The sequence below is a fragment of the Lampetra planeri genome, chromosome 35 (assembly GCF_965212315.1).
Source record: "Lampetra planeri chromosome 35, kcLamPlan1.2.h2, whole genome shotgun sequence".
Classification (NCBI taxonomy): domain Eukaryota; kingdom Metazoa; phylum Chordata; class Hyperoartia; order Petromyzontiformes; family Petromyzontidae; genus Lampetra; species Lampetra planeri.
This window is the reverse complement of record NC_136141.1, coordinates 2,678,891-2,750,979: the sequence shown is the minus strand read 5'-3', so window position 1 is coordinate 2,750,979 and position 72,089 is coordinate 2,678,891. Positions and strand designations below refer to the sequence as shown.

Here is a 72,089-nt window from a genome sequence, read left to right as displayed (position 1 = left end):
ATGTTAACTCCCTCGCCTGGTATACGGGAGGTCGTGGGTTCCATTCCGACTCTGCGGTGTCTCTCCCCATGGTCGTGCGGATTTTTCTCCGGATCCTCAAGTTTTTCCCTCCACTTTTAGAATCAACGTGCGTTCAGAGTTTTTGGCTGCTATAAATTTCCACCTGATAAGCCACTTCATTTAGCTGTCATTTGTGGCCCGGTCGCTTCTGATAAAGACCTACACAGCACAGTAGGCCTTGCGCCTGGTAAAGTACAAATGGTTTAGTTTAGTCTGCAGCGTCTGCTCCGCATCCACCGTCGACGCGAACTCGACTTGCCGCTCTTTCTCTTGCAGCGGCTTTTGGCTCGGCCATCGAATAAGAAGGTCATCGCATCCCGCGCCTTCAGATGCGCTTCTGCGACCGTCTGGAACGATATTAGGAAGCCATCGGAGCTATGCACTTTTAAATCTAGATTGAAAACTCACTTGTTTATAACTGCTTTTTGTGTTTAGTTTGTGACATTTTCCCCCGCACCTCCAATTAGCACGGTTGGCTACATACGGTACGAAAGAAGTTCAACGTACATACATACATACATACGTGCCGCCCCCATTCCCCCCCACCCTTCGCTCACTGTGACAGACCGTGCACTACTACGTACTCTGCTTCCTGGGCAAGTTCCTCCCGTCCGTGTGCATTTACCTGTGCTGCTTCGCGCTCACGCTCAACGGCTTCTGCCGGGCGGGCAGCAAGAGCGTGGGAAACCACAACGCCACGCACTGCGACTCCTACCCCTTCAGGTACGGACACGGGGGGGGGGGGGTGACCGGTAGCAGAATGTGTGGTCCAGGTTGTGTGGGTGTGGTCTGGGTCGTGTGGTCTGAGTGGTATAGGGCAGTGGTTTTCAGCCTTATTCGGCTGCTGTACTACCCCCCTTGTTGAATTTAGTTTCAACCGAGTATAACCCCCCTTGCCTGACCCAACATGGTTCTGAGAAATAAATGTATCAATAATTTAATCAATTACCCATTTTGTGAGGTATCCTAACTTGAAAGGAACTGTTATTGTTTTATATTAATATTATTTTATTATTTCCCTTCTACGTGACTTTACCGAAAGAACCAAGAATTTGAAAGGCACTGCGAGCGAGGAAAAAAATTAAACGGACGCTCTGCGTGCATGACGTGATTTGTTCACGCTCGCTGGTTACTCTTGGAAACCCGCTCTGTTTACCATCAATGAGTTTAGAAAGGTATTTTATATTATTCGAGGTTACCCTGTGGATTTAAATGTTATCGTAGTTATTTTATATTGGCAGACGCATCCATGATTATTCACCAATGGCTCACGTATGATATAATTTCACGCATTTATAAATCATCTCGCGTACCCCCTGGGACATTGCCACGTATCCCCCAGGGGTTCTCATGCCCCCGGTTGAGAACCACTGGTGTAGATGGCCAGCCGCGGTGTCGTTAGGATGGTATGGTCTCCCATCACCAGGGTGTGACAGGCTGCACCAAGGGTGTGGCCTGTGTGGTATGGATGTCCAGCAGAGGTCGCAAACGGGTTTTGATTCCTTACCCGTACCCGGCCGCACCAGGGTCGCAAATGGGTACCCGTACCCGTACCCGGCCGGGTACGGGTAGCCGTTCCCTACCCGTACCCTACCCGAAATGAGTGACAAACGGTTACTCACCAGTGACTCACGGCCTACCCGTACCCGTACCCGGCCGCACCAGGGTCGCAAACGGGTACCCGTACCTGGCCGGGTACGGGTAGCCGGGTATCGGGTAGGGTACGGGTATCGGGTACCCGGTTGCGACCTCTGATGTCCATCCGCCACACGGTGGTCTAGGTGGGGTGGCCGGCTAGTCCCGGGTTGTCGTTTGATTGCACCGGGACATGGATGGCAAGGAACCACGGGTGGTGTGGCCTGTTCGGGGGGTTTGGTGAGTACGAGGTTTGTTCTGGCCGGTGTGGTTGTTTTATACCGAGGTGTTATCTCCGTGGTATGGATGTCCAGCCGCCACGTGGGTGTTGTGGCTGGTGTGGTGAGGATGGTTTGTGGTCTCCCATCACCAGCGTGCGGTTAGGATGGCACCTTGGTGTGGTGTGGTGGGTGGTGACTGCGGTGGCGTGGGTTTATCTGCCGATCCTCGTGTACGCTTACCGATCTAACCCGTGCGCTGTTCTCTGCCACCACCACTGCCACCATCACCACCATCATCTCTGCCACCACCACCATCACCACCACCAGCCAGTTTGATGGCACGCTGTGGTTCGGGGATTACTCCAACGCTCTGCTCCTGGCGCAGAAAATCACCGCCGGCTTCCTGCTCCTCAACAGCCGTGAGTGGCGTTTGATGCGGGGCTCCGGGAGAGACGCTCCGTTGGGCCGCGTGCTGAAAATAGTAATGGTAACAAATAGCATTTAACTATCGATTCACTTTTAACTATTTAGAATTTTATAGCTCTTTTTCAGAAGCGACCTGGCCACAGATGATAGCTCAACAAAGTGGCTCATCGCGTGGACATTTATAGCAGCCAAATACTCTAAACGCACGTTTCTAAACGTGGAGGGAAAAACCGGGGGACCCGGAGAAAAATCCACGCGACCTCTGGGAGAGAGAGAGACGCTCAAATACACAGCAGGCGTCGGGATTGGGATTGAACCCACGACCTCCTGTATACCGGGCGAGATAGTTAACATCTCCTAGCCACCGTGATGATGATGAGAGAGAGAGAGAGACGCAAACTCCAAATATACAGCAGGCGTCAGGGTCGGGATCGAGCCCACGACCTCCTGTGTACCAGGCGAGGTAGTTAACATCTCCTAGCCACCGTGATGATGATGAGAGAGAGACGCAAACTCCAAATATACAGCAGCAGGCGTCAGGGTCGGGATCGAGCCCACGACCTCCTGTGTACCAGGCGAGGTAGTTAACATCTCCTAGCCACCGTGATGATGATGAGAGAGAGACGCAAACTCCAAATATACAGCAGCAGGCGTCAGGGTCGGGATCGAACCCACGACCTCCTGTGTACCAGGCGAGGTAGTTAACATCTCCTAGCCACCGTGGCGCCCAACTGCTTGGTCTCCACGAGAGCGAGTGCTCGAGAGCCGCTCTAGAGGGTACGCGCCCTTTAACCTCTCAGCAGCCGGACTAGCCGCAGCGACGTGTGTGAGACGTTGTGTCTGTGCCCTTGGCAGTGTGCGTCCTGGTGACCCACGTGCATCGTACCCAGCCGCTCTGGAGGCACAGCCCCTTCACCAACACGTGGTGGACAGCAATGGTGCCCTTACTGTGAGTACTATGCAGATTGCAGCCAGCCCCTAACACTTACTGTGAGTACTGTGCAGTGTGCAACTAGTCCCTAGCCCTTACTGTGAGTACTGTGCAGATTGCAGCCAGCCCCTAGCCCTTACTGTGAGCGCTGTGCAGATTGCAGCCAGCCCCTAGCCCTTACTGTGAGCGCTGTGCAGATTGCAGCCAGCCCCTAGCCCTTACTGTGAGTACTGTGCAGATTGCAGCCAGCCCCTAACTATTCCTGCGAGTACTGCCTCATTAATCTCTCGCCCCTAACCCTTCACTCGCATGGAGTCGGGCTGTCATGCTGCCATTGCTGCGTGAAGGGCCCAACAATCCCAGCCCTCGCACTGATCCTTCACCAGCACACTGCATCACCCCACCCAGCACTTGCCAGCAGCCCGTCGTCATTAACACTCGGTTGTGTTTAAATGTGAGGACTGGCCGACCCAGTCCTAGACGTAACCCTTGGCTTGCATCGAGACGATAGCAACCTCACAAGGTGTGCGACACGTTGCGTCATTACATCAGCAGGTGATGTTGCTGCTCGGGAGGCGCCCAGGTTTTGTTGTTCCACTGCAGCAACCGAGCCGAGCCGTGCTGCTGATGTGTCTTTCAATACGCGTGACGTCGTACCTAACAATGGGGTTCACTTGACTCCCCCCAACTAACACAGATTGCTGAATTCACCACAACGTGTGGAGTATAGAAATGATAAAAACAATTCTGGAATGGAATCCCGAGCGTGACGAGGAACGGCCTGCGCCAAGCCAGTCCGGCCGCGGGCATGTCGACGATCACGCCGTACGCCCCCCCGTGCCCCCCCCCCCCCATGACCCCCGCCTACCAGAGGTCGCAATCGGGTACCCGATACCCGTACCCTACCCAATAGCCGGCTACCCGTACCCGGCCGGGTACGGGTACCCGTTTGCGACCCTGGTGCGGTCGGGTACGAGTATGGGTAAGGAATCAAAACTCGTTTGCGACCTCTGCCGCCTACCCCCCCCCCCCCCGCGTGGCCCCGCGTGACCCCACCCATGCCCCCGTGTGACCCCCCCCCCCGTGCCCCCACGTAACCCCACCCATGCCCCCACATGCGCCCCGCCCCGCAGGTTGGTGCTGCAAGCGGTGCAGGCGGCGGTGGACGTGCAGCTGTGGCTGAACGGGGAGAGCCTCGTGGCGGTGTGGCTGGCCGACGTTCCCGTCGTCACGTGGCTGCTGGGCTTCCTGTGGCTCATTCCGCTCGTCGTGATCAACGAGCTCATCAAGCTGCATGAGATCCGGTGAGCGTGCCCCTGGCGGCTGCTGCTTTAATTATAGATCATGAATACAAAATAACGGTCAGTCAGCGGCCATTTCATTAGGCTTACACGATTACTATTGCTACTATTTTCTGCGCGTGTTTATCCAGGATAGCTTAACTGAGTCTCACGACTCGTTGTCAGGGAGGGTCCTGCAAAGTGTTCACAGTGGGGCGGCGATGATTGCAGCTTATGTCTTCCAATCGAGTCAATTTACATCGTTTACTTAAAAGCTATGGGGGGGAATATTGTATTCCAGTTGTTTTATTACAACCCTGGCTGCTGGGCTGATGGAGGTGACTGTGGTTTGCTTGGGGTTAAGTGGCTTGTGGGGGGGGGTGGGGCGTTGAAAATGACACTGAGTCAGCGCCACCAGGATGCTGTGGGGGGGTTCAAGTCCCTTGGAGCTGGGACTCACGACGGCCGCGTCGCTGCCACCGCACTAACGACGCCCCCCCCCCCCCTCCCTCCCGCTGCGACAGGATGCGCGTGCGCTACCAGAAGCGGCAGAAGCTGCAGTTCGAGACCAAGTTGGGCATGAACTCTCCCTTCTAAGCGCTGGCCAGGCGGCGCCGGTCGCCCGTCTGCACCGCCCACCGCTCTGCTGAGCTCATGGCGAGAGACGCGCTGTTCACCGCCGTGCTGTTCACCCCAACCTCCCCCCCCCCCCCGTTTGTCCCGGACATGACAAAATCGACGGACACCACGCCGCCAACCTTTGCCGGCGAGCACCTCCCTCCCTTCCTCCTGCCTCATCCTTGTTTTTCCCTGTTAGCGCGTTGTCTCAAACTGCAACGGAGGGGAATCGGCGATGAAAACACAATTCCTCTTTATTTTAGTTCGCTCTTTGCAACCGAGCCACGCCCAGGGGCCATGCTGAGCGAACCCGGCACGGCTCGGCATAGCGCAACGTACGAGCCGAGATGTAAGCTTGTGCGTTGAACTACTTACCGTACATAGCCAACCGTGCTAATCGGAGGTACGGGGGAAGGACAATAAACTAACACACAAAAAGCAGCTCTAAAGAAATTAGTTTTCAAACGAGATGGTTTAAAGAGACGACGCGACGTGACGAACGCGTCGTTCGCCCCTCCGCCCCTGGCCCTGCTTGGCCCCCCCCGAGCCAGATTCAGATGATGTCGCGAGAGCCCGCGTATCACGGTTTGGTTCCGGCTCGGCACGGCAAAGTGCCGGCGGCGGCGAAGCCACCCGTAACGTGTGCGGCGCGGTGCCCTGCAGAGGTCGCAAACGGGTTCTGATTCCTTACCCGTACCCGGCCGCACCAGGGTCGCAAATGGGTACCCGTACCCCGCCGGGTACGGGTACCCGTTCCCTACCCGTACCCGTACCATACCCGAAATGAGTGACAAACGGTGACTCACCAGTGACTCACGGCCTACCCGTACCCGTACCTGGCCGCACCAGGGTCGCAAACGGCTACCCGTACCCGGCCGGGTACGGGTAGCCGGGTATCGGGTAGGGTACGGGTATCGCGTGCCCGGTTGCGACCTCTGATGCCCTGCCACGCTGCCCTGGCTCGGATGCGCCAGTAGGAACAAATGGGTATTGAGAGAAGGATGAGTATTAACGAGGACTGGGGAACAAAGATGAGTTACTTCGGAAGGAACTGGCGACCGGTTTGGGACCCGGCGTGTTTGAGCCTCGATTTCCGCGGTGGAATTGGCACCCTCGTCGCCGCCGCCGCCACCTCTCGCACTCGACGGCGGGAAGTTGTCAGCGGTTGTGCGGAGACTGAATGGGATTGTGGGAAATTTACCACTGGCTCAGGAAAGGCCTTGAGAGATAAGAATGCCGCCCTTTCTACTTGTGCTCGGTTAACCACTGGGAGACTTTCACTCCGGATGTAATTATTACGTCACGCGTGTGTGTGTTTTGGATACTCGTACGCGCCGTTTGTGCGCACGTTATTCTATGAGCTATATATCAATAATTTGCCTTGCTGCAGTTTGGCCAGGTTATAGGGATGGCTTCCCTGCTCAGTGTATGCAGTGTCCCGTCAGATTAGCGTATTCATTGACAGGTTCATATACACAAGAGGACAGGTAGGTGCTCTTACTGAAATTTGAGTCGGGTAATTTATTATCCAGTTTAGTCGTCGTCATCATTAGCCGTGATCAATCCACTGCTGGATGAAGGCCTCCCCAAGTCACTGCCGCCTCGTGATCCTGCAATGTAACACTTTCGCCTGGCTCCTCCACACGAGCTGAGTTCACCGCCCCATCTCCATGGTGCTCTACCTTTAAAACAAATCTCCCTTTTGCGCCACCAGTGACACCTTCACTTTTAAATATGCAATCAAACGAAAAAGGTCTTGATTGATTTCATGAATCCATTTCATTTTCGATGCTACCATCAGTCGTGCCAAATGTTTATTCTGTTTTATATCTGCTTTGGTTTTCATTCTTTAATTTTATCTCTTGACCTGGCTTTCGGATGCATTTCTCAGACTTTTCACCTTGGCCAAACTGCACAGCCCAGAGATGGGCCCTCATTCCGCACACGGGCCAAACAGAATGTGTTTAGTACAACGATCAGAGCGTTGGCCTCATTTTCTCACGTTCAAAGGTCGGCCCTGAAAATAGGGAACGCGACCACAACGTCCGTCCAGCAATCGGATGCCGTTGCGTGCAACTTGCAACCTGCAACCAGTTTCCTACCTTCAAAACCAGTCGAGCGTCGTTTTGGTTACGTCGAAAAATAATGGGGGAGGAGGGAACGGTGGGTGGTGGGGTTGCGGTTGTTTTTACGTTTATTTATGAAATATTTGCTGTGTGTTGCATCAATACTTATGACCTCCACACGTGGCAACTCCAGGGTTGGTGCTACAAACGCCACTTACGGGTTTTCCAGTTTCAGCCAACACTCGCAGTTGGTATAGTTATTCACGATAATGTAGAGACAAAACGCATAATAATAATACTGATGTTCTATGGGTGCTGAGCAGATGAACAGTTTCCAGACGAGCTCTCTCCATGGTTCGCGACGTGGCTGACAGACGGCAGTACGGCAATACATTCATGAATCTATCTGATCGGAGGTTTGGAGCATCGCCACTTTTTCATATGCGTGGGTATCCTCCTCCCGCACGCCACGCAATTGTTAATGAAATTAGCCAAGCGTCCTCAACGTAGCAGGACCCACCTGCAAAAGAATATTGTGACGCGGTGAGGCTTTGTTTCTGCGAAAAGGACTTTAGTATGATTACTATTATTGCATCAGCGCTGCCATCTGGTAGAGGGAGTCCTAACGAAGTCACAGCTATTGCATTACGATTGCACTCCTCGGATAAACCAATCTCTTGAAACCGAGAACACCTGGAGTGGAGTTTGTGGCCTGCCCCCAAACCCGGTCACAGACTACCCAACTCGCGCACCTCGGCCTAGCAACACGCTTCGGAATAGTTGTTGTTGGTTGTTATTGCCATAGAAACATCGATGACTGGATTTCCCGAAACCCGGTTTGCCATGGCAGGGCCACTACGCTATTGGCTGCGGCGCAGACGGGCGGGCCTCTGATGTTTGGGGATCGGTTCGAGACGGTGTCGTTGCTTCATTGAGGGACATTTACTGTGGCCGAAATATCACGCCTGTGGCTAAGTTGTCAAGTTTTACGTTTGTCGTCGAAAAACTAAAATGTGCATTTTTAAAAGCGTCTCCATGTTTAGTTGCATATTTTAAATGCGTGTGTTTTAACTGTGCCTAATAGATCAGGGATGAGTTTCAGTAAAAAAATATTCTTTTGAATTGTGTCGTAACTTTGACCGACGTGTGTTTGTGCTAACAAAAGTGACGTAGTTACCTGATGCCACGTGACCTAACTTGTGTGGTGGGGAAAATCTCGGAAGTGATGCGATTCGAGTGATGCCATTTGCCGTAATGTCACGCGGAAAACGACAGATCATTATTGACACGTGTTTTTTTTGTCATTTTTTTTTCCCACCCGGATCGTCTGAATTTCGTATACTTCGGATTAATCGGAAAATTGTTAACGCATGCATCCCCTACAATGGATGCTCTTTCTCGAATGTAAAGGAACTTGTTTGTTCTTGATTTGAAGCTTTTTGTTTATGCTACCTGCCATTGTCTGCATCAGATGCACTATGAAGACATCGCCCCGCCCCCCCAAGTTGTTGACTGCTGCGATGGTTTCACGACGCAGCCTCGCGACTCACATTTGTTGCACTTTCTAGGGTTAGGTTTTCCTCGAGTAAAGTTAAACCAAAAAAACAAACAAACAAAAAAATAAAAATGAGTCGATCAAAATTGCTGCATGTTGCCGACAGGATCGAGGTCACTTGTGCAGACGCGCGAGTGTTCGCCACGACATTTTTCACGTATTTTCGAGTTGTACCCCAGATGCGAAACGATCCGGCGTCGTGTTGAACAACGATGCGGCACATCGGGGCCCGTCCATAAATGACGTCACGCACCAGGGGGGGGGGGGGGTCAGACATTTGTGACGATGTGAGGGAGGAGGGTTTGAGAAATGTGACGTCACATCAAAATGCGCAACTTTAAATAAATATAGACAACACGTTCTACTTAATTAAATAGACTTTTAAATAAAATTTTCTACAACATCAGAGTGCAGCGCCACATTAAATACGCACTACAATGACAATAGTTTAAAGCGATTTGAAGCATGTTTTATATTTTTGGGGGGGGGCAGAGCTTTGTGACGTCATATTTGAGGGGGGGGTCTGACTTTTTGTAACGCCGTGTGACGAGGGGGGGGGGTCAAAAATCGCGTGACGTCATTTATGGACGGCCCCATCCCGAAACACGTCCGGAGAGCCTGCATAGCGCAACCGCGGAAACCTACGCAAGTGGGTTTGTTCGTCTCCCTGGCTTGAGTTTTACCCTGACACCAAAGTCTTTTCTCTACCTCCTGAAAGAGCAAAAACTAAAACTTTCTCAAATCCATCGGCCAAACGTCCACAAATAGTCCTGAGCAGTGCCCCCCAACCAACCTGCCGTGGGAAGTAGTCCGTTGAACTAATAATAATAACAATACGTGACATTAATAATTCGCCTTTCTACAAGGTACTCAAGGCGCTGTACTTCACAAAAATATATAAATCATTGGCCAAGGAGAGGAAAAACACAACTATCGAAGGAAAATGAATAGAGAACCAAAGGCGAGAGAGAGTTGGGGGGGGGGTTTAAGCACCACCGCTGTTTCTCTCCCAATCGCGGGCAGCACTGGGCAAGGCGTTCCACAGATAGAGAGCGGCACAGGCCACCGGCACGAGGCAATGCCCGGTCCGGGGATGGCACATGGCACCGGCCATCGGGGAACGAAGCCTTCGCTATGGGCCACAGACATCGTGGTGTTGGTCGGTAAAATCTGCGAGATCGCTTGGGGTTGTGCCAACTTTTTGAGAGCCCTACAGGTCATGAAGGAGGACGGTAAAACTCCCACTCGGAACTGTATCGGCAGCTGGTGACGAGAGGCCAAGACTGAACTCGTATGTGCGCATGCTGGGAGTTTTGATCAGGGGTCCAGCGGTGGCTATGAGATGTTAACTTCCTCGCCTGGTATGCAGGAAGTCGTGGGTTCGATCCCGACCCTGGCGTGCGTTGAATATTTGGAGTTTGCGTCTGTCTCTCCCTGTTTGTCGTGTGGATTTTTCTCCGGGTCCTCCGGGTTTTCCCTCCACGTTTAGAAACATGCGTTTAGAGTATTTAGGCTGCTATACATTTCCAAATAAGTCATTTTGTTGGGCTATCATTTGTGGCCAGGTCGCTTCTGAAAAAGCTACATAGCTCAGTGGGCCTTACCTTGTAACAAAATGAAAAAACTTTTTATAGGTTTGAAACCAATGATGTTGGTGCCTTCAATGTGGCTTGTAAATTCTTGCTCTATGGTCAATATTAAACGGGTACCACCACTGTCAAGTTGAGCTGTCGTGCTGTGGAGAGACCTGGCTTTCGCCATACGAATGTTGACATTTACATCACCTGCTCAGGAGCGCCACGCACAGCGAGTGTCGCCTAAAGCTCGTTAGGGCAGCGAGACACTTTGAAGTAAATCAATTGCTGAGCTTGTTGTAATATAACCCCCAAACTGTTTGACTCTTGCCGGCCAAAACAAGGCCATAATAGATAGGGTGTTTTGGGGTTAGATTGCGTAAATATAAATGTGTCGTTCAACCTGTCGCCACCGAACACAGCCATTAAGTAAGGTGTGTCACGTATACAAAACATGCAAATTTGTTACGAGTTCAGCACACCGCTGTGTAAACTTACGACATTTCCAATTCGAGCACGACGTTTCGCCAATAGTTGCAACCAGCCTCATCAGGCAACATCCAGAATTGAACATAACAAGGCCGTTTGCTTAATAATACCCGCAGTCTAGTGATGTTACGTGACGTGCAAGGCATTATGGGATGGACCAGGCCAGACGTCACATTAAATCGCCTGTTGCGCGTGTTGTCATTGCTCTCGTTTCAGTTCCGGCCTGCACAACACATTGCTGTTAGTCACGCGTGTCTCGTCACTTGCGTAAAGTGTTTGAATTGGTCTGACTGCGCATTTCTGCAAGTCCTCGTTTAACACGGTAGGAGTAGATGTGTTCCTGGAAAGTGTCGCGGTAAGCGAAAAACTTGTGAAGCACGAACTATTTCCCCCTAAATGATTGTAACGATAAGGTTTTAAGAGATACGATGTACTACTTTTACTACGCACGCATTGAGATGGCACGACTAATAACTGAGGGTACGTCACCGTTTTACGTTTTCATTCCACGTACTGTATCGCAGCGCACAGTCGTGCAACTGAAGTAGTTGATGATGATTGCTTGTGTTGCAATCGAAACGTCGTATTCTATTATTTAATTTAATTTATTCTTTTATCTTTAGACGTGACTTAACCGAAAGAACCAAATAATAATTCCTGCAGTCACGAAAATTCTAAAATTAAGATTAGTTGTCGACCGCTCAGAAACTGCGTCATAACGGGGCGGCGCTCGTTCCGTGTTGTGCGAAAACCGTTCCCCGAATGGAAGAATCGCGTTCTCGCGAAAACGGGTTGCGTGAACACCACCACGCGTTAAGCGAGGACTTGCCGTGTTGACGTCACAGCGTGTCACAATCTCCTGCAGTGTGATTGGCCCAAGCCCACGCTGCTGGGCGGCGAGGTGGAGCTGATGCTGTGGCTTCTCGACCAACGATCAATGATGAATACTGTTCACGTGTTTTAAACAAACAGATAGTCCACCGTCGGCTGCATTATTATTATCGAGGCTTCACCCCCACCCCCCGTTTACTATGCGTACGTACATTGTCAGTAGACCCCCCCCCACACACATACGCAAGCGTACGCGTTTGGGTTAACCCCCCCAATCTCCCCTTCATGCGTACGTACTCAATGGATGGCCCGCAGACACCCCAGCGCGCTAAGCACCGTGGGCTTTGCTGGAGGACGTCAATGGTTCAGGACGCGTGGGGGGAGAGGGGGCTTGTGACTCCGTCGTGCAGTTTAAGGAGGTTAACTTTGTGTGGCTCCGTCGCGTGTTTATTTCGGTGAGCTGTGTGTGTGTGTGTTTTTAATAAAAACCGTTTATGTTGTGGTAGAAGCATTGTAATGCAGTCCAATCGTTGTTTCAGTATCAATAAAACGTATTTTACTATGTACGTCTTGTTAAACGGGGTTTGTTTAAAAAAAAATCACGTGCTGTATGTAATACGCGACAGTAGATCGCGACTGGGTCATAGCTTATAGTGCAGTAACAGCTATGCCACCACTGCCCAAGTAGCATTCTAAGCGCGTATAAATACACCATCGTCACAATAAGTCAACCGAGTCGCTTGCCTGCCCTGAGGTTTCACGAATACGTTGATAGAACAGCCTGCTACCGTTTACCAGGAGAATTCGGAAGCCACTGGATTTCTGCACTTTTAAATCACCTAGTTTGAAAACTCGTCACTTAGAACTGCTTTTTGTGTTTAGTTTGTTGTCCTTCCCACGCACCTCCGATTAGCGCGGTTGGCTACGTACGGCGCGAAAGAAGTTCAACATAAAGACAAACACACTCCGCCATGTATTCATCATGTGTGTGTAGTAGTGCATCGTATCTCGCCAAACTTTATCGGTACATTAATCATGGGGAAATTATTTTCGTTTAACGTGACATTTTTCAGTAGCGCATCTATCGCGTTAAACGAGGAATTGCTGGGCAGTATCTAATCAGATGACATTTTTGGAAAAAAATCCCTTTCTAGGAAGTTGACTCGGTTTGAAATGTCAGCTTATTACACGTGTCATAGTTTATTAGGGATTGCCTATTATGAACAAATGTAGTCGTAGTAGTAATAATTGAGATTTCCTAACCTGAATTATTTCAGCAATCCCAACATACAACAACTAAAGACGTGTGGCCAGTCTCTATTCACCGCTGAACCAATGCTTGCATCTTAAGGCCACCGTACAGTCAAAATGTAAGTGAAACACCGTTTAGTTCAGTAGTAGTAGGTTTTTACCCTTTTAAACTGGTACAAAACTGACACCTTTATACAAGGCATCATGTTTGCAATAACCACAACACAAGTAGTCAAAAATGCAAACAAAAAGAAGCAACTCTGATAATGATAATAATAATATGCACTGTCCTTGAAGTTGATTGGTCCACACCCGAGACGGCTTTCTTTAGAGCCTAGTCCCCATTGGTGTTGGACCAGATGACACCAGAAGGCGTACAACTCAAACACAGTGCAATATCAGAGTATTGAGAGCTCGGGGTAAGCATTTACATTATGAGATCTCTTTTACCAGTGGCAAAATATAGTAGTAGGTTTTTACCCTTTTAAACTGGTACAAAACTGACAGCTTTATACAAGGCATCATGTTTGCAATAACCACAACCTACTACTATATTTTGCCACTGGTAAAAGAGATCTCATAGTGTAAAAACCGTTTAGTTCGTGAGCTGTGTAAATCTCCGGACATTATGTAGCTTAGACACGCACACGTTAAGCTCGCTCGTAACAAAGAACGATCGTGTATCCAACAAAGTCCTTGCTAACTTTTAAAACGCAGCCACGAAACACAATTGCAGTGTGTCAATTTAATCGCATAAAACTCATGCAAATATGGTTTCCCATAAATGTAATGTTTGACTTCTTTTTTCTTGGAAACGTGATATGAGGTGAGATTTGTTTGTGTGTTTCTTAACGTGCAAAATAAATAAAAATTAACTCGGCGGATAAAATAAAAAGTGATTCATTGTTAGAGCGGCAGCAGCAGCAACTAAAAGCACAACGCGGTCCGTTACGTCAGCCCGCTGAGCCGAAGCGCGTTTTTTCTCCTTCACACACACACGCACACCGGTCGTTAATTCACTTCTGAGCCGTGAAATGTGTTCGCCGTTATGGAGTGCCCCCTCTCCCCTCCTCCGCTACCCATCTCTGAAGTTTTGCATTACTCATCCGTAATGCCGGCCACTGAGTCAGCCTCGTAGCATCAACCGGGATAGATGGGAAGGGGTGATAGATGTATGATGAACTTCTTTCGCACCGTACGTAGCCAACCGCTCTCTGAGCCTCCCACTCTAAATTCTAGCCTGAACGGTCAGCAACTCCCCCTCTATCCCCGACTTCAACATTCTCGGTCGGAAATTATTTATCAGCAGCGGAGTGTTGTTGTTGTTTTATTTGCCGCGTTGGCGAACGCACCGCACGCAGCCAACCGCGCCAATCGGAGATGCGGGGGAAGGACAACAAACTGAACACAAAAATGAGTTCTAAATAAATGAGTTTTCAATGGAGATTATTTAAAAGCGCATAGCCCCAGTGGCTTTCTGATATCGGAACGAAGAACGTTCCAGACGGCCATCTGAAAGTGCCGCGCGATGCGTTGACCGCCGCCGTCTTTGTTCGACGGTTGAGCCGAAAGCCACTGCGGTGAGGATTCAAGTTTTTCATTTATTAGGAATAGCCCTGTGAGCCATGCGGCTCTTACGTCGGGTGCGACCGCAACAAACAAAATATGAACACAGAACATCCCAAAGCGACGACGCGCAACAGAAACATCCTGGAATAAACCAGCAAATATAAAAAAAAACGTATTCAAACGCTGTGTGCAAAAATCCCAATGTGGTGCAAGTCAACAATAAAAACCATGAGACAATTTAGATTAACCGTGTGTTTTCGAATCACCAAAATAAAGCTATAAAACCAATGTAACAACAGTAATCATAGGAAGTGTGATTCAAATTTAACAAAAAACGGAGTTCGCGTGATGATGGTTTATGCTCCTGATATGCTCCTGCGCGTCTCTTTCCTTCCGTTCGCGGGATCTGTGCCCTGACGCACAAACCGTCTGCAGTAGCCAGAGGGAGCTAAGGACAAATGCACAAATGAGAGTACAATGGAAATGTGGGTGTCTTCACAGCCTTACCTCGCAATACGTGTAGGGGGCGACAGCTGCAGCAGAATGCACGATAGATAAACATCATCATATCGTTACTTATTCCGCCTCGTGTTTTATCACAACGTTAACGTATAATAATACTTTCATTTTATACAGCGTCATTAGTGCTAATAGCATCCCATAACGCTGTACATTAATTCTATATAATGACCACATTTCCATATACAGTACAGCCACTAGCAAGCACGCGGAAATCCTTCTACCAAGCAAAATAATTTTTTTATAAACAAATGAAGAAACGGAAACGAAACCAAAAGGACGTTTAACATTAAATCTGAATAGTTATTTATACTGAGGAATCCGATGAGCTGTAAAGCTCTTTCTCACAGATGTCTAATAGGGGCGGGTAAGAACTTTACAATAACAACCAATTCAAAGTCATGATTGGAGTGCAAATTATAGCAAAGGTAAACAAATAACTTTTCAAAAAGATATTCGAATTAAACTAAACTATTTTTTGTTAGCTTACAAGATAATGCCCACTGAGCTATTAGCTTATTTTTCAGAAGCGACCTGGCCACAGATGACAGCTCAACGAAGTGGCTTGTCAACACGTGGAAATTTATAGCAGCAAAAAAATAATAATCTAAATAATTTCGATTTAAAGCTTTCGTGACTGCAGGGATTCATCTTCTTGGTTCTTTCGGTAAAGTCACGTAGAAGGGAAGTAATAAAATAATAAAAAATAAATAAAACATAATAAAATAATATAATATATAATTTTTTTATGTTTTATTTTTATTATTTTATTACTTCCCTTCTACGTGACTTTACCGAAAGAACCAAAACGATGAATCTAAATAATCTAAAAGCACGTGTCGTTGATGAGAATTCACATACAATATAGTTGATGTGACAGCACCTGAGTATTATTTTAAGAGGCCCAGACTCAAAGCCCTATCTGGTCCAAGCCACCTCTGCCCAGCTGGAGCAAGCTGTGAAACAAGCGGAAACCAAGAAAGAGGTCAGAGTTTTTAAATGCCACAGATTAAAATTGTTTTTACAATTCAGCGCACGTTGGCTATGAGGGAGACAGGGTTAAAGCTCTTGTGCAGCGTTCACTGTGTCCTGTCATGGAATGTAAGATCCTTATTGACGACCATGTGAGATCAGCCAAGTTATGACCAAATCAGTCGAAAGGCGCCCGGACTCGATTGAAAGCTTTCGTGACTGCAGGGATTCATCTTCTTGATTCTTTCGGTAAAGTCACGTAGAACGGAAATAATAAAATAATAAAAATAAAACATAATAAAATAATTCTCACGACGTTTCGGCCACAACGCAAGCAGCCGTCCTCAGGTGGAGAACAGGTCTGTCGAGAAGACAGAGTCTGACCTGTTCTCCACCTGAGGACGGCTGCTTGCGTTGTGGCCGAAACGTCGTGAGAATTATTTTATTATGTTTTATTTTTATTATTTTATTATTTCCATTCTACGTGACTTTACCGAAAGAACCAGGAATAATAATCCCTGCAATCACGAAAGCTTTAAATCGAAATTGTACGTAGCGTTATGGAGTGTCCCTCTCGGCCACACCTGGTATGTGTGTGTATGTGTGCGGGTGGAGCGGGAAACCCGCAAAAGCCGGAACGGAATCAGCTCACGGACACGCAAACTCCACCGCTCTTGGATCCGGATTTGTGGGCGGTGGCCTCTACCATTCCAACCGGGGGGGGGGGGGCAAATGAACAACTCCCCTCTAAGCTGGCTTCCATCGACTGCCGCAATCGATAAAAAAAAATCCGGCTTCAATTTACTCACAAAACACATCTGAAGCAGGTTTATTGATTATTATGATTATTATTTAACAACTAACCAATGTTACTAGTTAAAGTAAAGGGGCGTGGTAAGATCGTCGATTTCTCCCCCCCCCCCTCTGATCGCGGCGCACTTCGTGTCGCCCACACCGGAAACGCTCGCCCGCCATCTTGGCTCTTGTCCGCTAATCGGTTGTCGCTTGGACTCGGCGGCTCGAGGCTTTCGACGTTCGCGTTAAGAAACAAAAAAAACCCACGAAAACATTTACAACAAGAACAAAAATACGCCACGAACAACAGCGACTTTAACTGCTCCGACCACTTCGCTGGCCGTCGTTAAAAGTTGCTGGCGGAGGCGACGGGTAACGCCGCTGAGTGAAAATGTTGAGGTGAGCGCTTTTTATATTTTTTGTGTGTGTGGGGTGGTGGTGGCCTTCTCTCCCTCACGGAGAGTTTATTTGGTTTACAACAAAATGTCTAACTCGCACTTTATCGCCTTTCAACTGCCGATCACTTATTAATCCGTTGTTGTGAGTGCCGCGAGGGTGACGACTGCTGCTGGCGGTGGCGTCGAGGGCCGCCTCGGGCCTCGGCGAGATTCAATGCCTGAGACCGACAAACAACCGGGCGTGAGGCTGACACAGCCGGGCGTGAGACTGACACAGCCGGGCGTGTGAGGGTTGTTGTTGCGTGCAACAGCCGTCACGAACCGCGTAAAAAAAATCTGCGTGAGACTTCACAGACGATGTTGCGAGTGTGAGACTGGAACAGACGACGAGAGAGACACAGAGACCCAGAGACACAGAGAGAGACAGAGACCCACAGAGAGAGACAGAGAGAGAAAGAGACCCACAGAGAGAGACAGACCCAGAGAGAGAGACAGACCCAGAGAAAGAGACAGTGAGAGAGACAGACCCAGAGAGAGAGAGTTCTAGAGACCCAGAGAGAGAGACACAGAGCGAGAGACACAGAGACCCAGACAGTGAGAGACACACAGTCCACCACGTATGTTGCACGACAGCATTGTGGTGTGTGTGTTTTATTCGCTTTGGATATCTCTGGACAGATATCGAAGGCCCCTGTCGTGCTCGAGAGCGTGTGCTTTGTTGCTTCGAATACGTGAGATATTCGGCATCTGTCTTGGTGTTTCTGTGAAGACACTCAGAAGCTTCAGGGTGAGAGGGAGATGGAAGAAGGTGACTTTGGGCCATGGGCGAAGCCTCGTTATTGTGCTGAAAACTTGCGTTTTAAAGTATTTCATATCGCGTTATTAGTGACTTGCAGCCCTTTTACAATCCAACTGCTCGAGGTTTGTGTCATACGCTTAGTTGATTAATGTCAACGCCTAGCGACTGAACGCAAGTTAAAATGTGCTGAGGCCTCTCGTTCTTTGGCTAATGCTGTACGGAGACTGCCATAGCGTCGTGTAATCATAGGACTTTGTATTTTAGTGGCCAAGAGATTTAACTAAAGCCTGATTATTGTCAAAGAGTCACCGATATCGTATCTTTCCCCTTTAGCTGTTACAAATGATTACTGGAGTCGATTTGATGATGGTTTACGACTACCAGATGACATGGCCCGTGGTCCATTCGTCACACACACGACTCAAGGGCTCTTGACACTCATGATTGTTTTTGGTGTGGTCGTTATTGTCTTTAAAAGTACGCTTTAAGAAATCAAAACGTCACTGAATGATGAATCTCTTCCTGGTTCAGGTCTGATAGTAGACCGCCGCAAGGTAAGGTAAAAGTTAAAAAGCAATGAGTCTACCTTTACCCTACCTTTTACCCTTACCCCATACAAATTACCCGATTACAGGGTAATTACTGGGGTACTACACATGAAAAAGGTTTATAACAGGTAAATGCTAGGTAGAGCGCTTTATTCACATAGAATACTCTCGAATTGGGCATTGAGGCTGTCGACGACACCGTCCTCCATAACCTCCTCGTCCCAATCGTCTTGGTCGATGACGATCTCATCAACAACCTGATCAAGTTCGTCATTGCCGTCGTCCTCGGACGAACGACAGGCAATAAGAACCTGCGCCGCTCCGGCCCATTTAGACGGGACCTTCAGGCAGCCGGCTGCGATTCACGAGCGCAAGCACATGGACTGGATGAAGAGCGTCGATGATAGCGACTGGCGAACGCACGTGAACTCCCGCCCGGCTCCGCTATTCGCGCATTCGCAGGGAGTTGATGTCGCTGGTGCTCTCAAGTAGTCGCAGGCCATCTTGTAGTGGGCAGGGAGCAGCTCTTTGCGGGGAGACCACTGCATTACGTCAATGAAGGCGCTGGCGGTCGTGACGCCCATGCTCAGAAAATGATGCACTTCATCGCCGTCGTCGATGGAGCTGCCGACGTTGCTGAACAGGGTGCTGAACAGCGACCCCTCCTCCATATGGGCAGCGACTGCCGTCGTCGGGATCGCGAGCACGTTCGAGTAGCGATGCTTGAGGAAAGAGCAGATCGTGGCCTTCAGTGTAGCCAGCTCGTCCTGGTCTGTCGTTTTCGTCAGCTGTGGATTCAAGTAGGATGCCACAATGGCGAGTTCCTGAACCAGGAAGTCGCGGTACCGCACCAGCTCAGCCTTCATCCCTGTCGCGGTCAAGGACCTATCGATCGCTCTAAGAGCGGCTTCACCGCGATCGCAATGACGGATCAGGTGCTCCATCGTCACCGGCATGAGATCCAATGTTGACTTGCGGTCTGCTGCCAACGAGGTTATGACCTGGCGCGGCATTCGCAGGAATACTGTCACGCCCTCTGTTTTCCCACTGTAGTTCAGAGAAAGCACCGACGTCAATCACATCCTGGAAGCACGCCATGATAATGTCCAATGGGACATGCTTTTTAATGGCGTCATCGCCCATGTCAAACGTCGAATTCCACCTGGTCGGCGAGTCCTGGTGCGTCGGCTCCTTGCTGGTGAGCTTGGTGATCTCGGACTCGCGGCGGTACGACTGTTGGACAACCTTTCTGCGCCTGATATTGACGAGCGCCTTGCGCAGTTTGGCGTTGGTCGACTTGATCAGTTTGAGAACTTGGACGACGCTGATCTGGACCGAATGATCCGCGCAGCGAATATGGTGGCAAGCCCGCAACTGCTCATCCAGCGTCGACCAGGGCGAACAACGTCTTGACAGCACTGATTGCATCGGAGCCATTGTCGCTGGTGACAGCAAGCAGCTTGGTCGAGACATTGTGCCCGAAGCTTTGGAGGTGCTCAAACAGAGTGGTGCCAATGCACTTGCCGACACCCCTTCCGGACTGCACATTGAGGATCGTCAGCAGCATGGATTTCGACGCACCAGATTTGGTGTCGATCCAGTGCACCGTGACCATCCAAAATCCTTTTAGGTTGCAGTTCGACCACCCGTCAATGGTGAGCGAGATGGCGACGTCCAGGTTGGAGAAGAACGCCCCGACGATGGGCAGCATGATGGCGTGATGCTCGACAATCCTGCGAATGATGGTGCGGGTCGACGGGCCTTCGTATCCCTGCATCAATGTGCGGACCAAGGTCTTGAACTTGTCGCTGGCGGCGGCTAGTAAAGAGATTGCACTTTGGATAACAAAATCAACCACCGCGTTCTCAAACTTTATAAGTAGGCGATCCGGGATTGCTGGCCAGCTCAGCGTTTGCTGCATTAGGCGGCTCGCCGACGTCCCGACCTCGCTGCCTGGGGCGAAAACGTTGTGCTTCTTGAGGTGGGCTTTCCACCCCGATGCGTTCGTGTGGGAGGAAAACCACTTGCGGAAGTGCACTCACTGCCGCTTTCCTTGCTGTACATGGGGATCACCCTCCATCCAATTGTGCGTGTGCTCCCACGGGAACGCATGCCGCTGCCTCTTTCGATTGCTGTTCGCAGCAATCCGTTGCTGGCATCCTCGACCTCATCCTCTACCTCAAGAACGTGGTCCGTCTCCATCTGGTCCGACATCAATGATTCCAATTTAAAATGGAGGCCACGGACTGCGCCACGGAGCTTTTAGCGAGCGGTAAACAGGGTCTTTACCGGGTAATACTTCGCTACCTTTACCCTACGAGGTAATTCTTCCACGCTACCTTTACCCTACCCTTTACCTTACCCCTTGGCATGGTCGACACCTTTACCCTTTTACCCGGTAAAAAGGGTAAATTACCTTACTTTGCTGAGGCCTACCTGGTAGGCGATGATTAGTGCTTTTTTTGCGTGGTCTGGACAGTAATTGTCGCAACTTTTCGTTTATCTTGAGAATCACAGACAGAACCCTCCCTCTTCGATATGGTGGATAACAACCTCTGTGCGGCTCGTGCTTGTCACCACAAATATATAAAGTCGTTAAAGTACCGTGTACCTACATTTATACATCATTGTTACTTCGCGTCTGTGTCCGTTTCACTGACTTCACCTCGCCATGTTAATTCAAAACGTTTATTTCATTGATTTTTTAAACATATAGACGAACATTGCTTGACAGGGGAATACATATGCAGCCCATCCCAGATGACTAACACTGATTATGGGGTTCGTTCCTGTGTGTGGTTTTTACACGTTTGTGTTCTTTTTAAACACGTTATTTAAAGTTACGAAACGTCTCAAAGTGCTGGATTTCCACTTACGCTTGGTCACAATTGCACGCTGGCGAAACATAGTCTGTAGCAGTGGTTCCCAATCTGTGGTTTGGTGACCACACGGGTTGGAAATGGTCTGCAGAACTTTCCGATATTTTTCACAAAACAATATATATTTTTTATGCTTGTTGTCCACCTACATGTTTTTTTAGGGTTTACGGTGTTTCCATAAAGATTGGGAACCACGTGTGTGTGTTTTTTTCATAGTCGGGGGCACAGGTGGTGCATCGGCCAGTCATCTCAATCACTAAACCCATGGCGCCTGGGTCTGTCCCGTGGCCTGCCAGCGGGCGTTTGACACTTCAAGTGCCCCTTAAAGTGCACCTAGCCTGGCACAAGTGCCGTGGTTATGTCACCGCCACTTAGTGTCGAATGACGGTTGTTTTTTTTGCGTTGAAGTTTGTGACGTTAATGTTAAACGGAATGGGTTTGTCATTTGTTTTTCTTTGGTTCCATCTCCAAAAATAACGAGACAAAGTCCCCCGAAACTAAAAATAACACTTTCGCTTGCGTCCCGTATCGGTGAGCTGTACTTCTTGGGGTGGCAGTCCTCAAATGTTCTTGTGATTTCGTTGTCTCGGTATAAAACAAATTTTGCTACTTCGAGCATGTGTGTATCTTGGTAATCTGCAGTGTGCAGGTACAATATATGTGCATGGGGGTACAATATGTGCGTGCGGGTACAATATGTGCATGCAGGTACAGTATGTGCATGCACACTGGATTGAGGGCCACGCCACGCGAGTTTTGAGGTGGTTATTTAGAACTGCTTTTTGTGTTTTCGTTTGTTATCGGACCCCCGCACCTCCGATTAGCACAGTTGTTCACGTACGGTGTGAAATAAGTTGCTCACGAGGGTTGGTGAAGGCGGAAAGCAAAGGAGTACACGACAATGGAATTTGTTGCACTGACCTCTGTCCACAACATCGCCAGCCTTGCAGCCTGCAACACTTGTATGCATTGCAGTATCTTATCTTTGCATTATCCAGGCTCAAACCGGCCTAGCTTCTGAGGTTTCACGGCTCGGGCATTTCCTGGGTGATTTCTTTCACATGCCTGCGTGTGTATTTGAACGCGCGACGCGAGTAAAGCTCAGTGTCTCGAAAACATTGACAGGTAATGTTAACTCGTCCTTAACAGAGGTTCCATCGCGTAAATATAAATGTGTCGTTAAACCCGCCACCACCCGACCATAGTCAATTAGTAAGGTTTGTCAAGTAAACGAAGCGAAAGCCTACGTGTTAAACCAATCTTAACTCAATTCATAACCCACATTAGCAGGATGTAGTGTAGGAGAGGCGCGCTCTTGTCACAGGAATGTCAAATTTCTAGAACTGGCTCAGTGCTGCAATGGTAACTGAGCACCACTCTACCGGCATTTGAACAATGGGGCAAGATGGCTTTAACTTTCTGACTTTTATCAACAAATTTACGAGACAAATTGCCTTAAACACTACCTTTGTGCAACGCTAAGCCAGGTCTTCCGGGGTAATGTGTATCAGCGGACTCTGGACTGGTTTAATAAAGGCCAGTGACTGGGAATGTACCTGTAATCGTGCTGTATTAGTATAGAAATGCCTGCAGAAGTTAGCGCGGCTCCGGTAATTATGCGACGTTCTTCGTTTTCAGTACCCTCATATTTTGCAGAGGTATGTTTTGCAGGAGACTTATTTTATTTTTATTCCTTTGTGGAGTGTGGTCAGAAAACTTAAGGCGTGGGGGCTTTGCGCGAGCCAGAACTGGTCCTTGAGAGTACAGTGCTGTGCCCTCACCAGTGACATCACTCGTTGTAAAGTAGTTACGTGCGCGGGCCCCTTTGGTAATGAGCTGAGCAGCGAGTTGTGGGGTCAGAGAACTGTGCTGGAGCGAGAGAAAAAAACTTGTTCCGCATTGCTGCATTATTCATAAACACGTGGTGTGAAACTACTGATGGAACGTGACTTCACACGGATCAACGATATAAGCGTTTATCAGGGATCTGGAAACAAGGCATAATGTAAATGAAATACTTTATTTTTGCATCGCGGTTGCGTTCCATTATGATACGTTTCCCCCTTGACTTGTTTTTTTTTACCGAAGCACGATGTTTCGCCTTGAAATTCTTGGAAAAGTTGCCTGCATTTAAAAAAAGTCTCGTCGGTGTCTTGTTTCTTGTGCAATTGAGCGTTGTGGCGTGCCACTGCGTCGGCTTGCCACGGTTCTGCTTCGTGCCTCTTTGATACGTTTTTCGGTTGTACCGCATGTTTCGGCATGACATCTGACGATGTACCACATGTGCTGGCAACTTCCTCAATGACATGCTGGGAGTGAAACATCGGACATCGTGCAACACAAACACGATGCACAGCCTGAATACAGGTGGCAGCTAAGCATTAGGGCAGTGGCCCACCACCTCTCTTGCTAGAACTTGGCCATTCCCATGGTAGTCTTCATAGGATGACTACTGCTGCCTTTTGAACATCTTTCTTGAAATGTAACTATTTGCTAATTGAAGGTGCAGGACGAAGTATGGCGTGTGTTACGTTTATATGCACCTAATTCTAAATTGTAACTGAACTTTATGTTTGTATGCTTTTTTCTACAGCTGCTGTTTAGCGCAGCTTCGTGGGATCTTTTGATGCTCGGACAACGCCAGTGATCCTAAACCTAAACGGCCTTGTAATAAAACATAAAAAATCGCAACATAGTAAAAAAAAAACACACAGACCCAGAAATCTTCCTCCCCCGTTAAAAAGCGAAACACAACCGAGAGCATTTTGCTCTTGATCCAACAATTCTTTGAGCCCCGGTTGACTCGTACGGCTTTCAAAACGGACGGCGCAATGGCCACCTCCTCGCTCCGGCGGCAGATGAAGAACATCGTCAACAACTTCTCGGAGGCCGAGGTGAAGGTGCGCGAGGCGACGTCCAACGACCCGTGGGGCCCCTCGAGCTCGCTCATGTCCGAGATCGCCGACCTCACCTACAACGTGGTGGCCTTCTCGGAGATCATGAGCATGATCTGGAAGCGCCTCAACGACCACGGCAAGAACTGGCGCCACGTCTACAAGGTAATGGAGCGTGCGCGGGTTTGCGAAGAGCGGAGCAACGTGTTCTTGGGGAAATTCCTGGTTAACCTGGGTAATTAAAGGATTGCTCTTGGCTAGGCCGACGGCACGATGTTGGCAGCGCCCAAGATTCGGCAATCTTCAAGAATCAGTATATTTATTACTGGAGGAATCCGATGAGCTATAAAGCTCTTTTTCACATGTCCAGTAAGGGCATGGGGTCAGAACATTACAACAACAAACAATACGAAAACACAATAGAAGTCTAAAGTATAGGAAAGGTCAACATAGATGCCTTTGTACATGTGATAAGCCCAGCCTTCGAGGCTGTGAGGTGGCGCCTGGAAAAGGTGGTACAGCAAGTAGGTTGTTGACCTACAGTAGTACGTGTGTGCAGTTGGGAGTGTTTAGCCATCCTTTAAAAATGTATTTATCCAGCAAGCTGCTCACTAAATCTCAAGACATTTCCAAGATGGTCTGGCATGTGAATGCAACTAAGCCAATGCCATTTTTGAGTTTTTATAGGGAGTTGGCCAAAGTATCTATAGAAAATCAATTTCTTGTAAGGTGATAACACTCAATGATCCGCACAGACTGTTTAATCAACCAATTTTCACTTCTGATATCTCCAGACAGCAACCCTTATGAAAAAATCTGGAGACCCGCTCTGTGGCCTTCCTCGGTAATGAAAGGATTATTCTTATATAGCTCCCACAAGGGATCATGGGATTGTAAAGCTCTTCACACAAGCGGGCATGTAAGGTCACATTGCCTTTTCAAGCTGGGTTCACATTGATATTTCTGGCAGTGAAATGGCTATCTCGTCCGTGTATGAATTTCGCTGCTTTTAGTGGTCATCAGCATAGCAGAGTGTGAGATTTGATCGTTGCCACTCTGTGTACATTGGCCACTTCTGTCCAAGCCAAATAGGATCTCTCAAAGACCGGGAGTCGGCATTGCGCTTTTTGGCTTTGTCGCAAATAATTTTCCATTACATTGCACACAAACCAACGACGTGAATTATTAATTTGGTGTGGTCAATCGTGCTGTATGTTTTTCTTAGTTTTTTTCCTCTCCCTCCCTCCTCCTGCCACCCAACCTAGCGATTACGCCAGGGCGTGGCCGATGGATTTAACGTGGCATTGCATGAGTAAAGTCCAAGCCATTAGCGTGACTCTTTATCGGCCTCGTTGGACTTGTGGGAAATCCGAGCTGGTTCGATTGGGGGGGGGGACGTGTAAATTGAACCTTGGTGTCACGTCGGCTGGGTGCGCAAGGCTGAGTGGACGGTTCATCGTGATCAGACAATTTTTATTGTCTGTTCACCGCTGCTCTCTCTTGAGGCGGCCAACAAATTGAAGCCACGTTCAGTGCGTGGTGTGTAAATTTTGGGTGTGCTCAATGAAGATGCTTATGGATGTGGAGGTAAAACCGAAAGGCAACTTGGTGTGGTTGAATGTATTGTCTTTTATTGCAACTGGCTGGCACGGGGTCGAGGCGTTGGTCGATCGCACAGAATGCACATCCCATGTCGGTGTTAAACTCCAGCGCTGGTGCCACACGGTGGTAAAACTCTTGCTCCTCCGTGCTTTCGCATTACTTAGAAACAAGTATCACATCATCGATGGTATCAAATAGAGATAGAAATCTTACAGTATAACCGAAGCTGCATATTTGTAGCATGATTCTTTTTTTTCGGCGTGATGACAGATCCCGCAGATTGTTCGCATAATACAATAATCGTTTACAGAAATGAGTGCGGATTTTGAACTGTTTCTTAAAAATAGTTTGTGTTTATATTGTGCCATTTTATATACCGCTGCACGGAGGCACATATATTCAGTAGTTTTTGGCCAATTTCCGAGTGTTTACCACCCACTCTCAACAAACCCACCGCTGTTAATTCCTCAACCCGCTCAACCCTCCCCGTGTCCACTGGGGTCGGGCCCTCCGTGACTCGCGCAGGCCCTGACGCTGCTCGACTACCTGATCAAGACGGGCTCGGAGCGCGTGGCGCAGCAGTGCAAGGAGAACATCTTCGCCATCCAGACGCTCAAGGACTTCCAGTACGTGGACCGCGACGGCAAGGACCAGGGCGTGAACGTGCGCGAGAAGTCGAAGCAGCTGGTGGCGCTGCTGCGCGACGAGGACCGGCTGCGGGGCGAGCGGGAGCACGCGCTCAAGACCAAGGAGCGCTTGGCGCAAGGCGCCACGGGCATGGGCAGCAACAACAAGGTGACGTTCGGCCGAGGATCGAGCCAGCCCAACCTGTCCACAAGCTACTCGGACGAGTACGGCAAGGCGGGAGGATCTCCGGCGTCGTACCACGGCTGTGAGTGAAAACGCCTCTGAATATATAACGAGCACGCCGTATACAAGCATAGTTCTCGATATAAGCAACGCATGCTTGCGATACGCTTTATTAACACGTAGGCTTTCGCGACAAACGTGAATAAATCTTGATTTGAAGCTTTCGTGACTGCAGGAATCCATACTCTTTGGTTCTTTTGGTAAAGTCACAGAGGTTGTAAAAAATGATAGATCACGATGTTTTGATCGCCACACAAGCAATCGTCTTCACCTGAAGACGCCACGGGCAGAAGACGATTGCTTGTGTGGCGATCGAAACGTCGTGATCTATTTTTTTTTCTACCTACGTGACTTTACCGAAAGAACCAAAGAGTATTATAAGTAAAGGTTTTTATGTGTTAGATTGCATAAATATGTCGTTAACCCACCACCACCCGACACAGCCAATTAGTAAGGTTTGTCACGAAAACAACGTGCCAATGAGTGTACTACTTCAGCAAACCGGTGTGTTGGAGAGTACACCCACAACATTTACAATTTGTACAATTTGTGGCTTGTTAACGACACATTTATATTTACGTGCTTTGACCCCAAAAAAAAACCTTTATTATGAATTTCAATACACAGAAGGCAGAGGGAAACTTTCGTACGATCACACTTTTCGATGTAAGCACGGTTGGCCTTGCGCCCAGCGTGTGTGCGTATAACCAGCCTCTGTTGTACCATACTTTTGGAGGTCAACGGTGCTTGCTATGTGGAGAGACTGGCACTCACCTTTTGGAATGTGGAATTTCTACCACTTAATCATTTGAGGGGGGGGAGTGGTGGCGTATTGGGTTTTATTATGTTAGCAAACACATTCTGAATTCTGATTATGGTTGTTGGCAGTAGTCATTTTTTTATGTTAATGAAGAGCAAAATGTCCAGTATTAAAGCAGCTTCCCCAGTGTTCTCCGCAGAGATTCAGCTTGTCGTGATCATGGCCACAGCTCAATTACCATTTAATATTTAATAATATTTTTTTTCCTTTAATTGAGTTTCAAACAGATGTGAATATGACAATGGCCAGCCTTGCTCATGCTTTAAAAAAAAATCTCATTTCGAATCTGATATATATTTAAAAACCTGCCTGTTCTTCATTTCTATATTTTATGAAAGAAAATGGTTGATTTTTTTAAACAAGATTTTCCTAGACGTTTATTTTGAAACGTTGATTTTTTTCTGCTTGCGTGGAAAGCTGCTGGTCCTGTATTTTCACTTTTTGATGCTCAGAGTCCACATGCTTGCCTAGTCCGCATGTCCTCTTGTAATGTTTGCAATTTGGTTTACATTTCCAAGCCACAGTGGGTCGTGTAGGCGGCATTAATAATTTGTGTGTGTGCCATCAAAACTTACGAGCCTTTACCTGTGACTTTGTCGACTACACTCAGAAAAGCCAGCGCCACTTGCAAATGCCAGGTTTTGAAGACAATTTCCTTTGTTGTGAATGCAGCCACAAATGCATTTCTAATTTCGGTGAAAGCAAAACGGTAAAGTTTGGAGGGGGCGCGAAATGATTTCTGATCATAGTGTACCATCAGTGGGGGCACATTCCCACACTGCACCTCTGTGCGTGTCACACAATGTCTTCCCGGTCTGCCGAGAGACAAAACAGTCTCCGTCTTTTTTTTTCAAGGACAACTTTGCTCAGCAGTGGAGGAGTTTGCTCAATTAAAGGAAAGCATAGAGCGACTGGGTGTGTGGCGACAAGGCTTTGCACAGCGGGACGGGGGTCCTCAATTCATCTGCAGTGGGAAGAGAGGGCTCAGCCGCCCTGAATACTAACCCGGTGGGACCGACTGTAGTGGTAGGATGCAGGTGCGCAGGATGGTGGAGGGTTGGCTATGATGCAGGCGTCGGAACGATGTCTAGAGGTCAGCGACCCGAGGGGTAGGCCCTAAAACTGGATGGTAGGATACCGTGAGACCTGGTATATAAAGTTTGCTGCTTCTTTGAAACTGTGTAGTGAATTGCAAGTAGGTGAAAAATAACCAATGCACTCTTTAACTGTCACTGAAAAGAAATAAGATATTGATGTTTTCCACCAGCTAGCCTTGACGACTTAAAAGGCACAACTTGAGGTCAGGTGTTGACTATAAAAGAAGACCGCAATGGTGAGGTGTGTTTACATCAACTTCTTGTGACTACATCCTGGTGTTGGCAATGTGAAATCTATACTGAGGAAAAGCCTCGCCAAGTCCCAATTTCCTCGTCTCCGAAAGTCTTGCATGTCAAATGTTTGACCATTTTATTTTCAACAAATGTTTCCTATGTGGAGAGAAATGAGAGTATCTGGAGCGAACCCACGCGTACAAGGGAATAACACTCACAATTCTGCATGGATATGTCAACTAGAGAGCCCACTTTGCTATGTGATAATTGGTTTAAAAAAAAAGGTGTCAGCTATGTTGCCAGATAAAAGGATAAAAAAAACAATTATCATATTTTTTCTTCTGGCAAATGAGGTTCCAATGGTGCACTTTGCTATAGTTGCATACCCTGCCCATCTCGCAGTTCTACTGGTTTTGGAGTCGCTGCACTTGACAAGCTAATATTTGAAGCAGAAAGCTCCTCAAACAAACCAAAAAATAAGCAAAGTGTCTTGAAGACCCAGTTCTTGAAAGTCTCCTGATAACGAGCAAGGCTCAGGTGACCCAGTGGATCCGCACAGTGTACGAGGCAAGCTTGCCATCGGGCCCCGTATTAGTCTGTAAACATTGCCCCGGTGAGCGTCGGTCTTGCCACCGGGACATGCCGGCACGTGCCGGCCACTTTGTAATTCCATACCCACGTAACATTTACACGGCAAGACTCCATGTGCAAACCCACCGGGGCGTTGTCCAAAGCGTCGCGGTTCAGCAGCACCGTCGATTTCGTGGATTGTAGTTGTGTTACTGTTTAATCTCCGTTATTATCGAGTCAATCGGCTTCTTCAGTTGCAATTACAACCAGGCCATCACGGGTCGATATACAAATCACTCAACCACTTAATTTCCACATTGTCGAGTCCAATCGACTTTGTCACCCTAATCTCCGAGCTGCCACCATCAGGGTGGCCCCTCAACCACGTGGACGACTTGTGGCAGCTCCTTCATCACATGTTGTTGGGGTGGCAGACACATACACACCAAATAGTGCATCGTGCCAAATTGACACACCAGTCTGTATTTTAAACTTGATCCAAGCCAGTGTAGCTAGCCGGGACTGATGTGCACGTGTATATAGGGGCGCCATGGTGGTGAGATGTTAACTGCCTCGCCTGGTATACAGGAGGTCATGGGTTCGATCCCGACCCTGTATATTTTTAGTTTTCATGTCTCTCTCCCCGTGATCGTGTTGATTTTTCTCCGAGGGCTCTGGTTTGTTCTACATTTAGAAACATGCGTTTTTTTGTGTTTGGTTGTAAATTTCCACGTGATAAGCCACTTCTTTGAGCTATCATTTGTGGCTAGGTCACTTCTAAAAAGAGCTAGATAGCTCAGTGGGCCATACTTGATAAAATAAAATTACTAGTTTAGTTTTTTTTGTAGTGGAGATGTAAGGCGGTTTGATCCGAGTCCCAGGCTTTCCTGCCATCGTAGAGTAAGTTAGGAGCCGTTTGGAAATGTGTCTTGTGCTGATCGGTGGCAATAGTTGGGATAATTTACTCTGCTGTGAGCAGTGAGGCCCACGAGCTGCTGAAATGATGAAGGGTTACCTTGACATGGGCCTTGTTTTCATGGGTGGCACCAGGTTGATATAGCTGGGGGTCTGAGCACTGCTGGTAGATACTTCGCAACGTATGGCATGTTGCAGCCAGTTGAGAGCCTCGATTCAGCAGACCTGCGGTAAAATTCAAGCAGGAAAATCCTAGCTACCAGTAGTTCTGTGACGGTACGGTTGGTCATTATTATTACATTCGCAGCAGTAGTTTGAGGCTTTGTGTGGAGCATTTCTAGTGAGCTGGGATTTTTATGTTGACATGGACACGTTGGTTGGCTTTGTATTTGTGTGGCTTTTAATTTTTAATCGTTCTTTTCAGAGAGTATGAGTCAGGCAATATGCACACAAGACCGATGTCTGGTAATTTGGCTTTTAGCGGTCAATGTTTTTCACATTACTGCAAACCCATATCACTTTCCCAAATTGTGGCTTTTGGTTACACCAGCCTGTGACAGGAGACTGCAGGGCCTTAGCATTGGTGCTTTCCATGAGCTGTGGCTTGAGGCGTGCCTCCGTCCAGTGGTTTAAAAACCCGAATTTGGTCTCGAAAAGCAGCGCAGATGTCACTGTGCCTGTAGATAACACGTTCCTTCGGAGTGGGCAGGTGGGAACTTGGTTGGACAGCGCATTCGTGCGATCCGTGTCACGCGGCGCAAGCTGCAAGAGGCGGCGCGTCACGTGGTGCTGAGCCCGCCCGAAGCGCTCTATGAAATACAAATCGAGGGCGTGGCTATGCACGACAGACAGACAGACAAATAATCCCTGGTGGGCAGTGTGGAACTGTTGTTCCTACCTGTAAAAGCTTTCTCGTAGCGGACACTTCATAAGTGGCGATGCGCAGCGCCTGTTTGCGTCGCTCAACCACTCCAAGGTTTATGATGCGCCATATTGAGCAAAAAAGCCAAGTTGGAAGCGGCATGTCTGAGGCACTGTTGGAAATTCCACATTCCTATGGTATGGCTGAGTCTAATAAAAATAAGGTAAAAACGTCAAGGCGTCACCCCCTTGTTCCAACAAGTAATGGGATATCCCTCATGGGCTTTGATGGCACTGAGCCATTGGTGTAAATTCCATATTACTATGGACGGGAGCAGTCTATTAATAGAAAAATCGCTCTTTTAAGTTACAACAGTACTTATTTTATGGACCACAAAGGGATGATTGACTAAGTCAGCCCCAGAACAGGGTTTGAAATTGTAACCTTGGATTTGTAAGACAGGCTCGCTTAAACCACTGCACCCCTGGTAGGATTAATGTGCATAGGCAGCGGTGAAGTGTGAATCGGAAATATGCACTCTGACAAGCAAGATGTAACGAAAGCTTCGGAGTGCACAAAGAAGCATTGGGGATGGTGCACGTTTGGAATTTACACTCGGCGATGACATAATAAGCACATTGATCAGGTAACACTTGCAAACGAGCCATCGTATTGACTGCCAAGCAGAATCACTAGGCTTGGGCAAGGCACATGACTAAAAGGGATGATAGCCATTGATCAATGTTGACAGTGCAACAGCCACAGGTAGAGAATTTTCATGCGAGAATGACCACTGTGGAGGTGCGGCGATGAGATTATTTTACGCGCAAGAATAAGCAATCGCGTGAGGGATGAAAGCAATTTGGAAGGACTTCAGTTGGCGGTAGATAGACCACGACATGATGATGATGACGACAAATTATGGTGATAATGATTTCCGTGCAGCTTCTCAGCCTGGCGTGTTCTGGAAATTTGAGTTTTGCTTGAGTCTCGAGTGGAGGGCAGGTGCCATGCAGACGTAGGGGAGTGTTGATCAACTCTCGGTTTGGTGCTGGTGGTGGGGGGGGCTGTTTGGCGGCGGGGGGCAGGGGGAAATGTTACGGTGGTAGAAGCTGCAGGGGAAGTTCGATGTGACCCACTGTGTACGGGACAGCATGTGACGATGACCGTTTCAGCTCGTGCACAAGAGGATGGAACGCAGTAGTTTCCACGTAGTCCATTCCCCGCTGCTGTTCTTGCTGACTGCATGGCGACACATTCTCTGATTGTCGGGCGTAGCTCTTTTTAGGCTGGCCGGTATTGCTCAAGGGGAAGCCCTGTGTTATGTGTCGTGAGTCTGGTGGTTTGTGTGTTGCCATCTTCAGTCGGATAACACAATAAACCTACTTCTGTCATGTGACCTTACCGCTAGCGAGCCTTCAACGTGGCTTCAAAGTGCACCTAGCCTGGCCCGAACGCTGTGGTGATTTCACCGTCACTTTGAGTGTATTCCATTCTTATTTCCATTTGCCGAAGAGTAATCTCGCTCAACCACACCTCTTTCTCCGAACAGGCCCTGTCGGTTAAGCGAGACGGCCGTTGGTCACGAGGGACTTCTTCTCTCGGTCGAAACATTTGCGTTTTTCAGTGGCTAGTCCATTGGCAAGACGACACGCGTCCCACACCGTGACCTAATCTCAGGGCGGAGTGTGCGGTGCAGGGCAGCGCTGACTCATTTTGTGAAAGCCCACTGTGCCGGGGTGGAGGAGGAGGCTGCTCATCCCCCAGAGGGATCGTGAGCTCTGTTGCCATGCCCACCATGGCATACGGTGCTGGTGAGCGCACTGCTGTCTGCTGAGCCACCCCTTGCAAGCAGGCAGGTGTGGTCGGACCTGTTTTTAAACACGCGCCTTACAAACATAGAAACTCCTCGGACACAAGCGATGATTGCTCTCTCCCCACTGCTGAGGAGGAGGAGAATGAGAAGAAGATAGGGTGGTTCACCCCAACCTGCACCCCCTCCCCTCGCGTGCACTTACGTGGCACGCAGACGGCTCGCCGCGTGTCAGCACTGGGCTGTTCTCAGCCGTCACGGCACTGTGACTGCGTACGGGGGAGCCTAACTGTTGGGGTTAAGGGAACGCCGATGTCTGTGCGTCATGGGGGGTTGGGGCGGTGGATGGCGACACGTTATGGTCGCGCCATTCCTGCCATTCCGAAATGAGGCTGTTCAGCAGATGCCGTCAGCTGTAAACAAAGTGCTGTTGCGGTTCATGCATTTTTAAATGCCCTTAAGCTATGTGTTCGGATTAATGGAGTTGTGTTTGAGGACACTTTTTTGTCTACCAGTGAAGTGAGATAATTTTATAGGGTTTTATTTTTGTCTACCCAAGTAAGAGCAGGCTTCACTGAGTGATCGCACCGACTTTGATTGGATAAATCCTGGTAATTTTTAAATGTGAAATTAACCAGTATTATGCAGTGAAAATCCACTTATTCATATGAAGTGATTACAGTCAAAAATCCCTATATAAGCTTACTTATTTATTTCTCCTTTTTACAAACCACCTTCGTCATTGGCATCTCAAGTCAGCCATTCTCTCCACTGTTGGATGTAGTCTTCTCCATGCTGACGCCACCCCCTCGGTCTTACGATGCCGCAGTCCGTCTCGCTCTTCTGCGTGAGCCGATCTCATTGCCGTATCTCCAGGCAAGTGTCCTCTTTGGCATGTAGCCTCCTTTGTTTTTTCACCTTAACGATGTGTAAAATCCAGCCCTACCAAGGTTGCAAAGTTGTGCTCGGAGGCACTCCTTTTAGTAAACACAGCCATGTTATTAAATCTATGGGCAGATGTTGCTCAATGAACCGAACAAGTCTGGTAACATGACCGAACAAAAATCCAACTCTGTGCGATACACGGAAGTGGCACGAAAACTCTAGTTGTGGTCTCTTTTGGAATCGGCCACAAAATCTCGGATCCTGAAACAGTGGGCGCTGTGTTCCGGTTTGCCCGAAAGGCAGAGTTCAAGTTTTGGCCAAGGGACAGCTCTGCCCATCATTGCTTCAAATTCTATGAAAAGCATTTTGCGACATGTCAACAGTGGCCGTCCAGAGGAGAGAGACTGGTTCCACGAATGGCAATGTGGAATTTCCACCATTGGCTCTGGGCCCCAGTGGAAATGAGTTCCATCCCATGCTTATTTGAGCAGGGGGACGCTTTGACTTTATTCTGTGCACAAAAACGTATTCCAATTACCGATGATGAGTCACAGATGGTAATGAGCCTCATCCCATTGCTCATTGCAGTGGAGAGGCTCTTGGATATTGACCTGCACGCGGCATTTAATGATTCCATCGATTTTATTTCATCAATTGTTATGTTTTCAATGCATATATTGAATATTGTGCTTGCGATATGTACACCGTATGCAATTGTTTGCTAATGCTACATTGGGGCGAATGGAGCAAACCAAATGATACAAATGAGATGAAAAAAGGTGAGAAACTTCCGTACAAAAGGGATGGTAAAAATCCGAGAACAAGAGATTCTATTAAAAATGTATCATTACATCCCCCGACTTGCGACAATTCATGGAATCGCAGCATCGTGGAGGCCGAACCGTTCCGTGTTTGTCATGGTCGAGGCGTAGCAGCGTGACGCTTCAACTTGTTCCCACAGCCCGAACGCCCGTGACCTTGCACAGCTGAAGTGTTGTTGAGGCTCTGCTCCCGTCGCTTGACCGGGGGCACTCAGCCGCTCGCCGCCGATGCATTTCATCGGCGGGGGGTTGGCCAACATTTGGGTGGGCAGAAGCCCCCCCCACGCCATCGCCGCCTCAATGCGCAAGCAGCGCCGCCGGTTAAGCTTTACAACCATTTACCAGGCTGGGTTGAGTCAGAGTGCAGCTTTATGGGGGGAAGGCGGCCGTGGAAATGGCCCGACATGTGAAGTTTTTTTTTCTCAACCGTTTTACTTTTATCTTTCGATAGACATTCGTAGTCCCTTTTATCCGAATTGAATTGTTGTAATGTCATGACTTTCTTTACCGCAGAGTAGTGCTGTTGAATAAAACAGGAATTTAACAGGATCAACTCAATGTTTTCCTTCGTACTGCGTAGGTGCCGACGTCATCCAAGATTATAGCTTCTTCTCCCGGCACTGGTTGCCTGCCGCTCTGCAGAGAACCTGAGCTTTTTGAACAGGCGGATAAAAAAAAGGGAGGCATTTAAAATAAATAACTGAATGTTTAAATGGCTGGGAATGCACTTGATTACATTCAGCATAGTTTCCACATGCATGTTTTGTGAGATATACGACTTTTGAACAGGCATCATTCAACGGAATAGACCCACACAGGCAGGCTATTTTTGGCCGTCAAAATAAATACTTAATTATCTAAATTCCCCAAGTGTATAACCCTCAAAACAACAAACCGTACTGCGATTTGTTTGCGAACTGTTTGTGTGCAAGCAGTGCACAAACCGCGTGGTCCGGTTTGCCCCCCTGTTTTGGGGGGGGGGTGGGGAATGAGTGCTTGAGATAATTCTACGGCACGGGGACTGTACCACGCACCCAAGCCTGACGTTGCCATCTGATGATCGGCTCCACCACGCGTATCGGAGTGCAGCAGAGCCTGTTACAAATGTTCCCTCCACGCGGGTCAAAGAATGCTGCTCGGCCCCCAAATAACTGAAACCGTGAAGGGTACTTTCCACGCACTGTTCTGCTTTTACGTGATGGCGCGTGTGTGTGTTTGTGAAAGGACTTTGTTTTGTTCTCATCTCTGTTGTGGAATGCGCATCACGAGATGCAACCTTGTAGTTGCGTTGGGCGCGAGTGGCACAGTGGCACGCTGTTTTAAGTTTGCTGGTACCAGTCCGAGGCAATTTAAAAGGCTAACTCGGAGGCCACAGATAAGGCGGCAAAGTCAATTGCAAAGATGTTTTGTCAGATAAGGCAGTTACCCACTGTACGTGTGCTTAGTGTGGAATAATCTGAGATCTTGGCCTGTGTTTATTTGCTCGACGTAAGAGTCGAAGTGCCTTCCTGTTCAAAGAGCAGTGTGGTGGAACTTGTCTCTCCATTGGTGACCTTGAGCCCGTGGTGCAATTTCACATTCCTTGAGGGACAACCACGGTTGAATTGCCCAAAGTGGTACTCATTTTATTGGCCTCATACACGAACTGGTTAGTGTTGGGCCGAATGAATCTCAGACTTTGATTTTAACTCTTAACCTCTCAATGGTGAGACTAGTCCTCTGGGCCACCCAGAGCAGCGGTGGGGGAGCAACAGGGAAAATTTGCTCCAGGCCTTGCACAAAGAAGGGCCCTCAATGGGACGTGTTGTTTTTTCACTGACGAATAAGGGGGGGCCCACGTGACATTTTGCCTCGGGCCTCTGGCAATCTGTGCGGCCCTGCTAGTGCCACACAGCATTATGAATACCAGTGCCAGAATCTGGACAAACTCGTCCCTAGCACTGGGAAAAATCTACTCAACCTCTTGATGGTAATAAGCTGCCGTAAAAAAAAACATTAACATGTTTACGTAGCGATAGCGGTATTTGTCCTATGAGCGCTGCCAAAGTGTGTTGTTTTATTTTCTTTACTCAGGGGCCATTTGTATTTGAAGCCACCGGTTGTTTTCATATATTGAGTGGGCAAATACATGAGCAGTGAATTTGTGAGGAAAACAGAGCAATTCGACAGAGAAGTCCCCAGTTTCAGGTTTTGTGCAGTTTCTCTCACTGGCAAACCGAATAGACAATATTTTTCAAAATTTTACATTACCCGACATGAATCGATTCTTTTTTCACCTCTGTTATTTTTGTCGTTTATTTGAAACCTGCGAAATGAAACCTACACCCACGGTTGCAATGCATTGATATAACGTATGGTGTTTTTTTTTAACAGAGGTGATATACATCAGCTCGTACTGTATAGCTTTCAGTTGCAATTTATAGTAATGGATAAGATGCCACAAAGTACGTTGGACTGTTCATGTGGCTTCAGATGGAGTATTAACGGCAATTTTATTACGATGCACACTTTATGTGACAACATTTCAACAGCAGTCATTTGTTGGGAATAATGGCCGTCAGGCATTTTGGCTTAATTACATTTTCTCATTTTATTGTTTTTCAAAATAACATGTTTGTAATCTACACAGTTGAGCTGCGTCAGTGAACCCGAAACAGTTGGGAATGTTAAAAATATTAGCAAATGTATTTTTTTGCTGTCACTGAGAGGAAAAGAAGAAGTTGATGTCAACAGAATGTATTCCATCCAATGTCTGCCAACTGGCCTCTTTCAGTGATCGTTAAACAAACCTGGTTACTCTTTTAAATTCACCTCTGCATATGTCACTTGATTCTACGGCTACGCGTAGGAGCGATATTGCACCTGAGGGATTATCCAGGTAAAGTTTTATAATGGATATATTTACTAATTTTCTCATTTATATTTGTGCAATTATTTCCCTTGGCCAGTTCAATCAGAATGTGCCCAATCCTGGAAGCTAAGCAGGTTTCAGACCTGAATAGTGTTTGGATGGGCGATCGCCATGCAATAACAATTTGTTTTGTGGCTGTGAGGCCACACGGTGGACAGTTGATAGGAGTGTGGAGATCTCAATTATTGTGCTGTACTTCTATGTCCCCGCATCTTTGTTCCCTGTGTCACCAAAAAGCACTGACCAGCGTGGTGAAGTCTATATTCTTAGGTTTTTTCGATAAAGTCACGTAGGTAAAAAATTAAAATTAATAAAAGTAAAATAAAAATAAAATAAAAATCACGACGTTTCGGAGGCAACACAAGCTTCGGTCTTCAGGTGGAATAGTCACAGCACGACTGCTGCATCAAGTGGTGAAGTCTGGTCACATATTGTCTGCATGGCGTGGAATGGCCCTTAACCAGCAGTGGATTTGGCTGTACACGGACATGATATTGGGCCATTATAGTAGTTTTAAACTAGTTTTAGTTTAATGTGTACGCTAGCAAACATCGTTATCTGGTGGGAAGTGTGTTGTGGCACAGCGCAGAGCTTCTCTAGCGCCATCTCAGCCCATCGGTCAATAAAATAAGCACCACTGGTTGTTCTAAAGTGAGAAAGGCCCTGCATTAGGAATATGGTTTTTCCACCAAGACCGCTAGTGGAGGTGAGCACCATCCCATACTCATTTTAGGTAAGACGTTTTCATTTTGAAATGTGTATTACATCAATGGTTATGCTATAGAATGATAATTTTGCAGTGCCCTGTTGCCAACAATCCATTCGTCATTGAGCTCTCAAACAGTAAAGGATGTTGACTCGCTGTCAATCTGCTGTCACCGAGTGAAAAGAACATTGAACTGACTTGTGTAATAAAATGCACTTAACTATATGTATTTGATAAAGTGAAGGACTATTCTACTATGCCCTCTGTTTTCCAATGCCATTGTATCTACTTTTGCCCTTTTCTTGTGTGCGCGCAATGGTGTCCTATGAAATCAGTCATGGGTTAAATCATTGCTCACATGTCCACGTCACCGTTTGTGAAATGTATTATCCATACCTCGTTACGTCTACTCTGGGTTGGCTTGGCCCAAAATGAGCATCCGGTGTGATGGACTGTGGTCTCCATTACTTGATCTGGGTAGAAAAAAGGTGGCCTGGTAAGCTGGTTTCGCCATACGTTCTTGTGTGTAAATGTTGATAGTTGCTCACTGCGGACACTTAATCCTCGTGTACAAGGCAAACATGGATTATGCGTGCGGGGAGTGCTGTGGCTGATTCACACACTGCACGGTAGCTCCAGCTTCCAGCCATGCACAACAGTGGCGTGCGGTATGGTGAACTCTGCCTTTAGATGAGTACCCAGAGTGGTGTATAAATAACAGCACTGGGGAAACAGGCTGTGAGGCGAGGTTTTGGCCACACCACTGCGTTAACAGAGCTTTTCCCATCAGGTCTGTTAGGCTAAATTGATCATCTGTGTGCGCTCGTCTGTCTTTGTGCGTGTCTGTGTGTCTGCCTGTGTGGGTGTGTGTATGCGGGCGTCTGCGAGAATGTGTCTGTGCGTGTCTGTGCGTGTCGTGCGTCGTGTGTCGGTGTGTGTGCGTGTGTGTGTGTGCGTGCGTGTGCAGCCACATCGCACATACCTTCAGACCTGGAGCAAGCCCGACCTCAGACGAGCGGCGAAGAGGAGCTCCAGTTGCAGCTGGCGCTCGCCATGAGCCGAGAGGAGGCCGAACAGGTTAGTGCCAGCGCCTAGGAGGGCACAAGCGTGTAGTGCTGAGACGATGAATAGATTGGGTCGATTAGCTGGTTTTAACAATAGCTGATTATAATTTTCTTTTAGAATAAATTTACGCACCACCCGTTTTTAAATGACAAATGGGCAGCTATGGGTATCCGGCCTCCCAAACTCTGGGAATCCACCACAGTGTGCGCCCAGCGTGACGCGGTGACAACGGCCGATGAGCACACTGAGCATGATGACGTCATCAACCCCCGCCCAATGCCACGTTTTGATCCCCGTGCGTGTATCAAAATGAGTAGGTGCTTTTTCCGAACCTATCTGGTCGATGATTCAATAGAATAATCGATAGTTCGATCTATTGCTTCAATCGTCCGGTGGCAGTCGCAGCTCTGACAAACTTGCGGTCACGTGGACTCGCGTGTGCATGCGCGCGCACTCGGCGTGCAGACGCAGGCGGCCGTGTGTACACACGGAAACACAAATACATAGCCACAGATTTGTTTACGTACACAGGTGTGCGCGCAGACATCGAGTAGAACTGTTCACCGATTCATTGCTTCGTATCGATTCTTAAGCTCATGATGCATGCGTCTTGGCGGGGTTTCCTGCCTTCAGGTGGCAGAATGTGGGGAGGGGGTGTGGGGTTTCATTTTAAAGAGTCCCGAGTAAACTGTGAACAGAGTGGATTATGTTTTTGTTGTTGTTGATTAATCGACTTAGTCTATTAATCGTCCCAGCTCTAAAACACACGAACAACAAATCACTTTAGACATCTACGCTCATAGGACACATGTGCTGCCACCTACACAGGCAGACGCGTACTCACATGTACACACACACGTGTACACGTAAACAAGCATTTGCATTTAGAGCTATCCACACACACACACACAGCACCACATGCATCCACACACACAGACATGCGTGACACGTACACATGCAGACACGTAGGCCCGCACTCACAGACATGCGCAGTGCAATGCACACAAACATACTTACCAAAAATTTATTGACCCATTTTCTGTTGATGTCTTAGCCTCTTGTACCAGGCTAGGTATAACTTTGAGGTCACGTTCACACACCAATGCATACAACAGTGCCTTGTCCTCCCATAATGCTCCGGTGAGTACAATGTATCTGTGGAACTTCGCACCCATTGTAGCATGATCGTAGCATCACTCAACAATTAATACTTCCATTTCAGCAGTACGGAATGTTCAGCAGTACATACGTTCAACGATAAATAATTACATGCACGTTAAATCCAGCCGAACAACAAAACAAAAATAATACATTTCCACTTTATTTCCCAATCTGTTATAATTGTTGTGTTGCAAGGTAATACTTTGCTGAAAGATGGTGATTTAGATGTGTGTACAATTTGTTCTTTGCTTTGGGAAAATAAGACAGAGGGCCGATATTTTCTTCAGGGTTTTACTTTAAATGTATTGAGTAATTCCTTTAAAGAAAAATGTGTTTAGGAAAAAAAAACGGATTTTAAGGAGAAATGTCTTATTATCTTTGCTCATATTTTAATTCATATTTTATAACCTGAGACAATATTTCACAAATGACAAAATCACAATAATTAAACTTCTAAATACATTGTTATTGTCCTTTGTAAACGAGTGCTTCGCAAAATGTTTTCCAGAGTAACTGATGCGTGATGGCTGTTACCTCATTGCTTCCCTAGTTCATTTAGTTATTTAATTAGGCCTTTGCATAACTAACAGAACGTGAGTGATAAGCATTATAGGTTGTGATGTTGCAGATATTAAATTATTTATGGCAGGCATATACCGAGTCAACTGTCGTTGAAGTACAAATCCTTATTTTGTGCTGGAGTACAGCAAAGCACAAATCGAATACGATAAAATTGTGGAAATTCACTTACAAATCTACAGGAAACTGAATTGTGATAATCATATCAAATATTAACATTGTACTTTGAAAAATGATGTTGTGGCATCCCTACTTAATAGTCCTGCTGCAGTAGCATTGACACACCCACGGGATGAAACGCATTTGGAGGTTTGTGATTTTGTTTGGCCTCGCGAATACACATCGTGCTGTAGACCTCTTCAAGCACATTTGCCCTGTTTGGATGTCTGGTCGAATCGGTCGGTCGGTGCTCTAGTTGTATTTATCTACTACCCCTTGTGTAACATGAGTTTGTTCACCGTTGGGGTTGGGAGACATTTAGCCGAACACTTTGTTCATGGCCGCTAGCTCTTTGTCATTACCCGAGCAGCATTTGTAGGAAAATAGGCCTCTGCTTTGCAACTGATAATTAACAAGAAACTTAATGCCAGGCCCTCATTCATGAAAACCAAAAAAGTTGAGCAATTCGATTTAATTGTATTTTTTTAGTGATCGTGATGGCGACGGTTTGCGAGGCAGACCAAAAACAAAGTCCATCCTTGCTCTTGGGGCTGTTTGGCAATGGGCCTAACCTTGTGGGAGGCGGCGGGGTGTTGATGCTGTGTGTACACCCGAGGGCCCGCACACGCAATCTCTCTGGAGCAGGTTCACCTTGTGCCCATTGGGCAAAGCTTGATCGGTTTTCTGGGAAGGATGAGGGCAGCACTTTTTGCACGCATTCGTTTCTGATACTTATCTGTTAATTGTTCATTCAAAGTCAAAAGTCAAAGAGTGTCTCCCCTGCGCAAACGGAGGTTATGGGGGCGGGCGTCAATGGCTCTGAACCAGTTGTGGAAATTCCATGTTATTATGGAGGATACCAAATAGTTTCGTAGAATATAACCACCTCCCACAAATTTGTACTAGTTTTATCAATCCTGGAAAGATAATAGGCGGATTTGACCACAAATTTGAACGCTAAACATTCTAATCATCAGTCGGGTGCCAGATGTGTGAATTTTGGAGCCACTTTAGGCATGCTAGAATGCTTAAATTTCATCCACTAAAATCAATTTTTTGTGCTCGCATTACATTATATTGAATAGCAATTATTTTAATTGGTATTTTTTGTGCTGTGTTCACAGTGAAAAAAGTGTGTATTATTGAATCAAATTTTGAGTAGTTTATCAAATATTCATGGATGAATTCAGATACAAGCTACATTTATTTCTTCTTTGCACTACAATTACATTTAAATATCACCTGTTTTCACCCAACAATCATTGATTTGCCCAGTGAAAAAAACATCAACAGCAAAGGACATTGATGCACCCGTTGATGCAACCGTGGCTTGACAGTTAATCCCCTCACACCCATCAAGTGTGAGGCGCACTGATTTGACACTGGTGATTTAAAAGTAGTGGGAGGCGAGGTTTTTCTGGGGTAGTCTGGTCAGATTGTGGGTTGCCTTTGACGCGCTTGCTGGTTCACCCTTAATGTTGGCATTTACTCCCTTGGGGCCCTGTTGGCATGCACCGGTTAGTGGGTGGGTGGACGGGCAGTTCTGCCAACCTCATTGCACACGCGGTTGTGCGAACAGTAAGAGTCATCTTTGCGCGTAATATTGCGCTACATTTTCACGGTTGTGTTGTACAATTCTGCGGTGTGTGTTTTCGGCGGGCGCCGCGTGTCATTCGGCGCGATGTCTGTTGTGTCGCTTCGCATGCGGAGAACTTCTTTAGGAAGTGAAATTCGGCGAGTTGAATTGCGAGAGTGGAGCGTCGAGCCTTCACTGAATTCAATTCACTGAATTGAATTGCGCTCCTGACTACGCTTCCAGACAACACCGTGGTACAACACGAAAACGCATTAGACAGTAAACCTTTTCTTATCTTGCAAAGGACAGTGTTTATGTTTTGAATGTTCGGCAAAGTTGTCAGGGTTGCGAATGGGTGCACCTTTAACGCTAGCATGCACAAGGTTGAGCAGTGTAAATGATCATCACTGCTACTACATGAGGCTCCTGGGTCAGTTTACTCAACGAGCCAAAGTCCATGCTCAAACAAGCATTGGTCACCATTTATCTCTTTTGTGGCCAGTGGTGGAAATTCCACGCTCCTATTTAAAGGAATGACTCATCACTGTCGACTAACCACTGTAGAGTGATGGCCAGAGTTGACCCACACAAATTCGCAACCTTCCATTGTTTGCTTGAACGCTCAAAACGATTCCATGGATGCATGTGCTGAAGAATCAATATTGATGGATAAATGCATCAGTGCACCCATAATACTCGGTCAAGGTAGCTGCATAGGCATAGATGTGCACACGTGTGCGTAAGCCTTTACGCATACATACATCGACGTGCTTTCACTTTCAGCCGTTGCTCTGCAAAACCTCATTCACCTCCTTCGTAATAACATGAGTGCATTTGGCTGTAGCACATTTTACAAAAGTAATTCACATTTTGAGCTGTTCAGCTCGATAGTCTGACACTTTCGTCGGGAGTACAGCAACTTGTTGAATAATGTGCAGTCCATGATCTTCGCCGCTCACTTGCGGTGCATGCACAGAAAGCTGCATGTATAACATTGGCAAGCATGTCATGGCCGTGCTGACATATACGCTCTCAGAAAAAACCTCGCCCGGCTCGGTTTGCTTACCCAGGGGGGGGGGGGTGGGGAGACGTGAAATTGAGCTTAATTCCAGAGTGTGTGCACCGAAGGCCTTGGAAAAACTCCACAAAACAATGACCCTCGTGTGAAATAGCACAGCGGTGTCCCTTTAATAGCAGTGATTCCAGGAATTGATGAGGAGCGTATGGGTCAGCAAGCCCGGGGCTGCCTTGCTCGAATGAAACCTGTAATCTCACTCTCAATGTAAAACATCCTGAGTGTGATGGGGGGAACTGTAAGAGCAGACCTTGGAGGTTAGGCGTTGACTGCAACCACCGCGGGATCTGGCAGAAGGGAGGAAGCGGTGGTGTAGTGACATCAATGGGAATTGCCCTCGTTGACCCTTGGTGTGTCCCAAGCCACCACCAAGAGGTGCCCTTGATGAATGGATAGGCACAAGGGGAGGGGGGGACATTGGTGTTCATTCGGAGAGTAACGGGGTCCCCTCCTAATGAATTGTCACTGCTTTCAAGTGTTAGCTGTTGCACGTGGTGCTTTTCGTAATTACTAGGTGATGCAATAACGGTGCAGATGTGCAAAGAGCATTTGGCGTAGCGTTTACGTCTGTGCTTTCTGGCGCGAGGGGGAGATTGGGCAAGAGGTTAGTCTATTCAAGGTTTGGCATAAAGGGTGTAAGGATTGGCTTCCCGACGATTCCATGAAGTGTCACGATTCAGGGTCACGATTTGATTGAATAACCGATATAAAATGTTTTTGTGAATATAACTATCTCAACAGCTGCAAGGGCCATGTGACGCAAGTTGAACAACATTTATTCTTTAACAAACAATTCGATGTGTGAATGGTGAGCTTCACCTGTCAGTATTAATCGAAGCATCGTGACCCCCTAGAGGGCAATGCTTTCTGAAGTATTTGGCCACTGGGTTGTGAGAAACAAACCTAGAATCCCAGATCATGTACTCTGGCCATCTCGTAACAATGTCCTGAACGGAGGGATCGGAGAGATGCATTGAGTGAGGAGGTCTTATTTGCAGCGTGACGTGTGGGGTGGTGAGTGCGCCTTACACTGGCTTGCGTAATCTGGCTCGTGAGTCACGCGCTGGGCGACCTGCGCTGGTGTCGCGTTGGCAGCAAATGAGCCGCCTGTCGTATTGTACGTGCCCCGTCCCGTCACCACACAGTTCACCCTTGGGTGGTTATGACTAAGTCAATGAAACACATTCCTGCGGAGGGAACTGGTAGGAACGTTGGGTTGCTCAGTCAATGGCCAGAGTCAACGGCGGCGTGGTGTATTCCGCAAATATGCCCGATTGTGAGGGCGGGCACAAGCCGGCGTGAGTGGGTTAAACGTTGAGTTTTATAAGGGCACCACGGGGTGACCAGCCCCTCCCCACCCAGCCCCACCCACCCCCCACCCAGCCCCACCCTCCCCACCCAGCCCCTCCCCACCCAGCCTCTCCCCACCCAGCCCCACCCTCCCCACCCTGCCCCTCCCCTCCCGCCCCACCCAGCCCCTCCCTGCACGACGGACGGACGGACACAATAATCCCCTGTGGGCTGGTGTGACCAGGAGGTTCCTACCAGTAAAACACGTCACTTTGGTCTACCATTGAGGCATTACGGCTGGCCACATCCCTTCTGAAACAAGCGCAAAGCACGGGTCTGTTATCTCGGACATTGTACATGCAATGATGTTCGTGAAACGTACGATTGCTGCGAGTTTGACAGTGGTTAAGCAACTCACGTGTGTAAAAAAACACTAATTCTATTACTCACTGCCATAACTCGGGAGATTGCACCAATGTTTGAACCAGACTCGAGGGGACACTACTGGTCAGGAAGTCACTAAGCTCGCCAAGGCACTGAGTGTGAAGTGGGCTCGAACTGCGCGGTGTACTGGGTACAATTCGCGTAGAGATGTTCAGTCATTGCTCCGCCGAGGGTAACATTCAAATGCGTGACATACCCGCGAGGGCCTCGCATTGTTATCTTTACCGAAAGACGTTTTTTTTTTATCGGCGTTAGAAAACTCGTTTTGACCAAGAATGCCCGCCGGGATCTTGGTAGGTGGGCTTTGCCTGGCCCGTCCCGTCTCGAAGTGCCCTTTTAGGTTTATTACACACGGCCGAAACAAAACACCCACGCGGGGTGGGGGGGGGGCCTTAATGGCTTCCGAGACACAACGAGAGGGGGAGAGAGAGAGGCGCGTCGAATACTCGAAGATTCGAGCGGCCGATTGATTTCCCGAGACGCGAGAGTGTGTACCTGGCTCCACGTGCCGCCGATTTGAGCGTCCGCGAGAAGAAGGCATAATTCGGCGTCGGATGTCGTCTCGGCGAGAACGTCTGGTCTGGCAGCTGCCCCCCCCCCCTACTGCTCCCTGACCCACCCTGCTCACCCCCCTCGTGTCTTTTGGGTTTTTTTTTTAACAGGAAACCCCCACCCCCCCCACCCGCCCCCCTTACTGCCACCCAGCGCTCTAAAGACTTCTGGTGTTGCGCTCGTAAACTGATCCCATGTGAATGTGTGAGCCAAGCTGGCAGGATGGGATCACCCCAGGGGGGATGGGGGCGGCTGGGAGGGGGTGGGGTGGGGTTGGTGGGGTGGGTGATGTTTTTGCATTGTTCCCATCCTACGTTACTATGTTCCTACATCTACACTGTACATGTATATAATCGTGTTAAAAAATATATATATTGTTTACAAGCACGAGTTGCAAACGATGAAACTCACCGCGTTCATTATGACCACTACATAATATCTAGGCATGTACATAATTTGTAAATTGATCTATGAACTCTATTATTATCCACGCAAACATGTAAATATAATCGTCCCAGTGGGAGTTGATTATTATTTGCCTGTCTGTGTGTGTCTTCGATGGGACGCGGTGGCGCAGTGATTACGAACCCAGCGTCCTAGTGCAGCAGTTAGTGCGCACTGCCTTGTGAACCCAGCGACCCGAGTTCGATTTTCACTCACGGTCAACACCGGTGACAATTATCTGTGTACCAGTTATGCGCCTGCCCTAGGTTGTCTTAGCCGCAAATTAGTACCTCGTGCGATGTGTAAACATGACCACTAGGGAGACAAAGGCAGCTGGGCGTGGTTCTGGCCCACCACCCACCCCTCTCGTGTGCTCTGCTGGCCTTCATAGGCGCTCGCTAACAAAATTTGCCCCATCAGTCTGGTAAGGCTATACGGGGGGATATTTGTGTATATAGGCTACTGAATGGTGGCATAATGGTTCGCACAATGCTCTGCTATCCCAGTGGGCTGAGGTTTAATTTCCCAAATTGTGTAACTCCAGTGGAAGCTGATATCTGAACCAGGCTTGGGACTCCCCCTGAGTTGACGTGGCCTAAAAATCAATTGCAGTCAGGCATATGCATGGTGCTGTGGCCCTAACATCCCCTGCTGTGCGTTGGCCTTAATAGGTGCTCACTAATAGTACTTGCCTGACAGTTTACAAGGCCCGGTGGCGCTCCTTGTCTTCGGTTCGTGTGTTTTATATCAGCAATTCTGTATTTTATGGAATTGCCACTTCTGCGATGTCACGGAAAGATAATTTTCAACTTTTCTATCAAAGCACGGTGCGACACTGTTAAACACCATTCCACATCGATCATCCAATTGCAACACAATGGGAATCTATATCCCGTGGCCTTAATTCTGTGACTCTGTAGTTGACCACGTATATATGCAGTGTGCAAGCGGTTGTTGTTGTTTTTTTTGGTGATGTGCATTTTCACAGGCACGCCCTTTTGGTGATGTAACAACTGCCACCTCTAGAATGTTTACTGACGGCTTTGTTTATAATTACTCATCGTCTTTTGGCGCCGATTTATGAAAGCAAACGCCACGTTGTTTGTCCGTCGTACTCTTGCCTCATTTACCTCGTTTCCCCCCCCCCTCCTTCCCTCGCCTGGCTAAACTTGGTCGGGAAGTAACGATTCACCCCCTTCGTGGTTCGATTGGCAAAGGTTTGGAGCCGCAATTCAATTGTCAACAGTGCCGTGTGTTGCATTTATAATGTGTAGTGGGTAAGACAAAAGAAGACTTTTAACTTGTATCGATCAACAATAATAATTCTGGCCGTACACTATTTTATTCTTGCATTATGAGCGTAAAAAATTAAAATGTTTTTTAACCAGTGAGTCGTTACGGCCCCCTAACACGGACGCATGCTGGCGCCGTCGTGCAAAATGCCGCTGCTCTGAAAAATACTGCGGCTGCTGCCAATCAGAGTTAGTTTAAGGCCCACTGGGTGCGGTGGTAATTGGTGCTACATAAGATGTATGGGAAAGGGAGATGGGGGGGGGGAAGCGTTGTGGTTCGGGTTAGGGCCAGACCTGCCGATCAGCCCTAAGCACTGTTTTGCAGAGCAGCGGTATTTCCGACTACAGCGCCGGCTCCGCGTGCGGTTCTGCTGCCGCTTCTGAACTCGCCTGGTGTGTCCACAGTGCCCGGGGAGGGCAGCCGAGTGAGTGAGCGAGTGAGTGAGCCAACAGGCGGGGCGGGCGGGCCGGCCGGCGAGCGAGCGGGCGGGCGTGCATGCGTCCGCGCGCGTGTGCGTGCGCGCGCGCTAACACCCTCTCTAATACTCTGCACTGTAGCCGACGGCCCCGCGGGCCCCTCCCGCCAACGATGAAGAGCTACAGCTGCAGCTTGCGCTGAGTATGAGCAAAGAAGAGCATGACAAGGTAGAACGCGGGGGCTTAACCTGCTGACTGATCCTTTTGACCCTCCGCCACGAACTAATACTGACCTCACTCTTGGCAATTTTGATTTTTAAAAATTTGGTTGGCGGCGCTTTGTGCAGCCTTGAACGCTGGGAAACCAGGGACAGAAAATAAACCGCACCGCTGATTCGTTGTTCTTTGTTTATTTTGCCGCGGTGGATTTGTTGTTGGCCGTCCCGTCGACAGGCAAATCAAAGCAGTTGTCCACACTGTATTTATGGCTCGCAGTAACATATCACCTCATTCACTGGTCTTTTAAAAAAAACATGTAAATAAAATTTTGAATGATGAAAGTCCACTGAAATGTGACCACCAGTTTTGCGCATCAACAAAAATCTCCTGCTAATATATTTGACCATGTGAGGTGTGGTCAGAACGCCAATGGCACAGCCGTGGTTTTATTTTTGACCCCATAAATATACCGTTAAAGTAACTGAAGCCAAATAGACCTTGTTTTATGATTTGGGCAAACAGAGAATAGCTTGGTTCTCTGCCAGGATGCCGCCATACTAGCATGCGGAGGTTTGTTTCCGCGTAGACTGTCCAATGTGAAAGCGGTGGCGGCGGTGGTGGTGGTGATGAAATGGACCCTGGTTTCCTGGCAAGTTCTGGAGCTGTTGTAAAGGCTGGTTGCAAGGCTGCTGATTGATTGCCTCATGACTCTTCTAACTTCACTCGATTGACTGATAATCAATTGATTATTACCTGCTTCAACGTTTCGCACCATTACTTCCCAAATCGGGGATCTAAAGTGTGAAGGACAAGCGATCTCACGGGTCAACCCCAATGAACGAACGAGCATAGCAAAAAAAAATTGCAACCTTTTCTTCCTCCCCTCGGGGTCACGTCGATGTTGTGTCGTGTTCTGCCTTTTTGTTAAGCGGGTTAAAAGGAAGGAATGAACGATGACAACGGAAGCACACTTCCAAACGCCCTCGCAGCTGTTCAACAACTCGGTCGACTTTGGGATCTGCCACACGTGCCGTTTCTCACCGACACCCGTTTCTCACTTGTGATCGTTGTCGGGAAGCAGAATAACGAAAAAAATCCCCGCCCTTCCTCTGCGCAAAAAAATAATAATAAAACCCACCACTAATGAACGCCAATTGAGATTAACACTTCCATCCTCGGGACATCATCCTCTTTCTCCTGCGGGTTCTCTGCAATGAAACGAATGTGCAGCTGCAGCGACCGTTGAAATGACATGCTCATGATTCTGCTCTGTACAGCCTATGGTTAACTCGGTCCATAATATGTCAGTGTCGTTTCATAGTATTTCCCGGTAAGGCTTGGCGACAGATTTGTCAAATCGTGCGGTTATGCGGCCTCTCTGTGCCAGCTCTTTACGTGTCCAAAGTGCTGTTGTGCGTGTGTTTGTTCACGTTGTGCATACGTGTGCGCTGTCCGCGGGTGTGTGCTTGTGTGTGTCTGTCCGTGTGTCTCGTGTGCGTGTGTATGCCTGAATTGTGTGTGCCTTGTGCGCGCGTGTGACTTGTGCGAGAGTGCCGTTTGTATACATTCATATACACGTCTGGTGTGCGCTTGTGCGTGTATCTGCGCGCGTGTGTTGATGTGCGTGTATGTATAATGTACGTGTGTGTATCTGCGTGTCCGTGTCCACACGTATATCCACGCTTGTGGCACCAGGAGGAGCGGATGCGACGTGGGGACGACCTGCGCTTGCAGATGGCGCTTGAGGAGAGCAAGAGGGCCAAGCTCGCCGCCAAGAAGGAGGAGGTCTGCGCCTGTCGCCACTCTCGCTGCACGCGCCGCGTTCACACCCAGCGCCACTTTCTTGGTTCTTTCGGTAAAGTGGCGTAGAAGGGAAATAATAAAATAATAAAAATAGAACATAATAAAATCCAATTCTCACGACGTTTCGGCCACAACGCAAGCAGCCGTCCTCAGGTGGATTTTATTATGTTTTATTTGTATTATTTTATTATTTCCCTTCGACGTGACTTTACCGAAAGAATGAAGAAGATGAATCCCTGCAGTCACGAAAGCTTTAAATCGAAATTTACCCAGCACCACTGTCTGAGAAAAGCTGAAATGCGTGCTGGCAAATTACCCCATGTTCCATTCTCGCTCATTTTCCTCTTTTGCCTCCATAAACTGGGGACTCCCTTCCCTCAGCCATCCGGGCCGTTGATTCTCTGCCCCTGTTCAAGTCAAATCTTAAGACTCCCTTTTTTCCTGCGCCTATGACCGACTGCCTCTCGCTCTTCATAAAATAAATTCCCACCGTCAGCGCGACGCACGGACCCGGCCCAACCCTGCGTGATGGCCGGTGACGTCACCACCGCGCACTTGCCCGCCCACGCTTCAGACTGTCAGCCAGCCAGAAACAACTTTTTAAATAATTGAGTGTGATCCTTACTATGCCATTAGGGTGATGTCACTGGAGAATGCTTCTTAAATCACACTTAAATCCTTTCATGTTCTCGTTATCAAACCTTCAATCCCAGGTTGACCACCCTGCAACACACACAGCCTGGGTAAAGATCTGCAAAATGGAAGCCGGGTTACTTTTTGGGTTGCATCTTTAAGTTGGTTGTCTCGTCGAAGCAGGCGGGGAATCTGTTGAGATTCAGCAGCGAGTCTTTCGCAAGGGGCCCGGGGGCAAAGTTGACGGCGAGCAGTATAAACCGCGCTCCAGGCGTGCGAAGGGTGAGGCGTTACCGCGCGACTGGGTTAACGGCACGACGGCGTCGCGCTGTCGCGAACCGAACTGCAAAGATCGCGAGCGAGGGATCTAAAACAAAAAGACGACGTGCCCGTAACATGCATTTTTCTTCGTCGGCCTCTCGTGCCTCGTTTTCACTGTGCAACCTCAAGCCGCCCGGCGAAACTCGGCAGGCCGCAGGTTTTTTTTCCCCCCATCCCATCCGCTGCGGAGGCAGAACTGTGCCTGCCATTGTCGCACGCGATTAACGGGTCCAGAGAGGCGTGTGGACGATCGCGGTGACACCGTGTAATCGCGGTGTGCTGGCTATCGTTGTGCACAATGCATTGACATCGTGTGTGACGCAAGCCAATTTTCCTCGTTGGCTTCCGGTTGCCGAACGAATGCATTGTCAGGTCGTGCTCATTGCACACAACGTGCGCGCCACAAATGAAACACAATATCTTGCCGTTCTTGCCAAAGAACATAAACCATTACACGAACTCCAGTCATCTTCGCAGCAGCAGCTTTTGGCTAACCGTCGAGAAAACACTTGCCACCACATTGCACGCGTTTAGATGCGCTTCTGCGGCCGTCTGGAACGCTCATCCTTTTGATATTAGGAAGCCACTGGAGCTATGCACTTTTAAATCTCGCTTTAAAACTCACTTATTTAGAACCGATTTTTGTGTTTAGTTTGTTGTCCTTCCCCGCACCCCCGATGAGCACGGTTGGCTACGTACGGTGGGAAAGAAGTTTAACATGCGTAATTACACACTGTTTGGGTCATTAAGACTCGCCACAATCTGCACACTTAGCTTGCAGACATCTATGATGATTATGACAATGATAATAATGCTGACAACACTGCAACTTCACTTGGAATCTGCAAGGCATGGACGGGGTTTATTCTACATCTGTGTTTGTTAGTTGATTAAGTTGAATAATCGAACTGATAATCGATAGAGTAATAAATAACTTAATTGGATATCCCATCTCTAGTTCATGCAAAGTGACGGAGGCGTCGTTGATGTGCCCTGTTGGCTGCCCGATCACTCCCAAGTCCAAGGTCCTCCGGCGGTACATGATAGTGCGCAGCGCCCTCAAGGTTTTTACAAATCTGCGTGAACCCCGACCGTCGCGTAGTGTCCGCTGTGCTGCATTGGCAAAACTAATTTTAACCGACCGCAAAAACAGGGACAGCCCACGTGTAACGAGATTTGGCGAAAAATACGTTTTATTGTGTTTCCCGTCACCTCCTCTGCCGGCAGAGCTCCCTGCTGGACCTGGTGGACGCGTTTAGGCCGACCGTCCCTCAGCCCAGCGCTGATCCGTGGGGCGCTACTCCTCCCCCACCGGCCCAGGCCGATCCGTGGGGGGCGGCGGCTGCTGCCGGGGGCGCCCAGGCTGACCCCTGGCCAACCATCGCGGGTGCGTATGTGTTTGTGTGTGAGAGGGTGAGCGTGTATTAATTGGGTGGAGCAGTGGTATAGCGGTTCGCGTGCCACACTTCAAACCCTGAGTTCGATTTCCATTGGCCAACACCGGTGATGGTTATCTGAACCGGTCTTAGGCCACCCCGAGGTCGACCCAGTCTCAAATGAGTACCTGGTGGGGTATACCATGCCAGCCTTCATAGATGCTAGTCAACAGCACTTGCTCCTACAGTCTGTTAAGTCTGTACGGAGGACATTTGTGTATGGATTGGACTTTCCCGATGACTGTTATCAGCCAGTGTCAAACTCGGCCTCTGTGGAGGAGGCTAGTGGAGGACGCTACTGGGCAGTTGGGAGGGGGCAAGTAAGCGACGCTCAACAATGAGCAGAGCGCCATGTGGCTAAAACGCAGCAAATTGGCACAGTGGGAAGTACAGGTGGTGCATCTGCCAGTCTTCTCGGTTAAGCTGTACGTCCGAGGTCTGCCCCTTGACCTCCTGCCAGCGAGCCTTGCTCAATTCACGCGGCCCATTGTTGGTTTGGGCAGGCACACTCTTTCGCTTATGTCTATTGCCAAGAAAATGCCAAAAACTTTGCTGTCATTGTTGGAAAAACTACACAAATTAGACGGCAACTTATATACGGAGGTCCTGTATCTTGGTAGTTGAAAAAAAACCCGGAGAGATCATAGATATCTGAAATGTCAATTTTGTATTTAATGAAAAAAATTATGATTCAGTAATAGTCATCAATACCAGCACACAGCGAATGATAATGATGACGATATCACTTGCTCACGATCATTGTGGCACCTTTGGTGATCACGGTAATTCCCCGTGAAAAACACCGGGCCGTGTTAACAGGAATCGGTCGATCGTTTCCATGCGAACTTAACGCGTCGCTTGCCCATGTTGCGGTGGCGGAAGTTGAAATGTTGGTGTTGGGCTCTGCGAACGATTCCTGATTAATCGACCAAAATGCATTTGTACCTACTAGGATTGTGCATGTGTGTATAGATTAATCATGTTTCGTAGTTTTTTTAGCAACGTAACTTTAGTTAGGCTCACGGGTGCGATGAGTGTACACGTGAGGTGGTACTAATAGGATGGCACAATCGAGAGATGATGGACAGTTCAAATAAAAAGACATTCGGGATGAAATGGAACAAACGAGACGGTACAAACGTGATAAACTACAAATTAGACACACACGGACTAGAGAAAACAAAGGAGACGCTGGTTACATCGGAGTATAAACAAGACGTGACAAACGAGACTACTGACAACACTCTCTAATGTGTTTGAGATACACAGTACAGAGCCGCACACAGTACAGACAGTACGGATAAAACTAGGCATGAGTCGGTACAAGGTAAACAGTACGGATGAGACCGATAATCTACACGAGAGAGTTTTAGATGAGACTGTAGGAAACCCTACAGACTAGACGAAGAGACACAGGTAGTACCGACAGATGGTACCAACAGTGCGATAAAAATTATACCCCGTGTCCAGACAGTTTATTGACTTGCAAAGGAGTTTGGTGAATCACTCCACGCGTTGTGACCATCAGCAGCATTGCTTCAGTATTTGTGGATCAAGTATTGGCATCGTTATACATGGTAGGTCTGTTCTGATTGACCGCAGTCGCACACTACTCCTGGAGAGTTTAACATTTTCCATTTGTGCATCAGGTATCCCCATCTAACATGGTTGTGCGATGCGGTTTAGGGCGGGGAAGATCATACCCAGGTATCATCTGCTTTGGGTCTTTTTTTTATACTGGACGAATCCGATGAGCTATAAAGCTCTTTTTCACAGATATCGGGCGCCGCCTGTGAACCAAAAAAAGTTGCGAGCGTACCCCACGTGACCACGATTCACGTCTGCTGCCACGAAGGACATAGCTTTGGGATGGCTCCCAGTAAACACTTTGCACCTTTGTGCGGGATTTATTGTAATTTGAACGTTTTATTCGCTTTCATCCTGGCTGAGAAATACGTATGAAAATAGTAAGCGCAATTTATAGCGCCGTGCGTGCTTCGCGTAAATCGGGCGCGTTGGATGGCGACGGAGCTCGGAAGCGAGGTGTCTGAACGGTGCATAGTTTTCGGCGAAGGAATGGAAGCCATATGACCGTGCCTAATGCCCCAGACATCTTGCGACAGGTTGCTTTGAAGCCGCTGTACTTTGTTGAGGTGTTTTGTCTGGTGTCCAAGTAAGGATGGCATTGCAATTAATCGAATCGGAGACTTCACTGCGGCCATAGTGGCCTTCACCGGCAGTGTATTGATAGCTTTGGGGGGGGGGGGGGGCGGGGGAAGCTTTCATCCAGCAGTGTGTTATTTATTTCGCGAACGCTTTTTCGCGTTACTTTCACACAGAGCACCAGACACGTAAGAAAATATATGTAATTAAATAAATACACCTCCATGTCGATGTTATGCGAGTGGACGTAAGCCCACGTAGCCGCACAGCCGCAAGACTGCCTCCTCCTCCAGCACGCACAGGGCAACCAGCCTGCCCGGCACGCCCTGACCTGACGCACTTCGCACCCGGAGACGATGTGCACCACGGGCTCCTGGTCCCCGCGTTCACACGGCGGGCTGTCGCGCGGTAGGACGCCCCATCGATGTTCGTGAAGCGGCGCGCTCCAGCAGTGCATTGCTCCTGGCTGGCGACGGCGACGATGACGTCGGTGACGTACGTGCGCGTGTAAACCCCGTCGCTGTCTCGGGGTGAGCGCAGGCAGAGCCGGCGTCCAGGCCGTGTCGGCGCCAGACCCTTGGCTCACGTCCCAGCCCAAGGCTGCCGACCCGTGGAACGCTACAGGCGGCGGCGCCGGCATCAGCATCGGAGGACCCTCGCCCACGCGCTCGGCGCACTCCGACCCCTGGGGGCCCCCGCCCTCCAAGCCCTTGGCTGCTGCGGACCCGTGGGGAGGGGGCGGGGGGGGCACTCCGTCGCAGGCGAAGCCGGCCGACCCGTGGGGGTCGATGCCCTCCCCAGCGTCGTCACAATCAGGCGAGTGGCGCTCGAGTGTTGGCGGAGAGTTCGTGGAGGTGCCGGTCGTCGCAGCATGGGCATTCCACAAATCGGGCGACCACTTGGTTATAGTTTTAGTAAACATAGCTTACATGTGGAATAAGTAAAATGTTAGGCCCCTCCGCACCTCCGATTTAGCCCATGCCTCCGATTAGCACGGTTGGCTACGTACGGTGCGAAGGAAGTTCAACATACAGACTGCTATTCCACCAGTAAGTCTTCCCCTCGTTAAGTTGTCAACTAATTTGTCAAGGACCGCTCTTACGGCATCGCATTGAGTTGACACTCAACCTTTGAAGCACCATTCACAATTTTTCCATCATCGCCACCGTCACCTGGCTTTTAGGTGTTCTCTTTTTACACGGTTGACTTGTCTTTAACGAGCATCGTGACACAAACACTACGCATGGCGAGCCTGGTTTAGTTGCACTGCGCTACCAAAAAACCGGCGACCCGAATTCCATTCCTGGCTACGGCTTACATTGGTGGCGATCATCTGAACCGATCCTGGGGCTTTCCTTGGTCAACTCATCCTTTTGAATTGTCTTAGCATAAAGCTGGCCGGGGCGTGTGGTGCTGACGACGAGACCGCCCTCTGGATGCCCCCGCCGGCGTTGATAGATGCTCGTTGACCACACCTACCCGCCCCCCCCCCCATTATGCTTTACACGGCTATAGGTGGGTTGGGTATCTCTGTCTTTGTGTCACGCAGGTGCCTTTGACCCTTTCACAGGGGTGAACGGCTCGGCTGGGGACGACCTCTCGGAATTCGACAGCATCCGCTCGTCGTCGCGAGGACACCGCGGCATGGCAGGTGGGCGCTGAGCGCTCGCGATGTCGTAGCGCCCGCGTGCCTGTCGGGCGTGCGGGTTACCGGCAGCCTCTGGCGAGTGTTAGCACTTTTCCCCGTTGATGGGGGCCGCGCATGTTCGGCCGAGGTTGGTTCAAGTTGGCACAGTAGGGGGAGCACAGCTGGTGCATCTGCCGGCCATCTCGGTAAGCCGACTCATGGCACCTGCTGGGTCTGTCCCGTGACCCCCTGTTGGCGAGCCTTCGAAACTTCACGTGGCCTCAGTGTACCTTGCCTGGCACAAGGTGCCGTAGTCACCGTCACTTCGCGGTGAATGTCAGGTATTGGCTCAAGGGACAGTCGAGATGCAATACAGCCAAGGTGGCCTGGGTGCGTGTATTGTATTTCTGTACATTTTAATCATCCTTTGCACTTTACGTAGCCAAGCGTGCTAATCGGAGGTGCGTTGTAGTGAGTTGATGGATTCAGTCTTGTCACCGATGACTGTTTTGTCTTTTTAGTTTTTCTAAGTTTTTTTTTATTATTTCAAACTTTGAGGAATAAAACGTTTCAGTTTGATTATCGTACACTTCACGTAACTTTAATGTTCAGCGTTGGGTTAAACGAGGCCGATTTGAAGTGACTTTAAATAATTCTCTGACGTAATAATTTTTTTTCTCAATTTCACTCCAATCATGCTGTTGTTGTCCACGTCATGTGATGATGGTTCTATTGAGCAGTGCAATCCCGTACGTGTTAGGTAGCGGCCCACAGAAGCGAATATCACAGGGCTACACCTGAGATTCCTTCAGGTGACGCTAAGGCGTGGAACTTTCCCACAGAGTATTGTGACATGAGTCAAACCAAATTGTTTTTTTAAGTTGCAAGTTTAGCCAAATCCAGTGCAGAGCCAAAACTTTACGTGGTGATTTTTTTTTTATACACACGGTGATGGATGACCGGACTGGGACCATCAACTCCCCACACTTGCGAACACGAGTTGATCACGGGGCGGCTGAAACCTGGATGTTGTCCCAGGATCTCGGCAGTGTCAGTACCCGTGCTCTGACCTCCGGAGCTTCCTGACCGCCTCCCGGTTTCAGAATAAAACAAAAATAACAAAAACCTTTCGGGACGCAGCGGGCGTCCAGTTGCCAGGAAACGCGAGCGCTGCAGATGACTCGTTAGCGTTGGCAAGGTAGGTCATTAGCTGGGGCGCAGGGAGTACGCAGTGGGTGGCATGGAGCTTAAGTGTTTATTATTTATGTAAAATGCAGATAATTGGGCAGCGGTAAACCCTTTAGGAGGTTATTCTTTTTCTCTCTGATTTGTATCGGCGTTGTCACAAGTCAATAAATAAGTAACCTGATTTTTTTTGTTATTGAGTTCAGAAGTTGGTGCGTAATTGATTGATAAACAGACGAGGGTTGAAATTGACAGGGGTGCTTCCCCACATGCTGTTGTGTGTGCATGATGCACGGTGTGCTTTGTCAGCTCGGTCTTTCATTTAAGATTTGTTTTTTAAAAGATTGACAAATTAGACGTTGCGTCACCTTTAGTCGTTCCGACCGAGTCTCGATGTTGTGTTACGGTTATGTTTCCGGCGAAGTGCGTTCTAGTTTATTTTTTATTGGAAAAGTTATGGGACGGTTCATTCATTCATTAAAAACTTACAGGCTGTAGCTTATGCCGCTTGCCCCCCTCTCCGCATTTATTGCTTTTTCACAGAAATGCAAAGCTTCATAATGCCTAATGCACTCTAAAGGCCTTGGTGACGAATTGCGTGCGTGTTAAAAAAGCACAACTCTCGTACATTTGAAAAGAAAAAAACATTTCTCATGGAGTTAAGCCAACGAATATAAATATTACTTACCCCATAACAGTTTTAAAAGAAAAATACCAAACTCATGCAAGGGGGGGGGTGTCTGCTGTTAATGTGCCTGAATGAAAGTGCACGAAATTGCCATTCTGGCAGCAGCAGAGTTGGGTCCGCTCCTTTGATCAGGTTAGACGTGACGTCAATTTAACGTGTGCATCTCGTGCTCAGGAGTGAGGTGACGTTCTAGAGCAGTAGTTCTTAACCTGGGTTCGATCGAACCCCAGGGGTTCGGTGAGTCAGTCTCAGGGGTTCGGCGGAGGTTAAGACACACATCCGACTCGTATGATTGTGCACCAGTAAAACATATACCTATGTTTTGAATTTGAAAAAATCATATTTTATTTTTCCAATTAAGAAGGGTTCGGTGAATGCGCATATGAAACTGGTGGGGTTTAGTACCTCCAAAAAGGTTAAGAACCACTGTTCTAGAGGAATGCAACATTCGTTATGCCATGGCGTTTGTTTTTGCCCGCATGGCACTCGCTGGCAGGAGCAAGCTTTTCCAGACTGCGAGTCGTGCAACAATGCGTAACATATGTTAGAGTTAACGTGCGTCCAGTGTGGCATGGGAATGCAACACGGCGTATTTGTTGGAATGACATTATTAGGTAGTAATGTCAGCAGATAAAAAAGCAAGTGTAGATTATAGTGCAGCTACGTTCAGTCTGGGACACTAAATGTTCTTTGTAGAATTCCTGCACGTTCAGAAGAAGACAAAATTGGCTGTGTGATACAGCCATTCAACGCTGTCATCATCATTATTGTTGTCATTGTCAGCCATTGTCTTACCCCTGCTGAATGAAGAACCTACCCACACACCGTCACCATTTTTCATTGTCCAGTACTTTTAGCATCCATATCACTCCTTGCACGTGAACTAATCTCTTTGCTCCAATGAGCTGTTAAGATTATTTTTAATCTCTTTGCTCCCAAGAGCTGTTAAGATTATTTTTAAACACTTATTCTAGTAACGTTATCTCAAGCTCTACGAGACGAGTCATTTGTCCGAGTATCAGACCACAATGAAGTAGTCGATTACAACTCTTAGTCAACTAACCGACTTGATCCACTCACCGTTCCAGCTCTGTCCACCATCAGCGCCATGGCGATGGCAGTGACGACCGTGGCTCCCGTGCTTTATTGGGTGCGGTTCTTTTTAAATTTTCGTGCATCCGTCCACCCAAATCAAATGTCCTTCCGGTAGCAAGCAGTGCAAGGGGACCCTCCTCGAGCAGCAGCGGGCAGACCAAGTGGTGGGTATCGCACGGCCTGCTTGGTAAGGTGGGGGGAGAAGGTGGGCGGTGGATGGGGGAGATGGTTGGTAGGGGGAACGCAGCAGGCATCTTTTGCAGCGGTGGAGAGGGCTGACCACGCGCGCGTCTCTCGTCTGGAGCAGGCGGCATGGACCTGCTGGGCGGGGACGACTCGGGCAGCCGGAGCCCGGACGCCTTTGAGCTGTCGGGGCTGTCGAACTCGCTGTCGCAGCAAGGCATGATGGCGCCGCCGTCGTGCCGCAAGACCCCCGAGTCGTTCCTCGGGCCTAACGCGGCGCTCGTCAACCTGGACTCGCTCGTCAGCAAGTCGGCGCCGCCGCCAGTCCCGCAGGCCAAGAACCCCTTCTTGGGTACGCGGTGGGCTCGCGCGGGTGGGCGGGCAGTGACTGTTTTGGAAAGTCGTAGGCGGCGGTTGTGGGATGGCTCAAATGTGGAATTTTCTGCCACTGGCTGAAGGCCACGGTTGGAGATTAATCCTGCCGCATTGCCTGTTTGAACAGGTAGATGCTGACGCCGATTCTGATGGTGTTCGTCCAGTTGAACTGACGATTACGATTTTTTCGTAAAAAAACACGTTCACTTGTCTATGCATGTACTCACCCACGTGCTCGCTTAGCACTTGTCCACACAATCGGTATCCTAACCGTCGCACTCGCCCACGTGCCCGCCCATGCACTCACCCACCACTTCACCAAGTCATCCTCACCTACATACCCACCAATATACTCACCCTCTCGCACCAACTTGCTCGCGCTCGCCAACGAGTACACCCACGCTCCTCCTGACCTGTGTTCGTTCACCCACACACACTCGTCAACACCCTCGCCCACTCACCCACGTTCTTACACACTCGCCACCCACATCTTCGCCCACACGCTCGCCCATGCTCTCGCTCATCCGCCTGTGCACCCGTCCGACCGCGCGCGCTTGCAGGGGTGGCGCCGGCTCCGGCACCGTCCGCCTCGTCCACCCCGTCGGCCACCAACCCGTTCCAGCTGAACCAGCCGCCGTCGCTCACGCTCAACCAGCTGCGCTCCAGCCCGGGGCTGCCCGCGCAGGCGTTTGCGGGCGGCGCCGTTCCCCTCGCGCCCATGCCCCTCGTGGGCGGCCCGCCGCTGGGCGTCATCGGCATGGGCCCGTTGCCCATCGGCATGCCCGTGATGCCCGTGATGCCGGGCATGCCCGGCGCCCTGCCCATGATGCCGCCGGGCATGATGGGAAACATGCCCCTCTCCATCCCCGGCGTCATGGGGACGTTGCCCCCCGCAGCCGCTGGCGTGGGCCGGCGATGTCTCGTCGGCGCAGTCTGGCCAGCCCGGCGGCACCAACAACCCCTTCCTTTTGTGAGGGCCGTGGTGCGGCGGTGGTGGCGGCGGCGGCGGCGGAGGCGATGGCGGGCAAAGGAAGGGCGCTGGCGGTTGGGGTTTTGTCCGCACGTGGCGACTCGCGAGTGTGACTCTTGCGTGTCGCGCCAACGAGCGGAGGGACCCCGCCGTGGCCCCGTCACCTGGCCCCCCCAGCCTAGACGTAACTGACGCGACTGCGGCACGCAACGGGGGGGCGGGGGGGGGCTGTTCTGCCGGAGCCTCTCGACAATGCTCGCGGACTCGGTGGCTTCCGAGTGCCACGAAGAGGAACACTCGACCCTCAGCGCTGTGAAGGCAGCTGCTCCGGTTTCCCCACCCCCCCCACACTACGTTGATTTCTCTCCGTTTGCTCGCTCGCTCGCTCGTCGGTTGGCAAGTCGGTGAGTGAACGAGAGAGAGCGGGGTTTGGTGCGTTTTCTGGCAATTTAAAGCAGCACACTGACTGCGTGCCCGCCCGCTCTATTGCAACGGTAAATGCAATGGATGTTAATGCGAGTGGCGGTGGTGGCAGTAGCTGTGGTTGGTGTGTCGGGGCTGCACGGGAACCGTGGTGGCGAACCTTTGCGTCGAGGTACAATTTGTGCAGTAACGTTAGGCGGCTGTACTTTACCACTCTTCATTGGCCGGTGTAGGTTTCGTTTAAAACATTTTATTTTGTGGGAGTGCGTAGTTATTATTATTCCACCGCTGTTATCATTATTAATGGGATTTTTAATATTCATGGTTTTTTTAAATTGTAAAAAAAAAAACTATAATTATATTTTGCAAAACGACTAACTTCGGATGATACAGTACTGGGCTTATTTCCTACATGTTTCTTTTTTTTTGCCCCATGCTCATTTTTCCTTTAAAGGTGAGGCGTTCTCCGCCCGGATTTTTCCTGGTTTTAGCAGTTGAATATTTATCTTCTATTATAATTTATTGTGTATCCCTGCATGTGGTGACTGTATTTCTCAACGCACACAGTACCCGCGTCTCCGTCTGCCGCAGCGTCACGCCCGAGGCCGCCGCTTCATCTCTGCAGCGACCCTCTGAAACGTTCACGTGTCCTCCGTCGGCCGCTCCGTCCACTCGACTGTATTTGCATAAACCACTGTTGACCTACCGTCGGTCGGTTACCACGGTTAACGAACTCCACATTAGTGCCATTTTAAAAACGATAGTAATAGCCAGGACCGGTGGCGAGTAGAGGTTTGTGCGAATGGCTTTCTGGAAAGAAAAGGAATTTCATACCACATTTTGCAATTCCATGTATGTACACATTAATATAAATGCTTCTGTATAAACGTTATGCCAATAGTTTGCTGGAAAAAGTGGGTGTAAAGAGAGTGTCGGGAGTGTTGTTAAGTGGTTTTCTTTTTGCTTCTTTGCTCAGTTTAAGACATCGGCTACCACCGCAGGGCGTGTTACAGCGCGACGGATGACCCCGTGGTCTGGTCCGGATCGTACCAGCGGGAACAGGGGGGTGGGTGTTGAACAGGAATCGTGTTCTTGATGGAATTGGATCCCAGTGCAAGTTGACCCAGGCGATTGGACTGTACACACACACAGCTGTTGAAGAGTCCACAGTCGACAACGTGGACGCTTTTGCCATCGGTTATCAGCCGGCTGATGGGCGAGCGACGAGTTGCACGCAACGGTGTAGACGCTGGGTGGCAGTGAGGTTGGGTATCGTGCCAAAATTGCACGGGACCCATTGGCTCCCGTGGGAATACAGCAACGTGAAGAAGGGTAATCCAGTTGCGTTTAGTTATTTTTTGGTTGTTTGGTTTTATATAAATAGCTACCATTAATACGCCTTTGCCCAGGAGAGCCTCGCCGAGTTTTAGTGACGAAAAACATTTATTTCAGAAGGGAATTTTGGCAAATTACCGAGTGGTTTGTTTTCTATGCTTCACCTGTAAATTTGTGTGATCACGAAATCGTTTTACTGTAATCTTTCATTTTTTTTTTCTCTAAGCGTTGGATCCTTTCCCCGTGTCATTTGCGTCCGTGTGCGCGCACGCGTGAGCGTTAGTGAGCAAAGAAAAACAAGAGATATCCTCCCGTATCTCAAAACACTTTCTGCCAACCACTTGGCGGCGAGACGAATTGGCGCTGGGCCTTGTCGGGTCTACCCTCTCCGCCTGCTGGACGGCACCACGACCCTCGTGGGTCGTTTGAACGCGCGCACCGCGCTCAACCCCTACCACCCCTTCCATCGTTACACTTTGAGTTGCTCGCTCGTTGCTTTGCGCACTTGGACACGCGTGGGTGTGGACCCGCTGCTGTTCCGGGTGACCGCCGCGTGCGGTGGTGGATCAGCGGTTGGCGCGAAATCTTGTTTAAGCGACATCACCAAATGCCATTAACTTTCTTTTTTCGAATGTTCGTGAGGTTTTCGCCCCGCGAGCGGGACCGCCGCTCGCTTGCATTGACCTGGCCGACCTGTATCGCACGAGCGCGCAACCACGAGGCGCCAATGTTTGCACCCACGTCAACTGAATGCCTCACCAAGTCTGTGTGACCGCCCCCCCCCCCCTCCTCAAGCGAGTGTGGAGTCACATGTTTGGCCAATTCCTTACAGTATTTTGCACGTGGGAGGAAACTTGGGAAGTGCCGGGAGGAAAACCCGCACCGTACGAGGGGGATGACGTTGACAAGTACACCCAACAGGTTGCCGCAGATTACTTTTTAAGATTCGGTCCTACAAGTCGTCCTGCCGTTTTCATAACTGTGTAAGAAAGGGAATGGAGTTGCGCTCACACTCAAGTTTTTTGTCTCCCGACCCGTCGCCACAAGCGTTAGACGGCGCTCAACTCCGTCGGCAGTCTCGAGCCACTCCACATTCCTATGGTGGGGAAGCACACGTTTTTTGAGTGTGGTCATTAAATGTGGCGGACAGATGCATACGACCATCACGGACGTGTGGGCACCACTTAGCATCAGGGCCCGGCGCAGATATTTCACTCGCTAGTAGTGCTTCAAGTGGCAAAAACGAAGAGGTATTTTAACGTGATGACCGAACACCGTTTGCACCACCACCACCTTCCAGCGGAACCCCACCGCGGAGCAGTGTGAGATTAGCTTGCGCAAGGAGACGGATGGATTGTTGCATAACTGATGATGATGGTGATGATGATGACGACGATGACGACTTGGTAATGTTGTGACATGTTGACTTTTATTAAAAATCATAAAGAAATTGATACGCGTGGTGACGCACTGCATTGTGGACCCGGGCCCCAAGCTGAGTTTCGATTCCTGGCTGCAGCTTCCAGCGCGGCGGGGCGAGCGATGTCAGAAACCAAACGACAATAAAACCTCTTGGGCTGGTCAAACAAGCTGGGTAGGCGGTCAGCCAGCAGTGGGATTGACCGCTGTGTTTTGTGAGCGTTGCCAACCTTTGTGTGGTTGGCCGCGCGTTACATCTGCTCCGTAACTCGTTGACTCAAAATGTTTTTTTTGCCAAAAAACGCCGTCAGCTCGCGGTCCACCCACCGCTCCGGGTTTACCAGGCTTGTTTCACATCAGTATTTTGAGTTTTTTTCGGTAAAGTAACGTAGGTAAAAAAATAAAAATGAAAAGCAACTAAGGCAGACTTAGGCGGTTGTTCTTTCGCTGTCTGTCCTCACCTGAAGACGGACGCTTGTGTTGCGCCCGAAACGTCGTGATTTAATTTTGTTTTTTATTTTATTTTTTTAACTACGTGACTTTACCGAAAAAACCAAAGAGTATGGATCCTTGCAGTCACGACAACTTCAAATCTAGAATTGTTTCACATCGTCATCTGCACGCGCGGCACGGCTCCCATGATTGTGTTATTCGTGTCCTAGGCGACACAGGTGCCGATTCAAATTGAAGGGCACCGTCATTAATTTTATTTTAACGAAATCTCTCCAATTGAATCGTTGGCTCTCTAGGCGCCCACTTGAGGGGGGGGGGGTGTGCATTTTAGCACGTGATGACTTTTAACGTGAATTCAAAAGAAAGATTTGGTGATGCTGCGTTGGCTGCGTGCGTGTGTGTAACGAGCACAATACAAAGAATATAACGCGTGACGTGTCGGGCAATGATTGCGTATGATGGCGATACGTTCAATGAGCTACAATGCCAACGTCGAGGCCTGCTTCCCCACAAGAGGGCTTCGGCAGAGTTTCGTGGAGTTTGTCTGCGCCAGAGTTTGGGTTGCGTGGCCCCAGTTACGAGTGAAATGCGTGCATCGGCCTCGGCGTTCCGAAGCGGTTCGTGATACAATGACCCTTCTCCATAGCACACCAGAAGAAAGGCCACTTGCCCGAAACGTCAGCTATTCCCCTCCCATTTAAGGCCACAGTGTTCGTGACGAATGAGTGGTTTTTCGTGCGTGCGTGTGGCTATGAATTCGAGCGATGATGACGACGACTGGTTAACGCTGACGGCCGTACCGCGGTGTGTGTGTGCCGTGCGAGAGGTGGGGAGTGGGGCAAGAAACGTCGCGGCGAACCAAACAACCATCACGAACAAGCCGGCGCACATCGCCGTGGCGAGGGCGCGCCCCCTTGTGGACACAGACGGCACCGGTTCGCCTCCCGCCTGCGGGTGGCAGAGGTCGCAACCGGGTACCCGATACCCGTACCCTACCCGATACCCTGGTGCGGCCGGGTACGGGTAGGCCGTGAGTCACTGGTGAGTAACTGTCACTCATTTCGGGTAGGGAACGGGTACCCGTATCCGGCCGGGTACGGGTACCCATTTGCGACCCTGGTGCGGCCGGGTACGGGTAAGGAATCAAAACCCGTTTACGACCTCTGGCTGGTGGTGGTCACACGTGGGCTGGTGGGCACGCCGTTCACGCGGCGGTCGATGGGTTCGTTCGCCTTCGAAGCTATCGCACGAGAGCGCGTAGATCGCGCACCTTGGCGCATCCGTCTGTCCCGTTCACTGCCTTCCTTGGTGAAGACATCTGGGCATGAAAGGGTGGTCTTGTATTGTGTACGAGTACATCCAGCCAAGCGATGGGACGGGGGTCCATCGATGGGACGGAGCAGATGAAATTATCTCTGTGCAGGTGCTAGGTAGGTTATTGATTGTATCGCACTGTGAGTGAGAGGCCTTCATCCAGCAGTGGATTATGATGGTGAAGAAAGTCTGCCCCGTTTTAAGCCTTTTTTTATGAGAAACGCGAATCCCCATGCTGTACGTAATGGATGCGTTTCTGCGCTGTATATTTTCTCTCGTTTAAACTTTTGCATCCTGAACCAATTTGAAACGTAGGTACATGTGCACACGTGCCCGCAACAAACACACTCGCACACAGCCGCCGCGGAGACCCTGAAGGCAGTGAAGATATTTTTTAAAACATTGTCAACGCGTATGTACATACTATGTAACCTTGCTTATGTTGCAACAATAATAACTCTTACATTTCGATTTAAAGCTTTCGTGACTGCAGGGATTCATCTTCTTGGTTCTTTGGGTAAAGTCACGTAGAAGGGAAATAATAAAGTAATAAAAATAAAACATAATAAAATACAATTCTCACGACGTTTCTGCTTGCGTTGTGGCCGAAACGTCGTGATAATTATTTTATTATGTTTTTATTATATTTTTAAATGTTTTATTTTTATTATTTTATTATGTCCCTTCTACGTGACTTTACCGAAAGAACCAAGAGGATGAACTCTTACATTATTATTAAAATTAACACGCACCACACACCAACAGCGGTGGGAATGCATTTTGATCCATTCACGGGGTTTACTTTGATTTAGAAAAAATGTTTTACTTTAAACGATAATTATAACAAACGGGAAGTTAAATGAACAAGCATAGATAGCGTTGTCTCTGAAGCCGTCGTGAATGTCATCGTCAATGCAGATCGACAACGACACAACAGCCGGTTTTTTTGTTATTATTTTCACTTCGGTTTAAATTTTATTTTGCTACTTTTATGAACATCGAATTCACTGTGGTATGGAACTCTTTAGTAACGCCGATCCCAGCGAGTTTATGGTAACCGATGTAATAATAATAACATGTCGACGGCGAATGATGATGATGATGATACTGGGTTGTCGCCTGATGCATTAGAAACTTAAATAAAAAAAATACTCAACGTTGTACACACAGTGACTGTCTCCTTTGCATGTCTTCATATCGGCCCTGTTGTGCCGTGCTTTTAGTAATCGCAATGAATAATGATGTCAACTTGTCACACGCAGCCGCATGCGATCACTGTCACACAGAGAGAGAGAGGATCACTCGGGGGCGTGAGACGACACCACAGACAGCCGCGTTCGTTCGAGCATTGGTAGGAGGAGGGTGGTAGAGCTGTTTGCGCGCTGCGATACGAACCCGGCGACACGAGTTCGATTCCCGCTCACGGCCAACATCAGTGGCGACTATCTGAACCGGTCCTGGGCATCCCCCCTAGGTCGACTCGGCCTCAAATGAGTACCCGGTGCGTTGTGTAAACATCGACACTGGGGAGACAAAGGCGGCCGGGCGTAATGCTAGACACCCACCCACCCCTCGTGTGCCGTTCTGGCCTTCATCGGTGCTGCTCGCTAACAGCACTTGCCCCAACAGTCTGTTAAGGCCATACGGGGGATCTTTGTGCGTGCGAGATCAGGTTTGTAAAACTTCATTGACGCAGGGGACAAGTTTGGCGTGCGTTTTACTTTCTGGAGCATCGCACGATCCGGGGAATACGCCAAGTACAGAGAAGTGTTGTGACATATTGCCCGATCCACAAATACGACATCGCAGCGATACAACTCCGCTGCTCCTGACTCGGTTCTCCGGCTTTCACCACCACCTGAATGTGAGATTGTAGTTGTTGCTCTGCATCTACATCAGCAAGTAGTAGAAGTATTATTGTGTACGCGTGGGCATTCGGTTCTAACGGAACTGGCCAAACATATCAACGCAAGACCCCCCGTACAGCAGTGTTCTGAACTAATTTTCAGCCGACAAGACATCAGCAGTGTGAGGCTCCGCCACACATTTGAAACTATTGTTGGGTTTGGCCGCGGCACGACGATGATGATGATGGTGATGACGGGGCGGTGTTTTCACGATTTGTCGATTGTCCGGCGCCGCACTAAATGCCCCACCAGGGGGCCCACTAAAGGCCACCAGGGGCCGCACTAAATGCCACCAGGGGCCACACTTAAGGTCACCATGGGCCCCACTAAAGGCCACCAGGGGCCACACTTAAGGTGACCAGGGGCCACACTAAAGGCCACCAGGGGCCTCACTAAAGGCCACCAGGGGCCGCTCTAAAGGCCACGAGGAGCCACACTAAAGGTCACCAGGGGCCACACTAAAGGCCACCAGGGGCCGCTCTAAAGGCCACGAGGAGCCACACTGAAGGTCACCAGGGGCCCCACTAAAGGCCACCAGGGGCCACACTTAAGGTGACCAGGGGCCACACTAAAGGCCACCAGGGACCACACTAAAGGCCACCAGGGGCCGTACTAAAGGCCACCAGGGGCCGTACTAAAGGTCACCAGGGGCCGCACTAAAGGCCACCAGGGGCCGCACTAAAGGCCACCAGGGGCCGCACTAAAGGCCACCAGGGGCCGCCAGTGACCCGCAGGGCCTTGCAATGAAGAGCACTGCCCGAGAAAGAGTCTTGATACTCCTCTTTGGTTATTTCGGTAAAGTCACGTAGGTCTCAAATAAAATCAATCGCGACGTTTCGATCGCAACACAAGCGACCGTCATCAGGTGGAACCGATACAGCAGGAGAACTGCTCAAGTTCAAGTTCATTAATTTATTAGGTGTAGCCCTGTGAGCCATTCGGCTCTTGAATCGGGTGCAACCGCAACAAAAAAAAACATGAACAAGAAAACATTTTTTTTTTCGCTGACTACGTTCTCCTGCTGTATCGGTTACACCTGATGACGATCGCTTGTGTTGCGACCGAAACGTCGCTATTTGTTTTCTACCGACGTGATTTTACCGAAAGAACCAAGGGTATAGATTCCTGCAATCACGAAAGCTTCACATCAAGATTGTCTTGACACTGGCTCAACGTATCTGAGGTGTGCCTCCTAAGTTGCGGAACGTCAGGTTGGGAGACCTCTGCAACCGCCTCTCCCGTTCAATTCGTCGCATCTGCAAAGTGACTTTGGGGCTGATTTGTTTGACCTCTCGCGAGACATCAGCAGCAGTGGCAGGCTGCGGCTACCCGGTGTGTCGCCATACGTTGCTGGGCAATCAGCTCCGGGGCCTGCTGCTGTAACACAACGCAGGACGGCGACATGGTACAAATGTGTCTCCTACTCATCAGCCATGATCTATCCACTGCTGCATGAAGGCTCCCCTCCTCTAGCGACGTACACACATGTTTTATGTTTGATACATACCCGCGCGTGCGTTGTTCGCGTGCACGCGGTAATATGTTTCAATTTCCCAACGGAGTGGCGCTTCCATTTAAAGGTCGCCAATGTGCCAGGCGTCCGATGAACTCCGTTATTTTATTTGATCGTCATAACTGGCGTGTTTCGGCTTACATTGGGCACCGGGCTGCCGTGTTGTGGTGGTAAGCTGCAGTGAGTGGCCCTTCGATTTGTCTCAACCCACCCAGCGGTCTGCAGCCATTCCTCGTTTAAAGCGGTTCGACGCCCTCCGGGGAAAGCACCGCGGTTTAAGCGAAACCCGCGTTACATGCGGAGTGACTGGACACTGCTGACTGGCTGCACCTTGAACTAAAGTACGAGTTAACCACACATATTTGTACCATCTTATTTGGCGGGTACTATTCTACTTTACCGAGTGTTGACATCCCCAGCGTTTAACAGTACTGCCTTTCTTGTATTTGGATTGTCAGCCAACACTGGTTACAACCCCGAGTTGAGGTGCACCGATTGTTCTCTTTTAGCCCCGCCCACCCCCCCACCGTTCCATTCCCTGGCTACCACATTCAGATAAGACCCCCCCTCCCCCTTAACTTGTATTTAAGAGCTTGTCTCTTGGATTTTTCTTCACTTGATACGGTAAATTTAGCTGTGACGGTCCCACCTGATGACGGAGACTTATGTTGCCTCCGAAACGTCGCGATTTATTATTTGATTTCTATTATTATGTCTATTATTTCTATTATTTATTTTTACCTACGTGACTTTACCGAAAAAAACCTAAGAGTTATGAATCATTGCAGTCACGAAAGCTTCAAATCTAGAATTTAAAAAAGTTCGAATTACTTCCCGAGGCGTCTGACCAACGTCAGAGTGGCGGCCAAATAACCCTGAAGCGAAATCTAGATCTTCTTGGTTCTTTCGGTAAAGTCACGTTAGAAGGGAAGTAATAAAATAATAAAAATAAAACCTAATACAATAAAATTCTCACGACGCTTCGGCCACAACGCAAGCAGCCGTCCTCAGGTGAAGACAGACCTGCGTTGTGGCCGAAACGTCGTGAGAATTATTTTTTATTATGTTTTATTTTTATTATTTTATTACTTCCCTTCTACGTAACTTTACCGAAAGAACCAAGAAGATGAATCCCTGCAGTCACGAAAGCTTTAAATCGAAATGAAATCTTGATTTGAAGTTTGGAACCCTCAAGAGGCTCACGTGCCGCACTACGAACCCGGGGGAGCCGACCACGATTTCCTGGCACGCGGCCAACAACAGCGGCGAATATTTGAACCGGTGCCGGGCATCGCCTAGGTCAACTCAGCCTTAAACGAGTACTGTAACCTGGAGAGACAAGGGATGCACGGGGCGTGGTGCTGGCCACACCACCCCTTCGCGTGTGGAAGTCATCAGCGGTTGTACAATGGGGAGGTCTAGCCCACGCCATGGGAATGTGGAATTTCCACCGTTGTCTCAGGGCTGTAAATGGGAAATGATGACTGTGACTTTGATATTTTGTGGACTCTGACCGAATCACGCGGAAGGAGCCCCGGTCCCGACAAAGTTCCCCAGGCTAAGCCGTGTTTGACGGTGTCGACTGTTGGGGCAAGTGTTGCAATCGAGTACGGTGCTCGGTGGGTGTGTTACGTCCAGCGCCACGCCCGGCCGCCTTTGTCTCTCTCTCTAGTGCTGATGTTTTACACGCCGCAGCAAGTCCAGCACAGGACTCATTTATGGCCGAGTCGGCCTTATAGGGGCGCACCCAGGGCCGGTTCGGTTATTATCACTCGCCAATGATGGCCGGGAAATCGATCTCGGCTCGTCGGGTTTAGTCACCGCGCACTGCGCTCACCGCTGCGCCACCGCTCCACCCACCCACCCACCCACCCGAACACAAAACAATATCCCCCGCATAGCCTCAAAAAGGCTGTTTGGGGCATGTGCTGTTGGTGAGTCCATCACCTATGAAGGCCGCCTGTGTCTCCCTCGCGACTGGTATAACAAATCGCAGCAGCTACTCATTGGCGGTTGAGTCAACCTAGGGGAGGACCACAGGAGCGGTTCAGACGATCGCCACTGGTGTTGTTAGTTGGCCGTGAGCGGGAATCGAACTCTTCTCCGACGGGTTCGTAGCTTACGTGCGGTGTGCTGACCGCTGTCCCACCACTCCATGCCCGACTCTTTGCTCATGTACCAGCTTCACATTCCCTATTGCCGCACAAACACTGGAGCAAGGGCCTTTGCTATTGATGCCCCCAGGGTCTGGAATTCAATTGCCAATAAACTGCAACTTGAGTCACTACCTATGAGATTTTCACTCAAAATTGCTCTAGAGGAGTTGTACACCGCTAGCTGCCACTGCTGTTCAGCGGCCTAAAATCAAATGTACGATCTTGTGTTTTGATTTAGTGTGCTGATTTTTAAAGGTGCATTTGAAAATTTTTATACTCCTACTGATGCTCCTGCTGTTGTGGAGTGACTCATGCAGCCAGCTATGGCTGCAGGGTTTGTTGTTTATGTCGTTTATTGTGAAATTTCGGTCACAGTTCCTATGATCACTGTTACATTGCTT

General features: G+C 49.0%; 2 protein-coding genes across 5 annotated transcripts in view; both read left to right on the top strand.

Moving 5' to 3' along the window:
• LOC144730262 (transmembrane protein 94-like) overlaps window positions 1-12,250 on the top strand; it is a 51,115-nt gene extending 38,865 nt beyond the window's left edge. For all 4 annotated transcript variants that reach the window (XM_078610929.1, XM_078610928.1, XM_078610930.1 and 1 more), the window contains 5 exons: window positions 626-783; window positions 2,244-2,335; window positions 3,198-3,291; window positions 4,407-4,577; window positions 5,078-12,250. In XM_078610929.1, the coding sequence (XP_078467055.1) occupies window positions 626-783; window positions 2,244-2,335; window positions 3,198-3,291; window positions 4,407-4,577; window positions 5,078-5,150 (588 nt within the window). In that variant the 3' untranslated portion in view covers window positions 5,151-12,250. The remainder of the gene's footprint in view (window positions 1-625; window positions 784-2,243; window positions 2,336-3,197; window positions 3,292-4,406; window positions 4,578-5,077) is intronic.
• A 4,507-nt stretch (window positions 12,251-16,757) lies between these two features.
• Window positions 16,758-61,293, top strand: LOC144730261 (epsin-2-like). The gene is given in 12 exon segments (XM_078610926.1): window positions 16,758-17,191; window positions 24,010-24,475; window positions 26,438-26,804; window positions 39,384-39,493; window positions 48,612-48,698; window positions 50,385-50,474; window positions 52,674-52,833; window positions 55,586-55,861; window positions 56,595-56,696; window positions 59,948-60,175; window positions 60,759-61,084; window positions 61,086-61,293. Coding segments are annotated over 11 exon segments (2,061 nt in total). The 5' UTR covers window positions 16,758-17,191; window positions 24,010-24,247; the 3' UTR covers window positions 61,173-61,293.
• The last annotated feature ends 10,796 nt before the right edge of the window (window positions 61,294-72,089 follow it).